The following is a 72,089-nucleotide window of genomic DNA, read 5'->3' as shown; positions in this document are numbered from 1 at the left end:
GCTTCAATGTCGTCCCGTCCTGTCTCGTTAATTTCGTCTCGTCCTGTTGGACAGTCATTGTCCATAGCTGCGTAACCACCCTCAAGCTCCTTCAACTGGATCTCATCATCTTCGGCTCTGGGAGTAGCTGGGTTGGCGAACATCTGTCACACCGCCTCAGCAGTGTCGGCAGCCAGGTCTGGCTCCTCAGACTCGCCAGCTAGTACCACTGGTGCTGATAGTGCTGCTGGTTCTACTGGTGCTATTGTATTTGTCTCCATCAGCATATCAAATGGAAGGTCTCCAACGGCTGCTATCTTGGTGACCTCTCTCCTCAATCTGTCTACTGATTTCTTGGATGACTAGGAATTCTTCATCTTATTTACCTGCTTCCCAAGCTCCTCAATTACTACTCTATGTGCCACTAAAGTGTTCATAATGGTCTCTTGGTTATCCAAAATCTTCTTCAATGTATCCTCCACTATCGAAGGAATCTAAGGTGCGGGGGTAGATATATGTGCTCCAACAGCACTAGATAAGTCAGACAGCTTTGCAGTAGCTGTCTGCATCCAATTGTTGAGGCTCGCCAGTGTCTGGGAGACTCGCAGCACAAATAGTGGATGAGCAGGAATCGACACCGGCCTCAAAGTTGAAGTGGAGGGAACTGATGTTGAAGGCCTGGAAGAAGGAGGTAGAGGCATGGCAGTTGCACTGGTGGAAGGCACTACTGAAGTGGAAGGCATGTGGGCTGACTTTGCAGCTACCACCGAAGGCTCATCAGACTGACCTACGGTAGTAGTCAGCTGACCCTTATTCTTCGGGTTCCTCGGGTCCTTCAGAGAATACCAAGTGAAGGGCTTCTTTGCTCGAACCTTTGTGTCAAAACTCTTCGACACCACCCCCTCATCCGTAAGGTACTCCGTAATAGTTTTGGGATATGGGTAGGAGTTGTCACCTTGCCTACTAACCAAAGACATGTTGGCCGAAATCACGGCACCCACATTAATTGGGTATCTGGCCATGATAGAAGTGACTAGCACTGCCTGCAGGATAGGGAGATTTGTTTCATTTTGGCATGGCTCTAGTCTGCTACACACAAATGTCTGCCATCCACTTGCCTCAAAATTGAGGGTGTTCCGTTGAATAGGAACCCCTACTGTGATCCATGGTGGTGGTGGTTTGGAGTTGTCAGAATCTCAGCTAGCCATGGGCGAGCTACATCACCCAGTGCGAACTTCTTCAGATATTGCAAAGGATCCACATCCCCAAACCCTAAATATGCGTTTAGGGTGCTCTGATCGAACCTCACTTTCGTCACTTTGGTCCCCTTCTTTATATGCGCCACATTGGCGTAAAATTCCTGGACCATGTGCTCTTTAGGATCCACCACACTTTGAGTGAACCATGTCAACCCCTTTTGCTCCCGGAATTGTCTAGACACCGTCGGGTTGTATTTATCAAGTTCTTTCAATAAGAATTGTCGCTCAAGAGTGAGCGATCTCGACGGACACCACTCTCGAAATCTATTGAATGCAGTTAGATTGACGAACCTATCCACAAAAATTTCTTTCTTCTTCGACCTTTCAAGGCTGATAACTCTGGTATCACCCCATCGGCCATCATTCGGGATATCATCCTCATCCACTGTAGTAGGTGGTGCATCAGGGGCATGTGCAGATGAGGGTCCTAAATCCTAACTATCACCTTCCGAACCCTCGGAAGTGCTCTATGAGGTGGAAGGTTCATCTCGGAGTGAAAATCTCCCCTGAAGTTGTTGTGGCTGTGATTGAACATCGGGCTGCTCTTGCATAGAGTCACCCAACGATGCTTTCCTAGATGGGACATATGAACTTGATTTAGCGGGCTCTACAGCTCTACCTCGCCCGGTAGTTGCCTTTTTGGATATGGCTCTTTGAAGGGAGAGTGGTAAGACATTCTTGCCCCGGACTCGGGAGGGTTCACCTCTCCCCTTTTATGTATCACCATGATCACGTGATCTAATAATTTTTTGCAATAAACAATAACAGGATTCAGTTCTAGTTCAAGTGTAGATAAGCAGATAGTTGCAAAACAAAACATTATGTAGGGCGGGGAAGTGCGGTCCACATAATTGCATGTGCGGCCGCAGGTGGGGTTGTGCGAACCGCACAATTTGACAGTGTGGCTGCAGTGATGATTCTGCAGTCCACACAATTTTGAGTTGGACCACACATCTGAAGTGCGGTCCGCACAATTTTAAGTGCAGCGGCATGGTGGGTACCTTAAAAATGGAAACTCTCTGAAGACAGAGAATGCCCTGATCTGTGGTCGTACACAATTTTCTGTGGCCGTGATTGAATTTATGTAGACCGCATAATTTTAAGTGTGTTCCGCACATTTTTGCCAAACCAACTGCCCTAACTTACACATTTGCAGACCGCACAATTCAAAATTTAATCGGGCAGAGTTCCTTGGGTTTCGATTTTACGCACAAATTGGACATGGTAGTAGCAATTAATCGTGATAAGAAAATACACATTCCCCCTAATAGCAACTAAGAGTTTACCCAACACAATCTACAGTCCACATGGATATGAATTTGACAATTGGTCTAAACGAACTAACAAATTATAAAATACTAAGAAAAATTGAAAAAATTCTAGAGATGATTTGAACATATCAGTGATGAAGTGGTGTTAAGGAATGATCAAAGATGCTAAATTAGTTGGCAGATCAGTGAATCAGTTATGTGCAAGATTTTTGCCTTTGTATTAATTTCTCAGAAATTGGAAAAGTTTCAACAGTAGAATAAGGTCTACTATTTATATTCAGCGGATTTGGCCAAGAGTTCAAGAGATGAGTGTGGCCGCAGAATTCCTGTTGTGGTCCGCACTCTGTTACTTGTTGTACAATTACTCTTTGTTGATCTGCGGTCTGTATAATTACGTGTGTGACCGCAGATTTTGGTGCGGACAGCATATTTCCTTGTGAGGTTGTACTTTGGCTATTTATCTAACAAGCAAACTTCAGAGAGTTTGCATTTTTCCATCTCAAGTTATGCGGTCCGCACAAGAATTGTGTGGCCACAGTTCCCTTCTTCTGTGGCGTCCAAAATTGTGCGGTCCGCACTTTTTCCATACTTGGCCAATTTTTCTGAGTACAGTTCCTGTAAAGCACACTCATTCTTGCAACACACTTCAAAATCAGTTAGCACAAAATAAGACTTATCTAAAGAAAAAGAAAAAGAAAAGGAAACATGGGTTGCCTCCCAAGAAGCGCCTGATTTAACATCGTGACACGATGCAAATTACCATCACTTGAAATGAATTACTGCCACGATGTGGCCATCACCAACTTTTCCCAAATAATGCTTCACCCGGTGACAATTGGCTCTAAACACCTCATCATTTCTATTCTTCAAGTCCAATGCATCAAAGGCTGTCACACCCACAACCTCAATACAACACAATATCACCTTCATTAAACTCTTTGTTCCGAATATACTAGTCATGGAGGTATTTTATCTTCTCTTTGTATAAGGACAAACTTGTGTATGCATGGTATTGGAATTCATCCAACTCATTCAATTGTGCCACTCTTAAGTTGGCGGCGACATCCCACTCAAGATTCAACTTTTTTAAAGCCCACATGACTTTGTGCTCAAGTCCCACCGGAAGATGACAAGCTTTTCCTAACACCAACTGGTATGGCGACATTATGATAGGCGTTTTGTAATCTATCCTATAAGCTGATAAAGAATCATCAAGTTTCTTGGATCAATCCGTCCAGTTAGCATTCACTACTTTGGACAAAATACTTTTTATCTCCCGGTTGGAGACTTCCACTTGACCGTTTTCTTGTGAATGATAGGGAGTCGTGACTTTATGAGTGACACCATACTTGATGAGTAAGGTGTCGAAAGTTTTGTTGCAAAAATGCGACCCCCCCCCCCATCACTTATGATAGCCGTTGGAGTGCCAAATCTTGTGAAAATATTCATCTTCAAAAATGCCACTGCACTTCTTGCTTCATTGTTGGGTAAAGCAACAGCCTCGACCCATTTGGATAGATAATAAACGGCGGCAAAGATGTAGGTGTTTCCACAAGAACTCACAAAAGGACCCATGAAGTCAATACCCCACACATCAAAAATATCAATCTCCAAAATGGTGGTGAGGGTCATTTCATTTTTATTTGAGATTCCACCGGCCCTTTAACATTCATCACAATGCTCGACGAGATCACTTGCATTCTTGTAAAGAGTGAGCCAATAGAAGCCGCAACATAGCACTTTGGCTGCCGTTCTTGATCCACCATGGTGACCACCATATGGCGAAGAATGACAAGCCCCAATAATTTCAACTTGTTCCTCTTCTGGTGCACATCTTCTAATCACTCCATCCGTACAAATTTGGAAAAGGTATGGTTCATCCCAATAATAGTTTTGACAATCCCATTTGAGCTTCTTCCTTTGGTTTGAAGAGAACTCATTTGATGATACCACTTACAAGAAAATTTGCTAGATTCGCGAACCATAGGACCCTCTTTCATTGAAATAGCCAAAAGTTGTTCATCGAGGAAGGATTCATTGATTTCAAGGCCATCATGCAGCCCTCCCTCCTCCTCCAAACGGGACAAGTGGTCCCCCACTTGGTTTTCACTTCCTTTTCGATCTTGGATGTCTATATCAAACTTTTGCAACAGAAGTACCCATCTCATTAATCGGGCTTTTGAATCTTTCTTGCTCATAAGTTGACGAAGTGCCTTATGATGAACAATTACTTTTGCACCCATCAAGTATGGGCGGAACTTCTCAATAGCAAACACAATAGCAAGGAGCTCTTTCTTTGTAACGGTGTAGTTGAATTGGGCCCGATTTATAGTCTTAATTGCATAATAGACCGGATGAAAAATCTTGTTAATGCATTGTCCCAAAATAGCCCCTACCGCTACATTACTTGTGTCGCACATGAGCTCAAAAGGAACACTCCAATTTGGAGCAGTAATGATTGGATTAGTAGTCAACTTGAGCTTTATCAATTCAAAGGCTCTCAAATGCTCTCTAGACGGGTTCACTTCCTCTTGGGCTTCCTCCACATTGTCATCAATATCAATATGCACTTCATCATTTGCTTGCACCATATTGTTCCGGGTTTCATATTCTTGTACCACTTGCTAATCATCCACAAGTTTCCTTTGACTTGAGGTGGGTGCATCCCCACCTTTTCCACTCCTTGTAGTAACGGCCATGGCATGTCCCGTGTTATTCCCACCCTTTGGGTTCACCACCATGTCACTTGGTAGTTCCCCCTTAGAACGACTGTTTGGAGCTTGAGAGATTCGCCCCAATTGAACTTCCAAGTTGCGAATTGATGTGTTGTGTGAGGCTAGTTGGGCATCGAAGTCGTCATTCTTCTCCATCATTTATTTGAACATATTCTCAATTCATCCAATCTTATTGTTGGAAGAACTTGGACCATTTGAAGGACAAAGAGGTGGGTTGCTCAGTTGTTGATACATCGGGGGCCTTTGAAAGCCCGACCACCGATTGCCTTGATTATTATTCCATCCCCCTTAGTTGTTGGCTCCTCAATATCCTTGGTTATTTCCACTCCAATTGCCTTGGTTATTTCCACCACTCAGATTTCCTTGATTGTTATTACTATTCCAATTCCCTTGATTGTTGCCACCATTCCAATTACCTTAGTTGTTATAATTCCAATTACCTTGATTACCTTGAGGTTGTCATTGTTGTTGATTCGGGCATTGAGAGTTGTTTCTTTGCCCTTGAAAGTTGTTCACGTATTGAATTTCTTCCTCTTGTTCATTGTAACATTCATTTTGATCAAACCCATTATCTTCTTGTACATAATTCTCCACACGATTTTGCACTTTTGGACCCTTTTGCCTTCTCTTTTTCGCCATCATACTAACTCCCTCCATGGCATTGACTTGCTTAGGATTTTGCACTTGTTGAAGTTGAGCTTTGGCTAATTGATTCATTGTGGTGGTCAACTCGGCAATGGCTTGCCCATGATCATGCAATTCTTTATGTAGGTGAATCACTTTCGGATTACCTTGAGGAACATTCTCTTCTTTGCCATGCCGATGAAGTATCCGCCACTCATGCTTAAAATAGAAGAAATAGAAGAAGAAATGATAATTAAACTCATATTGATAATAAAAATAATGAAATCTATGTTCACAAAGCTCAAAATGGCAAAAACTACTAAAGAGGGTAAAGAAAAATGTCCATTGTTGTTTTTGATATTCAAACTTGACCTAAAAAGGTGAAACTCTTCTGTTTGTACAAAGAAGGAATTTTGAACAAAAATGCCCTTTCGGAGGTTCTGCGGCCCCCCAATTCTGAACCGCGGCCGCATCTTTCTTTTTCTACGATCCACACATTTCTGAGTGTGGCCGCACATGGCTCTTCTGCGGACCGCACAAATGCAACTGCGGCCACGTAGCTGATCTTCTGCGGCCACACAATAATTGTGCGGACCGCACTTCCTTTGAACTTGATATGCAAACTCTCTGAACTTTTGATCTTGCTTAGCTTTTGCGGCTGCACATTTCATGTACGGACCGCACTTTTCACAGTCCTCTGGTAAGTTTGTCTTCACAATCTGCGGCCGCAGATGATAATCTGTCGTTCGCACTTTGAGCCTCTCTACCTGTTTTTGTACTTGAGTTCAGATCACTCATTCTTGAGTTGGATTTCATCTTAGTGGCTCATTTTTCAATACTCCTGTAATTAAGCATATTTTATCAGTTTTTGGGAACACAATTAACGCTTTTGGACTAAAACGAAAGCTAAAAAGTGCTAATAAGTAGTCAAAATCTCCATTTATCAACACTCCCTGATGTGATCATATAAGGAAGACCAAGAAACCATACAAGCTAGAACCCGGTTGGGCTCCGTGTCACGCCCCAACCTCGGGAGGCGCAACCGGCGCTCAATCGAGTGATCCCAACTGAGCAAGCCTTATCAAACACTGCTTACCCAACTCAATATAAACAAGGAAACCATGCTTCTGTTTATTTAAACAAGGGAAGATAGTACATCCCACGTTACTAGTTCATTTTAAATCACCACACTAAACTATAAATGAGTTCCGAGGTTCCATACATTTATACTTTAGAGAAACGGGAGTTAGAATTACAATATAGTTAGTACACCCATCCAACACCCGCACATGACCCACACATATGTCTACGGAGCCTCTAAGGATACAAAAAATAAGTATGACAATGCCGGCGACAAGGCCCCGGCTATACCTCAAAAGTGGAAGTGCACAACAATAAAAGATATATAATATAACCCCTTGAAGGAGAAGGGGATCACCAAGACTTTGAGAAGAAGGATGCTCTGCTACACCCGATCGGCACTATCCGCTATGGAGTCACCTACATTCATTTAAAAATGCAGCGCCCCCGGAAAAAGGGACGTTAGTACCATGGAATAGTACTAGTATGTATAACTAAACTCCATCTAGTTAGAAAGAACTGTACAAGAATAGGAATTCACAAGTACACAAATATAACTCAAACTTCGAACGATCACCACATTATCGATCAAGAATTGTACAACTTTCACATCGTTTTTCCATAGCTTTTAGTTTGGGGCATTCCATACTATTCATCATTTGTTTCTAATACCACCGCTATCTTGAGTGGAGTCCGATTTCGACCCGATCGGCTAGGTTGCCTCATTTGAGACATATGCTTCAATCACAATCTCATTTTCCTTCTTTTCCGGAAATCATTCACACTACCACTGCTACCTTGAGCGGAGTCCGATCTCGGCCCGATCGGCTAGGCCACCTTGCCAAGGCATTGTTCCCTTTTCATTAATCAATTCATTTCACATGTATCATTTCATAGGCACTTGGGGTCACAACTCATCACATCATTTTTGGTACTAGGCTGCCTTTTTACATTATCCCCCAATTCTAGTATTAGATTTGTCATTTAGGACAAAAGGTGCACACAAGAGTAACTTAAATTGCAAGCATGGATATGACTTCACATAGATAGCACAACATATTCAGTTGCAATCTCGATTTAGGGTCTAAACATTTCAATAGAGAATTCATACCTTTGCCCTTTTCAAGTTGTCAAGATAGTACGTTGATCATGTTGAGACACACTTTTCACACATAAGGTTACAACACCAATTCATGTAAAATAACAAGCAATGCAACAATTCAACTTTAATCTTACCATGTTCACACAATCACCGATGAAGCTCAATTTATAAAAGGCGAGGTTTTAGCCATACATACCTCAATATAGCTTTCCTTAATCCTCACAAAATTCCGGAACTCTTAGCACTTCGATCTATTGTGTAAAAAGTTACAAATTGAACCGGGAATTAGTGGCAAGATTGATATGCTAACTTGTTTAAGCATTTTATCAAACACTAAAGGTGCATTGTGATCTTAGGTCCTCTTTTGAGAGGAGTTTCTATCATTTTATACTCCTAATTGCCTTCCTTTTAGTTCACTACCTTCCAATACTCTACGGTTTGATATGCATGCAAGAAATTCATTCTTATACCCATGAACTACTTCACTGGTGATCTCTTATTGCTAAGCATAGGAATAAGAGCTGAGGTAATGAAATCTTACCTCTTGGGATGAAGATTTAGGTGCCCTCACGTGATTATATTCAAAGATTTGGTAAGGTTTCATGGAGTAATTTGATGGGAAGCACTTCCCTCTCTAAGGCCCTCTCTCTATCTCTCTCTCTAAAAGCATCAGAAAAATATGCTCAAAATGAGCTATAACACCGATTATATCGATAAGGGGTCGGGTTTAAAATTTAGAAAATTGGAGCCCCGAGTCAGGTCTGCGATCGCATTTGCGATCGCAAAGTGAAAATGCGGCCCGCATAATAGACCGCAAAAGTGCTCCCAAAATTTGAACATTTTGTCTGGGTATGCGGCAGAAATGCAGTCCGTATACCCGTTCTGTGGTCGCATAATGCACCGCAGAACTACTCCTTACAAAATCCCAAGGGAATTAAGCGACAACTATGTGGTCCGCATATCGGTTATGCAATCGCATAATGGACAGCATTTTTAACCTCGAATTTGCCCAACACACTGACTCGCTTTGCGGCGATTATGCGATCTGCATACCTGATATGCAACCGCATTCTCGAACGCAAAATCGCATTTTCTGGAAAACATTATTTCTTGACTTTTTATAGCATAGATCAATCCAAAAAGGTCCGAACCGTGGCGAGCTTAGAATTTTACGCATCTATAACACATGATCCGTATTGCCACTACGAGTTTTTGGGTTTAGGATGGAAATTTTCACGGGGCCTCACACTCTGAATCATCTAACCTCACGAAGTGGTTGGCCAAGGCATGAACATCAGCTTCAAGCGGTCTCTCACCAATAGGAAAAAATGCAAGGCTACCCATACTCATCGCCTACTCAAGGCATTGGCCACAACATTGGCCTTCCCGGGATGATATAGAATGGTTATATCATAGTCCTTTAGCAGCTCCACCCATCTCCGCTGTCTCAAATTTAGATCCTATTGTTTGAACAAGTGTTGGAGACTCCGAGGATCTGTAAATACCTCACAAGACACACCATAGAGATAATGCCTCCAAATCTTCAATGCATGAACGATGGCTGCCAACTCCAAATCATGGACATGTGTAGTTCTTCTCATGGGGCTTCAACTAACATGAAGCATAAGCAATCACTCTACCCCCTAAATCAACACATACCCAATACCGATCCGAGAAGCATCATAATACACTTTATAAGAGCCTGATGCTGAAGGCAAAACTAGAACTGGAGTTGTGGTCAAGGCAGTCTTGAGCTTCTGAAAGCTCTCCTCACACTCATCCAACCACCTGAATGGAGCACCCTTCTGGGTCAATTTGGTCAAAGGCATCGTAATAGACGAGAAACCTTCCACAAAGCGACGATAATAACCAGCCAAGCTGATAAAGCTCCAAATCTCAATAGCTGAAGACGGTCTGGGCCAACTCTAGACCGCCTCGATCTTCTTTGGATCCATCCTAATCCCCTCACTGGACACCATGTGCCCAAGAACACCACCGAACTAAGCTTAAACTCACACTTGGAGAACCTGGCATAAAGCTTCTTCTCCCTCAACCATTGTAGTACAATCCTCAAATGTTGAGCATGCTCGTCCTAGCTACTTGAGTACACCAAGATATCATCAATTAATACTATGACAAATAAATCAAGATATGGTTGAAATACATTATTCATCAGATGCATGAATGATGTTGGGGCATTGGTCAGCCCACAAGACATCACAAGGAACTCATAGTGACCATAGCGGGTCCCAATTCCGTCTTCAGAATATCTGAATCCCCAATCTTCAACTAGTGATACCCAGACCTCAAATTTATCTTAAATAAAACCCTCGATCCCTGAAGTTGGTCAAATAGATTATCAATACAGGGCAAAGGATACTTGTTCTTGATTGTAATTTTGTTCAACTGCCTATAGTCGATCTTTCTTCTTCACAAACAGAACCGGTGCACCCCAAGGTGACATACCAGGCCAAATAAACCCCTTTTCAAGAAGTTCCTGAAGTTGTTATTTCAATTCCTTCAACTCTGCTAGTGCCATACGATACGGAGGAATAGAAATGGGTTGAGTGCACGGCACTAAATCAATACCGAAATCAATATCCCAATCAGGTGGCATGCTCGAAAGGTCTGTAGGAAATACATCCGAAAAGTCTCGCACTACCGGAACAGAATCAATAGTAGGGGTATCACCACCAACATCCCTCACAAAGGCCAAACATGGCAGACACCCCTTCCTAACCATCTGTTGGGCCTTCAAATAAGAAATCACCCTGCTTGGAACATAATCTAGAGAACCTCTCCACTCGATCCTTGGCAACCCTGGCATCGTCAACATCATGACCTTAGCGTGACAAACCAGAATAGCATGACAAGGAGACAACTAGTCCATACCCAAAATCACGTCAAAGTCAACCATAATAAGCAATAAGAGATTAACTCTAGTCTCCAATCCTCTAATAGTCACAACACACGACCGATATACGTGGTCCACAACAATAGTATCGCCCACTGACGTAGATACATGAACAAGTGAAACTAAGGACTCACATGGCATATCTAAATAACGAGTAAAGTAGGATGACACATAGGAATAAGTAGAACCAGGGTCAAATAATGTGGAAGCATCACTGTGGCACACTGAGACAATACCTTTGATCACTACATCTAAAGCAACGACATCTAGCCTGGCAGGAATAGCATAGAATCGAGCCTGATCACCACTTGATCGGCCTCTCCCTCTAGGGTGACATCCAGCTGCCTAGGCCCCACCCCAAGCTAGTTGAGCAGGTGATATAACTACTAGTGGTGGTATCATCGGTTGAGAGCTCTACTCGTTTGGGTCATTTCCCTACTTGAGATGACTCAAGTCCCCGAACTCAAAACAACCGCTCCTCTGATGGAGTTGTTGCTCCTGATAACTTGAGGAACTGCCTGTAGATACCTGAGCAGACAAGGAATGGTAAGAACTCTACGCTGGTAATGCACTGAATAATGACTGACCTAAACGAGCACGGTAAGACCCGTGGCTAACTGATGTACCACGATGAGCTGGACGAGCCATCTGAGCTGACCTATAAGGATGACCCATGTTGTGGTGGGACTGACCCCCAAAAGAAACATAGCTGAAACCACCCGAACCATGAGGCCTCTTGGCCTCCCTCTCCTCACGTTCCTAACTACGAACAAACTCTAACCACCGAGCAATATCAACCACCTTGTCAAACCTAGAACCTAATACACTCTCCCGAGTCATAACAAAACACAACTGATAGGTGAGGCCATCAATGAACCTCCTAATCCTCTCTCTCTCTCTCAGCAAGAACCAAACAAATTATGTGACGATCCAACTCCTAAAACCTCATCTCATACTGCGTCACAGACATGCCCTCCTGACATAGATGCTCGAACTGCCTACGCAGCTCCTCCGTGCGGGTCTGTGGCACAAATTTCTTCAAGAAGAGAACAGAGAACTCATGCCATGAAAGTGGTGCTATACCGACTGTCCTACTCCTCTCATAGGTCTCCCACCATCTGAAGGTTGCCCCAATTAACTGAAAAGTAGTAAATGAGACCCCACTGGTCTCTAGAATACCCTCCATACAAAGAATCCACCGGCACCTATCCAAGAAGTCCATAGCATCCTCTGACTCAGCCCAATTGAATGATGGAGGCTGGAACCTTCCAAACCTCTCTAGTTTCTTCTGCTCCTCATCACTCATAACAGGACCCACCTAGGCTTGAGCAACTGCAACCGGTTGGGCTAGTAGTACCCCCGGTATCTGAAGTCTCTGCACCACCTGCTTTGGAGTGCCAGTGGGGAGTCTGAGTACCTCCCCCGGCCTGAGAAGTGGTTGTTGCTGCCGGAATTGAAACTGCCTGGGCAAGGCTAGTGCAAACAGTCAATATTTGGGCCAAAGCCTCCTGAAGGTCTGGATCACAATAGGCACAGCTGGTGCCTGAGCTGGTTCCACTAGGTCAACCATATTTGGAACCTGCTCCTGATCTGGAGCAAATGGTGGGTCTACAGTTGTTGTTCTAGCTGCCATACAAGCTAGACCTCGGCCTCTACCGCAGCCTCGGCCTTCGGGGCCCTAGCTGGTGGTACTGGTGGTTGTCAGCTCGATCCGGTAGCACATCTCCTCACCATATGTGAGAGAGTAGAATAACAGAGGTTTAGTTACCAAAATCAACAAATTCACACAACAAGAATACAAGAATGTGAAGTTTTCCTAAGGGTTCGCCGCCACTCGAAGATAAGTACAGACGTCTCCGTTCCCATTCGCAAGACTCTACTAAACCTTCTCATGACTCGTGAGACCTATTAACCTAGGCTCTTATACCAACTTTTCACGACCTAAAACTTCACCTGTCATGATGGCGCCTATCTTGATACTAGGTACGCCGACAACTCATACATACCAACACTTTTAACTTAAACATATACTAAAATCAGGTTTAAATAAGTGAAAATCTCATAAAACAGGATTGAAACGCCTCAACTTATACAAAAGTTTTTTCCAAATCCTGGGTGTTATTGAGTACATGAGCATCTATATAGTAACACAGTCAAAAACATTGTCTAAGAAAGTAGAACTGAATAATCAAAAAACTGAGAGATAGGGGAGGAGAGCCAAGGTCTGCGAACAACAAAACAGCTACCTCGATAATCTTTGAACATGTAAAACTCCACGATCATCAACCACCGTGCCCGAAAATGCCTGGATCTGCACACGAGGTGTAAGGTATAGTGTGAGTACAACCAACTTAATAAGTATCATAAAAAAACAAGGCAAGGTAAGAGAAGCTTAAATTATTGAGGATACTAGTTATTTCAGTGTAATTTTGCCTTTTTAGACCAGCATAACACAATATTTAAAACTAACTCATAAGGCTTCGTGAGAAGAATATTTGTGTGTGCATGTGCACTATTTCTCAAATACCCTGCTCAAACGTTATTATGGCATGTAAAGGAAGGAATCAAGTAAATCAAATAAATGATCAAGAAAATACAAGTTCCACACACTGCACTGACAACTCACGTGCTAACAATAGAGCCTGCAAGGACAACTCACATGCGACACGGACAACTCACGTGTCAATATTATCAATACACAGATCCGCAAGGACAACTCACGTGCTGCACGGATAACTCACGTGCCAATAGTATCAATACACAGATCCACACGGACAACTCACGTGTGTTGATACCCAATTTTAACCTCATATTTTTATAAATGTTATATATACTTTCAAAATATCATTTCTGCCTCATCACCAATTTACAAGTGTCATATTTCTGTAATTTTTCATAATCGTTTAAGGCTTTGAAATTGATTTTCTTACATTTAAATTGTTCAAATATTTATTAATTACATTTTCAAATTACTTTGTGATGACTTAATCATCCAAGTTTATTATTTACATCCACATGTTTATTATTTACATCCACATATATATTTTATAGTATTTTTAATTCGTTTCTTATAATTATATTTGCATTTTTGAGCTATTTATATAAATTTACAATAATAGCCTATATTCTACGCATAATTACATTTATTACATTATTCATGCTGAAATAGCATTTTTATGTTTTATAATGTCAAGCTATTATTTTCAATCATTTTATTGTATAAGTAATATTTTTATTATTTATTAATTATTTTTAATAAATTTTGTATATTTAATTTTATAGCGAAGGGCTAATTTTCGGACCAAACAGACCCAAATCACTGGCCCAAAGATCTCAAATCCTTACCCCAACCTCCTTTGGTCCAAACCAAATAACCCCTTTATTAAAACCTGGTCCGCGACCCATTATGCCCGACCCCAATACCCCTTAATTCCCAATCGTTGATCAACGGCTCATAATAACCTACCCATTACATATATAAGCCCCCCCACGAGCCGATTCCCTCAGAACCCTAACACTCTTCACCCGCTCACAGCCGCCCTCGAGCTCTCATTTCATCTCATACCAAACTCTAGCCAACCATGGAGACTCTCTCCTATTTTTTCCTTTTACGTGTTCATACGCGGGCTCACATACCTTATTAGTCCTCACCCGCTTAGTTATGATAACTTTCGTTGCCAATCTATCTGTGGCAAGAATGATTCTCTTGAGACGGGTTGATGTGAGTTCAACTTTATGAATCTCCACTCCTTGCATTAGGCTAAACATTGCCCTCACCATTGTATAAGGCTAAGCATTGCCTTTCCTTGCAGAATCTTAAGATGTTAATCTTGTACAACTTAGCTTTGTGTAGCTAATCTTAAGATGTTATTTGTTGTTTCAGTTTCATTATTATCATTTCTATACTGCCATACACTTGTACAAGTTTTTTTTATTTATTCCAGTAGGGCCTTGACCTGACCTCATCACTATTTTACCGAGGTTAGGCTTGGCACTTACTGGGCACTGCTATGGTGTATTCATGCTACGCTTCTACACATCTTTTTGTGCAGATCCAGGTATCTCCTACCAGCCCAAGCATTAGCGATAGTTTAGCTACAGAGACTTCAAGGTATATTTGCCGGTGTTCGCAAGCCTTGGAGTCCCCCTCTACCTTGGCTATTCTATTTTCCTTATCCTTTTACACATATTAATGCATAGGATTATGCAGTACTTCTATTTAGAGCTTGTGACTTGTATATGCCGGGTCTTGGGAGTTGTATATGCCAAGTTGCAGATTTCATATTATATAGTTGCTGAGTTTTGAGACTTTATTTATTATTTTAGTTAATTCTATAGGATGTTGTGCTATCACGACATCATATGGAGGAAAATTGGGGCCATGACAAGAAGACTGCCAAAAAAGCTTCTTTCTTCTAGCAACTGCGACTGTGAATGCAGCTGCACTCATATTCTGGTATTGCTCGACTGCTTCTTATATTTATACCAAAGACATATTAGTAGTCATCATCTTCAGAATAAGATCCATCGATGTATTGGTCATATATATGATATTCTCCAAGACTCTGATCATCTTTCGCTTTATCCACCCTCGTTGTACTGAATGGAAAATTACCAAATAGCTCTTGCAAGTAATCTCTAGAAACATTATCATGGTTTGTTTGTGGACCATCATGCAGATAGACATCCCCTTATTGGCCAACAAGGCCAAGAGATTCGTATGCATACATCGCATCTTCAACATCATCATCCTCAAACTCATCTTCTAAATCATCAGGTTCATCAATTTCATGGTTTTCTACTTGTTTATCGACTTTATATTTTCTGCTTCTTTATTGACTTTCTCTGTCTCTTCAGGTCTTGCAACTTTCACATAATTGCAAATCCTATTCGACTTTTCAAATGGGGTAGAGAAAGATTTTAGTAAAAAACCTGCATGGAGATGAGGGCATACCGATATAAATCTCACAGCAACGCACAAGCTCAAGCAATCAAGTATATGAGAGGAGAACCATCCTATTGTACTATCGCAAGTTTCTTGATTTGAGGGTCTCCTGATTTCTTGTTGAATTGTCACAACACCAAATACCGGTCATGATGGCGCCTATCACAATACTAGGCAAGTCGACAACCCATAATCACATCCCATTTACCAATAACATTAAGCCATTTTTATAACATAAGTTTTGAATGTGAAATCCATTAATAGTATTAAAATGATAGAAATATGCGGAAGATCAACATAGCCACTACTACACAGCCCAAGAAACCTGGTGTCACGAGTCTAGAGCCTCTAATACATAACTGAGCATCTAGTACATCATGTCTAGGAAATGCGAAAATAAACTGGATAGAGAGGAGAAAATAGGGTTGCGGACTCCATGCAGCTACCTCGTAATCTCAGGTGAATACTGACTCGGCAGAAAGTCCTCACTCTGCCCCTCAGGCACCTGGATCTGCACACAAGGTGCAGGGAGTAACGTGAGTACGCCAACTCAGTAAGTAACTAAAGTAAATAAAGACTGAAGATAGTGATGAGAAATTAAAACATATAACTGAGAATAACAACAGGATAATAGCTCAACTTAACAGTTTAAAACCAGTTTTGTCATAAAATCCACACTTTCAGTTTAAAACTAGAAATCATATACTTAACAGTATTTCCAACAGAGGCTTAGTTTAAAAAGGAAGAGTGAAGCAATGAAAACAGCATAACAAGGCCTCTCGGGCGAGGAACCACTCAGAATATGGCCCCTCGGGCAGCCTCTCAATCACTCGGGACTCAATTCTCGTTACTGAGTGCTCACTCTTAGCACTCGGCTCCTCATAATAATAGAAATCATAGTAACCGCTACGGCGTGCATCCCGATCCATATACCGCTGCGGCGTGCAGCCCGATCCTTATAGATTGTCGACTGCGCTCACTGGGGGTGTGCAGACTCTGGAGGGGCTCCTACAGCCCAAGCTCTATATTGCTGCGGCGTGCATCCCGATCCATATAAGTATTGTTGCGGCGTGTAGCCCGATCCATGACTCTCAATCTCTCTTAGTCATTAACATCACCGCCTCTTAGGCATAACAATATAACTTAGGGAACTCAGCCCACACAGCCCTCACAATAGGAGAAGAATGATAAAACCAGTTTTAAACATTTGACAGGTAAAAACATGACTGAGGCTATGCTTTAAACAAGTAAAGTGAGGAAAACAGTCAAAGTGCCCCTAAGGGTCTCTATATATCGGCACAAGGCCCCAAACATGGCATGCATCCCATAATACAGTATAAATGATTGAAGCATAGAATAATATTGATTTCCTAATCAATTACGCGGCTTAGTCGCTACGGGACGGACCAAGTCAAAATCCCTATCGGTGCGCGCCCACACGCTCGTCACCTAGCATATGCGTCACCGCTTTTATCAACTCAAGTCAAATACCGGGGTTTTGTGCCCTCAGTTCCAGATTTACTATGGTTACATACCTCGAACCGGTAAAAATACTACTCCGCGATGCCTTTACCCCTCAAATCGAACTCCGCTCGCGTCGAATCTATCCAAAATCAGAACGAATACATCAAAATATGCTAAGGGAATAAAGTCCAAGCGAAAACAATCGAAAAGTACCAAAAATTCCGAAATTAGCAAAACTCGAGCCCAAGCCCACTTCTCGAAACTTAGAAATTTTTACACCAATAGATTCCTCATCTCTCCACCAGCCAAGAATACAAAAATCGGAGTCAAAATGACCCCTCAAATCTCCATTTAAATCCCTCTTAAACTCAAGACCTCCATTTTTAGCCCTTTAATCCCATTAATTACAGCCTTAATTCATGAAATTCTACCATAGAAATGTGTTTTAGGTCCAAAATCTTTACCTCAACGAAGTCTCTTTGATTTCCCTCTTCAAAATCGCCCAAAGCTTCCAATTCCGAGTTCAAAAATGGTTAAACCCTTCAAAAATTGCGAAGGATGAAATATATACCTTCTGCCCAGGCTTTTCCGCATTTGCGACACTTTAACCGCATCTGCGGTACCGCATCTGCGGTCTACCTTCTGCTTCTGTGGAATTCACTTAAGGGACCACAACCGCATCTGTAGTGCACTCACCGCAGGTGCGGGCCCTCTACCGCATCTGCGGTCCCAGACTTTTATTCCAAAACAGCTTCTGTGGTTCTTCCCCCGCATATGTGACACCGCACCTGCGGTCCCCAAACCGCAGGTGCAAAAACATCAGAAGCAGCAACTTCAACAGCTGCAATTACACTTCAACTCTTTCGTTAACCATCCGAAATCACCCCGAGGCCCCCGGGACCTCAACCAAAAGCACCAGCATCACCCAATACCTTATTCAAACTTTTTCCAATCATCAAAACACCTCAAACAACATCAAATCTACCAAATCACATCGGATTCAAGCCTAAATTTCTAAAATCTTCCGAAATACGCTTTTGATCAAAAACCCAACCAAACCACGTCTGAATGACCTGAAATTTTGCGCACACATCCCAAATGACACAACGAAGCTACCGCAACTCACGGAATTCCATTCCGACCCTTATATCAAAATCTCACCTATCAACCGGAAATCGCTAAAATATCAACTTCGTCAATTCAAGCCTAGTTCTACTCCGGGCCTCCAAAACCCATTCCGATCACACTTCTAAGTCATAAATCACCTTCCGAAGCTAACTGAACCATCAGAACTCATATCCGAGTCCTCTAACACATAAGTCAACATTCGGTTGACTTTTCCAACTTAAACCTTCATAAAAGAGACTAAGTGTCTCAAACTTCACCAAACTCTTTCCGGACTCAATCCGACCAACCCAATACCATAAAACATAGATAACGAAGCATAAATAAGCAGAAATTGGGGAAACGGAGCGGTAACTCCTGAGACAACTGGCCGGGTCATCATATCCTCCCCAACTTAAACAAATGTTCGTCCTCGAACGAGTCAAGAAATGTACCTGTAGCCTCAAATAGGTGTGGATATCTGCTCCACATCTCCCGCTCGGTCTCCCAGGTAGCCTCCTCCATGGGCTGACCTCTCCACTACACTTTCACTGAAGCTATATACTTTGACATCAACTTCCGAACCTGATGACCCAAAATAGCTACTAGCTCCATATCAAAGGTCAAATCATCATCCAACTGAACTGTGCTGAAATCCAAAACATGAGACGGGTCCCCAATATACATCCAGAGCATATAAACGTGAAATACCGGATGCACACTAGACAAGCTGGGTGGCAAAGCAAGCTTATAAGCCACCTCCCCAATCCTCCAAATCACCTCAAAAGGCCCAATGAACCGAGGACTCAATTTCCCTTTCTTCCCAAATCTCATGACACCCTTCATGGGTGAAACCTTCAACATAACCTTCTCGCCAACCATGTAAGACTCATCTCGAACCTTACTATCGGCATAACATTTTTGCCTCGACTGCGCTGTACGAAGCCTCTCCTGAATCACCTTCACCTTCTCCAAAGCATCCTGTACCAAATCAGTCCCCAATAGCCTAGCCTCACCGGGCTCAAACCAACCAACTGGAGATCTACACCGCCTCCCATACAAAGCCTCATATGGAGCCATTTGAATACTCGACTGGTAGCTGTTGTTATAAGCAAACTCTGCCATTAGTAGAAACTCATCCTATGACCTTTTAAAATCAATGGCACATGCACGCAACATGTCCTCCAATATCTGAATAGCGCGCTCGGACTGTCCATCCATTTGAGGATGAAAAGTTGTGTTCAACTCCACCTGAGTAACCAACTCTCTCTGCACGGCTCTCCAAAACTGCGAAGTAAACTGAGTACCTCTATCTGAAATGATAGAAATTGGGACACCATGCAAATGAACAATCTCTCGGATATAGATCCCTACCAACTGCTCTGAAGAATAGGTGGTACACATAGGGATGAAGTGCGCGGACTTAGTCAGCCGATGCACAATCACCCAAATAGCATCGAACTTCTTCAAAGTCCGTAGAAGTCCACTCACAAAATCCATAGTGATCCTCTCCCACTTCCACTCAGGAATAACCATCTGCTGAAGCAAGCCACTCGGTCTCTGATGCTCATATTTCACCTGCTGACAATTGAGACACCGAGCCACAAATCTCACAATATCCTTCTTCATTCTTCTCTACCAATAGTGCTAACCGGGATGAATGGAATACCGCGAGCTATGGGTCTCCTCCATAATCAACTCCCGAAGCCCATCCACACTGGGCACACAAATCCAGCCCTGCATCCTCAACACCATATCATCACCGATGGTCACATCTCTAGCATCATCATACTGAACTCTATCTCTAAGGACAAGCAAATGCGGATCATCATACTGGCGCTCTTTGATGCGAACATATAAGGAAGACCGAGATACCACACAAGCCTACACCCAACTGGGCTCCGAAATATCTAATCTCACAAACCGATTGGCTAATGCCTGCACATCAACTGCAAGAGGTCTCTCCCCAATTGGGATATATGCCAAACTCCCCATACTTACTGCCTTTCGGCTCAAACCATTGGCCACCACATTGGTCTTTCCCAGATGGTACAATATAGTGATATCATAATCCTTAAGCAACTCCAACCATCTCCGCTACCTCAAATTAAGATCCTTTTGCTTGAACAAATGTTGAAGATTGCGATGATCAGTGAACACCTCACAAGATATGCCATACAAGTAATGCCTCCAAATCTTCAATGCGTGAACTTTGGCAGCCAATTCCAAATCATGAACGGGGTAGTTCTTCTCATGGGGCTTCAACTGACGAGAAGCATGAGCAATAACTGTACCCTCCTACATCAATACACAACCAATCCCAACTCTCGAAGCATCACAATACATAGTATAGGAACCTAAAGCTGATGGCAAAACTAACACTAGAGCGGTGGTCAAAGCTGTCTTGAGCTTCTGAAAGCTCTCCTCACACTCGTCCGACCATACAAATGGAGAGCCTTTCTGAGTCAACTTGGTCAAAGGTGATGCAATAGATGAGAATCCCTGAACAAACCAGTGATAATAGCCTACCAAACCAAGAAAGCTGCAAATCTCTATGGCTGAGGACGGTCTGGGCCAACTCTGAACCGCCTCTATCTTCTTCGGGTCAACCTAAATACCCTCGCTGGACACCACGTGTCCTAAGAAAGCCACCGAACTAAGCCAGAACTCATACTTGGAGAATTTTGCATAAAGCTTCTCCTCCCTCAATCTCTGCAATACAACTCTCAAATGCTCCGCGTGCTCTTCCTGACTACGCGAGTACACCAGAATATCATCAATGAATACTCTTACAAACGTATCGAGATAAGGCCGGAACACGTTGTTCATTAGATGTATGAACGTTGGTGGGGCATTGGTCAGACCGAAAGACATAACAAGGAACTCATAATGACCATATCTGGTCCTGAAAGCCATCTTAAGAATATCTAAATCCCTGATCTTCAACTTTGATAGCCCGAACGGAGATCAATCTTGGAGAACACTCTCGCCCCCTAAAGTTGGTCGAATAAATCATCAATGCGAGGTAAGGGATACTTGTTCTTAATTGTTACCTTGTTCAATTACCTATAATCAATGCACATTCTCATTGTGACATCCTTCTTCTTCACAAATAGAACCAGCGCACCCCCACGGTGACACACTAGGCCGAATGAACCCCTTATCTAGGAGTTCCTAAAGTTGCTCCTTCAATTCCTTCAACTCCGTTGGTGCCATACGATACGGCGGAATAGAAATAGGCTGAGTGTCCGGCACCAAATCAATATCCATGTCTGGTGGCATGCCTGGCAGGTCTACAAGAAACACATCGGAAAAATCCCTCACAACTGGGATGGAATCAATACTAGGAGTCTCAGCTCCGACATACCTCACAAATACTAGATATGAAAGACAACCCTTCCCAATCATATGCTGGGCCTTCAAGAAAGAGATCACTCTACTAGGAACATAATCAGTCACACCTCGCCACTCAATCTGTGGCGCACCCGGCATAGCCAAAGTGACTATCTTAGCATGATAGTCCAGAATAGCATGACACGGAGATAACTAATCCATGCCCAAAATGACATCAAAATCCACCATGCTCAATAATAATAGATCCACTCGGGTCTCCACCCCCAATAGTCATCACACACGATCGGTACATACGGTCTACAACAACGGTATCGCCCACGGGGGTAGATACATGAACAGGTTAGGCAAGAAACTCACGAGGTGTATCCAAATAACGAGCAAAATACGAGGACACATAAGAAAAGGTGGAACCTAGATCAAATAATACAGAGGCATCTCTGTGGCAGACTGAAACAATACCTGAAATCATGGCATCTGAAGCAACAACATCTGATCTATCCGGAAGGGCATAGAAATGAGCCTGACCACCACTTGATCAACCTCCTCCTCTAGAGCAGCCCCTAGCTGCCTGACCTCCACCCCTAGCTGGCTGGGCGGGTGGTGAAGTAATAAGAGGAGAAGTCGAGGGATGATCCCTCTGTTGAGGCTGACCATCACGAAGACGAGGACACTTCCTCCTCATATGCCCAAACTCTCCACACTCATAACAACTCCCGGTGCTGGAGATAGGGACTGAAGGGAACCCCTGGCACCGAAATGACCAGCAGAAAAGCCTAGCATGGAAGAACACTGGACTGATGGAGCACGAGACGAGCTCTAAGCTGGAAGGGCACTGAGTGATGACTGGCCCTGCTGAGATCCAGGATAACCATGACCCGAAGATGCTCCACGGTAACCTGGGCGGGCTGAATGTGCTTGCCTGAAAGAACGGCCTCTGCCTTGCTGGGACTAACCCCTCGAAGGAGCACTGCTAAAGCTACCAGATCCCCGAGGCCTCTTAGCCTCCCTCTCCTCTCGCTCCTGCTGGCGAACCGACTCAATCTCACGGGCGATGTCAACCACCTCCTCGAAGGTAGCACCCATCACCCTCTCTCTAGTCATGAGAATCTGAAGCTGATATGTGAGGCCATCAACAAACCTCCTGATCCTCTCTCGATCCGTAGGAACCATCCAAACTGCATGTTAGGCTAACTCAGAGAACCGCATCTCATACTGCATCACAGACATCTCCCCCTAACGCAGTTGCTCAAACTGTCTGCGCAACTCCTCCCAGCACGACTACGGTACATACTTCTCTAGAAAGAGAACAGAGAACTGCTACCAAGTAAGGGGCGCAGCACCAACAGGCCTACGCCTCTTATACACCTCCCACCAAGTGAAGGCAGCTCCAAAAAACTAAAAGGTGGTAAATGCCACATCACTAGTCTCAAGAATCCCTGATGTCCGAAGCATCCGCTGGCACTTATCTAGAAAACCCTGGGCATCCTCACCCTCTGCACCACTGAATGACGGAGGCTGGAGCCTACCAAACCTCTCAAGTCGACGCTGCTAATCATCAGGCATAACTGGTACTACAAACTCCTAAGCTGGTGCAACTGGCTGGGCTGGAGGTGCCCCCGGTATTTGTAATCCCTGCACAACCTGCTCAGGTGTGCGAGCAAGGGGAGTCTGGGTGCCTCCCCCAGCCTGGGAAGTAGCTGCGGCCGTAATAGCTGAAACCGCTGTGCCAAACCGGTACACACTGACAAGATCTGAGCTAAGGCCTCCTGAAGGCCTGGAATCATGATAGGCATAGCTGGTGCCTGCATTGGTGTTGTTACAGCGTCCGTAACTGGGACCTGATTGGGAACTGGGGCAGCTGGTAGGTCTACCAGTGCTGCTCTAGCTGCTTTGCCCCTGCACGGACTCGACCGCGACCTCGGCCTCTAGTGACCTCAGATGGTGGCGCTGGTGGTCGTCCACGCCATCCAGTAGCTCGTGTCCTCACCATCTGTGAGAGAATAGAATAACGGAAGTTTAGTACTCGGATCAACAAGTTCGCACGACAAGAATTTCAAGAATATGAAGTTTTTCCTAAAGGTTCTGCAACCTCTCAAGGATAAATACAGACGTCTCCGTACCGATCCACGAGACTCTACTAAATCGGCTCATGACTCGCGAAACCTATGTAACCTAGGCTCTGATACCAACTTGTCACGATCCCAAATACCGGTCGTGATGGCGCCTATCACAGTACTAGGCAAGCCGACAACCCATAATCACATCCTATTTAGCAATAACATTAAGCCATTTTTCTAACATAAGTTTTGAATGCAGAATCCATTAATAGTATTAAAATGAGAGAAATATGCGGAAAATCAACATAGCCACTACTATATAGCCCAACAAATCTGGTGTCACGAGTCTAGAGCCTCTAATATATAACTGAGCATCTAGTACATCATGTCTAGGAAATGCGAAAATAAACTGGATAGAGATGAGAAAACAGGGCTGCGGACGCCATGCAGCTACCTCATAATCTCCGGTGAATACTGACTCGGCAGAAAGTCCTCACTCTACCCCTCGGGCACCTGGATCTGCACACAAGGTGCAGGGAGTAATGTGAGTATGCCAACTCAGAAGTAACTAAAGTAAATAAAGATTGAAGATAGTGACGAGCAGTTAAAACATATAACTGAGAATAGCAACAGGATAATAACTCAACTTAACAGTTTAAAACCAGTTTCGTCATAAAATCCACACTTTCAGTTTAAAACTTGAAATCATATACTTAACAGTATTTCCAATAGAGGCTTAGTTTAAAAAGGAAGAGTGAAGCAATGAAAATAGCATAACAAGGCCTCTTGGGCAAGGAACCACTCAGAATATGGCCCCTCAGGCAGCCTCTCAGTCACTTGGGACTCAATTCTCGTCACTAAGTGCTCACTTTCATCACTCGGCTCCTCATAATAACAGAAATCATTGTAACTGCTGCGGCGTGCAGCCCGATCTATATATCGCTACAGCGTGCAGCCCAATCCATGTATATAGTCGACTGCGCTCACTAGGGGTGTGCAGACTCCGGAGGGGCTCCTACAGCCCAAGCGCTATATCGCTGCGGTATGCAGCCCGATCCATAACTCACACACATATAAAGGTCGCAATGACCAAAAGCGTAAGAGCCACCGCCACCAGCTTAAAATTTGAAAACTTGAGGATTAAAATGAGCTCGAGTCGTAACCCGATTCGGAGATCGGATCCAAAATAGTTAACTATACATGCCTAAGGGCATGGCGTAAGAGCCATCGTCGCCAGCTTCATGAGCCTCAGGGCCACATACCTAAAAGGTCGCTTCAACCCAAGGCGTAAGAGCCATTACTGTCAGCAGAAAAAAAACTTGAGGGTCAATTGAGCTCGAGTCACAACCCGACTCGGAGACTGAACCCAAGATAGTTAAAGTGCAAAATGCCCAAGGGCAAGGTGTAAGAGCCATTGTCACCCACCCATGCAGATACAAAAGCTTGAGGGTTGAGTAGGCTCGGGTCAAAACCTGACTCGGAGACTAAACCCAAAACAGTTGAGCAAAGCATAAGAGCTCTAACGCCAGTTTGCGATAAAGGCCGCATCAATCGAGCATGTAAGAGTCTCCGGGCCTGCCTTATGAGCCCCAGGGCCATATTACAAATCTAAGGATTCTCACCAACTCTGAAACCGGTCCGCCTGGTCAAGAGCAAAGCAGAAAGGGGTACAAAAGAAACAAAACCTCGAGTTCGTTGTTATTTACAAAATGTGAAAAGGTACATTCCCCATCTACAAACTAGAAGGTATCGCATGCAAAGTGGCAAAATCTACGCCCCACCCCTGAGGGCTATGACCTATCAGCCTCATCTTCACTCTCCTCAACATTAGGCAGAAGTGATCGAGCATCACGCTCGTCCGCCCTCGCTCGAGCCAGCTCTTCCGAGAGAACAAAACCCCTGGCGCCAATCTCTTCAAGTACCTTTTTTCGGGACCTGCAATGAACATATTCCTCAATCCTCTCTTCGCGATCAAGGGCCCTCTTCAACTCGGCTTGGGCATTAGTAGCGTCCTTCAAATGAATCGCCATCTCCTGATCAACCTTAGTCCGGCTCAATGCTGCTTCAGCCCGAGCATCAACGATCTCAGCCCTAACCTTCGAAAGTTCGGACTCAAGCTTCATGATCATATCCGCTTGAATTGAAGCATTGTCATGAGCCAAGTAGAGTTGGGCTTCGAAGGCAGGGACTTTAGCCAAGGCACCTATCTCCTCTGAAGCTTGAGCCTGCATCTGAGCTCTTAGCTCGCCACGGTCATTCCTAGCTCGGTCGACTTCACCCCTAAGGTGCTCTAGAGCCTCCGTTTTTTTCTACAACTGAGATAGGCAAAAAGTTAACCTAAAAGGTTAAAAGGCAAAACGCATACCACGAGAAGTTACCTGCTCCATCAAATAGCTCACGTAATTCAAGATCCGGTACACCTCAAACCGCCAGTGCATCAACTCAACTTCCTTCTCCTCGTAGAGGAGCCTAAGGGACTTACCCTCGTCCAGAGCTTTCCAAAGCGTAGCCCCATGACAGAGCAACTCAGACCTAAGCCTGTCAAAGGCCTGCAGAAGAAAAACTCGATAAGGAAGGGAAGACGCGAGATGTGGAAGACCTATGCCAAAACTCACCGCGAAGTGAAGCCGGCGGACTTCCTCGAAGGCCAAGCACACTTCTGTTGGTCCAGCCCCCTCGGTCCTTGAAGAACCAACCTCGGTCGAAGCATGATCATTCGGAGGAACCACCACTCCAGAACTGGAGACTTTAGGAAAAACAGGCTCGAGCGATGTTTTCTCCCCGAAGATGCGGACCCGTTCAGCCTCGCTAAAAGCTCCATCACACTGCGAGTGCATATCCCATTTATCACCATCATCCCTTGGCTCGGAAGCTGACAACTCCTCCCTTTCCGGAGGAGCACAACCTCACCCCTGGGGACCTTCTGATACCTACGACGGCAAGGTCAGTACATAAAAAGAGGAAAATGTCATCTCAAATATACGAAGGCCAAGGTAGAAGCAACGTACACACATACCTTGGTATTTCGCTTCCCATCTGCCCCAGGACATAGGTCACCACCTACGCTCGTCGCAAGTCGAATGGGTCGCCAACCTCCGGACCCAGTCGGGCATATCGGGAACTTCACCCGGCACCCATGAAGTTACTGCAGAAAAGGAGGAAACATAATTACTAAACTGGCCTTCGCCATGAGTGAATTTGAGAAAGCACGCAGCACTCCACTCACGCATATAATTCCATTCCTCGGGAATGGCATAAGTTCCATGGGGATAACGTCAGTCGTTCGGACCCGGACAAATCGACTGACCCACTCTCGATCCCCATCCTCTTCATCATCTACGACAAAGGGCGTGGACGAACAACACCGCAAGGTTAGCAGGCCTCGATGATGAAAGGGTCGGTATAACCTGACGAGGTGACTGAGCGTGAATTCAAGTCCAACCTTCTCCGCAAAGAATCTCATCATCAGTACTAATCACCAAAATAACAGATGTATCTGCGCCAAAGTAACCCGATACTTTAAGCAGAAATCAAGCACGACCCTATCAAGGGGGCCTAGTGCAAAAGGGTACAAGTATACATTTAGGAATCCATCAGCGGGGTCCGTAATACCCTCATCCGGGGAAAGCGCCTGCAACACTACCCCCTCGTCCCATCCGCAGTCTCTCCTCACTATCTCTAGATATTCCTCTCTTACTGAAGATGTAGTCTTCAGAGTAAACTCTCGTAGATCCTGAGCATTGGGAGTGGAACTCTCCCCCTGCCGGGCAGGCCATGAAGTAGCAATCATGGCTATGGTAGAACTAGCAAACTGAAGCGGGATCCTACACAAGCGCTTTTGCGCTTAAGGTAACGAAGGACTCGACGCCAGGGCAGAAGTATAACTACCTAAAATAATGGAATCTTCCAAGAAACGGGAGCCACCCCATATATATGTAGGGAACAACAACGATTTGCCTACCCAGGATAGGCCCGGGGTGTCCAACGGCTTCGGTATGGATCCCGAGGTGATGCTTGACCCCGAGGACCTTCGTTAGAAGAAAGTTAGGCCCCAAAAGATCAGCGACATCGTCTCTAGTCCCGAGAAGGTATCCGACCTTGAAGGTTTCCTCTCAAGGAGAAAAATAAGCACTTCGAGATCCGTCTATGAGGGCTCGACCTCAGGAAGTCGCCTAAGTATGAATAACCCCTCCTCAAAGACCCGCCTACAACACCTTAAAAAGTTATCTACATCAAGCTCAAAGTAAAAACTCCAAGTGCCCGAAGTTGGCTTTCGCTTCGGTGCTCTATCTCCACGAGGCTCGAGGGCCCCGATGATCCAAGTTTACTGGATTGCTTCAGGCTTGATCCTGGGAACAACGATGAGCTTGGAAAGGAGCCATTTCTATCGACCAAAGACCGAAAAGAATATCGACGATCTTCAATAGCGACATACATTCAAGATCCCCACAAATGCACAAGAATACACAAGAATATGGCTAATATCAAAAGCATAAGTAAAGAAGATGTCCTTTTATTTCATAAATATTGGCTTACAACGGCCCCCCGGGGGTCCTTATATATAATTACAAAAGCCCGCAATGGGTCCTTACACAGAAACAAAGAAACAAAGGGGTATACACCCATAGTGAAAACCTAAGAACCTAGTCCATCCTCAAAGGTTCATATCAGATATCAGCATCCCCGAGCGTCGCCTCCTCGAGCTCGCATCCTCGGAGGCAACTCCTTCGACCGTCATCTCCTCTAGGTTCCCAGCTCAATCCCGCAGAAAGTCCTCGCCGAGGGAGAAAATGAAGAAGAGGAAAAGGGGGGGATGCAGAAGAGGCAGAGAAAAAAGACATAGCCCACCGTAGCCAAAGGTTGAAGATTCGGCGGGCCCTAGCCTTAGCGACCGGTTGTGCCATTTTATCCCTCGGGAAAGAAAAAACCCAAGGGATGAAGTGCCACACCAGGCCAAGGTAGGAGAGTGAGCAGCGGTGCATAGTCCGGATAACTTTCTAAAAAAGGGGAGAGTCGATTCCCAGTCTGTCATCACCTCGAGCCAATAAGGACAACAATAACAATCGCAACAACAACGGCAGCGACGACAAAACGATATAATCTCGACCGACAAAGGGAAGCTCAGGCAAGGGGCCACAATACAGCCTATAGGAGCGCTGCCAAACGACCTTGAGCCCGTAAACTCCAAACATGGTGATCAACAATAGAGGTGGATGGTAAGGAGAAAGGGATGAATGAACAAATGAAGACACTTGGATAGAAAAATGACACCGGAACACCCCATTTATAGGAGATAATGACACGGTCGTCGAGGCCTTTGGAAGACTGCTCGGCGGACGCAATTACTGCATTCTTGAAAAACCGAATCGACAGCGGTACTTTCACATTGGAGAACGGGAATCGACAATGCATTGAATGATGTCGAAAAGGCAAGTCCAGGGGATATCCCAGTTATCGTAAAAACTCGCGCCATAGGTTGCGTCATCGGTATGATGTCGTCACAGGAAGCTCGAGGAGTCAGGTATTAGAATCGTTTTCCATCACTTCGTTCTGAGAAGCGCGGAGACTATCTGTATGCGGCGAAACTAGAAGGCCTAATTTCTTACTATCGAGTCACTTCAGAAGAACACCTCGAAACCCCGAGGACGCCAAGCTGTGACCGAGTTCCCTCCCTCGGAGCTCGTCAAGGTCCGACTTAAAGAAGATACAGATCGAGGCTAGAGTCAAATGGGGAACTCCCCAGGAACATGGCTAAATCTGATAAAAGTCGACCTACCCGGAACCTGTGCCAATGCGTCACGTCCAGCCGTCCCATCTCCCCGCCTTTACAATTAATGTATTTTGTACTATTACGGGATTCCCCTCCTATATAAAGGGGATCCTCATCACTTTGTAAGGGGCTACTGTTGCTCCAACTACTCCAATTATTCTACGCAAAGTCAATAACAACTCTCTCTCTCTCTTTTCTCTCTAACTTACTCGCTCGAGGCTACCTCTTCATCTATTGTCTTCATACTTGTTCTTCATTTATTGCTTCATATTGGCCATAAAGAGCCTCCTTCAATTATATTCTAACTATTATTCCCTTTCCGGTTACCCCCGATAGCTCGAACTCGAGCTCAAGCATTGGCCTCGAGGCCCCTCATCGGTCAGTCTAGGACCGGATAACAAGCCCCCAGTTTGATTACTACCTCATTTTAGTTCGTATTTCGTTGATTAAGCTTCACATACCTAACATCCACTGCTCTAACAACTAGCATAAAAATATATCACATTTTTTTAGAGTCCCATCAACAAATTTAATTGTTATTTTCATATTCATGGTAAACACCAATGTTATAAAAGTAGTGCAAAAATATCCTTTCTTAGTTTAATAAAGGGTATGCACTATTTTTATAACGTGGAGGGTAATGAACTAGTAAGGTATAAATGATTATTTTCTAAGAGGCGTAATTTTGACCCTTTACCGTAACTATTTTTGGTGTATTAGAATATTCAGGGGTTGAAATCGGGGAGTTGGAGTCTGACAAAGGTTTTTCTTTTCTTCATCCCCGCTCTCGTTCTTTCAGCCTATATATTTCACCGCACTGCTTATACGCTCTCCTATAAACCAAACTCCCTACGTCCCATATCCAGACAGCTTCTTTCTGGTCATCTCAACTTCCAACATAGCAGCAAAAGCCCGAGCTCAATCAGCAATCAACGCAATCTCTACTCCTTTGAGGTAAGATTTCCACAAATATTGTCTTGTATTTATCTAATTACAGCTTCCAATTTGTTTTACAACTTTAAAATTTCTCATACACCTTTTAATGAGAGAACTATACTAGACTTCATCATAATACGGCAAACCTAGTGTTTCTATCTCATATTTGACTCGCTACTCTAGGATCTTCCTGAGAACTGCGCTAAAGAAATTATCTTTGTACCTGGTCAACAAACATTTGCCTCGAAACACTGTCTAATAGATTCCTACATAATCCTATTGTCTTGGTACATGTTAGTTTGAGCTTGTTCAGTATGCACGTTGGGTGTTCGATGAAAATCCTTGTCACTTAAAGACACTATGGATTGGGCCAATTTGACGTGGCTTCACTTAGGTGTTTAGGCGGCGATTCCATATCTTCTCTATGCAAGACTTCCCCCATGTCTCTGCTGGACTGGCATGCAGTATTAACGATATAATCATGTATGACTGAAGTGAAGAATCCATTTTCTATGTTGTAAAGTAGGATTAATATTCTACGTTTAAGGGTTGGCGAGTAAGTGCACATTCCTTCATTACTGTAGTGTGGGGGAGAAGAGGAAGGATTTAAGGAAGCAAAGTACGGGACGATTGGAGAGTGTTTTCAATCTCTATAAATCTGGATCTGAATAGCAGACTTTCTTTTTTAGTTGCCATTAAGTCGCAAAAATAATATCAGGGGAGGAGGGATAATAATTTTCTATGGAACAAAATAATTGGCCCCAAATTGGCCCCTTCTCATTTTCTGCTCCTCCCTTGCATTCCCTTCTGTGAATCGAATATTTTGCAGGTTATTATTGTCCTTTGTGGATTGTGCATACTAGCTAATCATCTGATACAAATTAGTTTTTTTCTAAACTGCTTCTTAGCCATTTAAAGCTTCTACAATTTGGCATTTTAATTAATGCTGTAAATGAATGAATCTAGGATATGCTGAGTTGTCTTGCTAAGGAAGGGTGTTTTGGAAGATTTTGAGAAGTAGCATTGAAGAGGTAGAAATTTGAACTGACGAAAGAGGATGGAAGGCACATTTACCAATATTCCTCTTAGGATTTAGTGTCGGGCCTGCTTTCTGTGGCAATATTTTAAAGGTTTTGGACAAGTGTCTTAGCCATTCTAGAAGGCTATGCTAAGTGGCAAACTTGATCAGCCACTTTCTTGCCATGCACAACAAATTTACATACAATTACAATTATAAATAACCATCATTTGGCTGCACAATTCATCCACCATCAGAAGTGCTTTTCTACTTAGCCTTCTTCTCTTTCTTTCTTAACTTCTCTTATTTCCATTTTTTTGTCCTATTCTCTTTTCAATCTTGTTGGATTATTGTAATATAAATATTTTGCTGATTCCTGTAGCCTTTAAATAAAATAGAGGTAAGCTTGTTTAGTCCTGGAGAAACCTTTCACACTGCTGAAATAGTTTCTTTGGACGGTGCCCAGCACGACTCAAGCTAATTCGTGTATCTACTTACAACGAATATTGAAACAGTGTTATTGAAATTCTTGCTCTCAATTACTACACTTTCAACTCTAAGTGTGTCATCTTTTGAATGTAGCCCGAGTTCAAGATAGAGATACTTCCTTAGAATAGTCCATCTAGTTTGAAATTATCAGATTCAGTTCAAGACAACCAGAGTATTTGGCATGAAAGTTTTTCCAATTAAAAGGTAGACCACATGCATAATGACATATGCATTCAGAAAAGGACCACTTTCTGCAGAATTTTATCACCTTCCCAGCTGTTCCCTATTTTTTTTTTTTTTGATTTGCACCGGGTGTCCGAGTCTCTACGAGCCCCGACTAATCCCGGGGGTGCACAGGCCCTCGGCAAGGAGTTTCCCGCAAGTGCACCACGGTTAATTCAGGTTTTACCCAGTCCGATGGCCCTCAGAAATTATTTGCACCCAGTGGGTTTCGAACTTGAGACCTTGAAAGGGAGCAAAACCCAAGGCTCAAGTTAATTGCCACCAGGCCAACCCCTGAGGGTTAACTGTTCCATGTTGTTTCAGATCAAATCTTTTCTGCTGGTTGCATGAGTAGCTATTTAATAAATAGACCTTGGGTCTAACTCAACCCCAAAAGCTAGCTTCTAAGGTGAAGATTACCCAAGACCATATAATTTTAGATCCATTTGTTAACTCCCACCCGATGTGGGACTCAGCACCCCCTCGCACGCCTAGGACTGGACATTTTGAGCGTGGACAATATAATTGAGGGCCCAACATTGGGTAAAGTGGGATGAACCTGGCTCTGATATCATGTTAAAGAAAAGAAATGGACTTTGATCCTAACTCAACCCTAGAAGCTAGCTCATTAGGTGAAGATTTCCCAAGATCATATTTGTTAACTCCCACCCAATGTGGGACTCAACGGTAGCAATCATCTATTCTATTCTTGATTAATGATGCAGGTGCTTACTTGAGTTCGAATGGTAGATCAATGAGAGAAAAGTCATTGCATTTTGTTTGTTTCTTTAAGAGTTTTAGGATGAAACACCATGTCTTCTAGTGATCTATTAAATTGTGAACAGGTTTCTCAAATTTTCTCAACTTGGGGGAAGCTTCCCCGGAAAAAGAAAAATGGGTTGACAGAAAAGCATTTTGTGAGAACATTCTCCATTCTTCTTAAAAATGGAGTCCTGAATTGGATCAGTTCACCCAATGCTAAAGCCACACCTCAGTTTATCTATTTCTTCCTTTTTCTGCTTATTGAAGACATTGGTTATGACCTACTATGGATCCTTCTCTCACCAGTCAACTTGTGCAGCAATAATATGTGTCTATGGAACTCATCCTTCAAAGACTTCTGTATGCAGATGGACTGATTCTTGGCCAGCTTTGGTATCGTGTTAATATTTGACCCTTCAAAGTCTTGGAACTGGGAGACATTGGATATCTATGTTCGATATTTGAAGCTTATGGATGACCATACTGAACAGCCACTTCCACCTGGAGTTTCTATGTCAAAATCTTCACCGCTTGTGCCAACTTATAATCCTGCAGCCCATTTGACTCACTCCTTTCAGAAAACTGCTAATTCTCATTACAATGCTGGCAATGGCGATGGCACTCTTTTCCCTGTGGCCCCTTCTATACAACCTTGCTCTGAAGCTTTTCGTACCTCTGGACAAGAGTTTTCTGAGGCTGTACTCAATACGTTGCCGTCCAATTTGGAATCTGTTAACGGATTAAAGTTGCAGCCACAAAGTACTAATGATCTTGAGAGTGCTGCTCAGAATGCTGTTTTGCATGAACAGGTCTGTTGTACCCTATTGATAGGTGCTTTATTTCTTTCTTCTTTTTTATTGATCTATATTTGTTTGCCTGCACAGGAAATTGCAGCTCAGAAAGTAATACAAAGTCAAAGGTTTGTCTTAATTGGCTTCCATTTAAAATTTTATGAAGCTAAAACTATACTAAACAAATGGATGTTTTACGAAAATTTCACTTCTCAAATCCAGAGAAGCAAGGGCTGCAAGCGGACCTGAAGATAGTTCAGATATTTTCTCTGGTCGTCATGACCCAAATGCTTTAAAGGTGTTTTGAGTCTGTTTTGGACTCTTTGTTACCTTTGTTGTGATATCTCTCACGGTAGCACATTTTCTAGTTGCCCGTTCTAAATCTATCTGCTAACTGCAATTTATAGGAGCATTTACTCCAAATGACGGCAGAGCATCGAGTGCAAATGGCCTTAAAGCGTGGCAAGGCGACACAGCCCGAGGAAGGTTGGTATCTTGGTGCGATTTATGTGGAACAGTTGATATCCTTGTAATGATGTCATAATAAAAACATAGAATAAATTTATTACAAACCTTTTTTTTCCACTTTCAATATTTTCTCATGCCATGAAACAACTGAAATATACATTTTACCAATGGTTACTGCCAGAAACAATGTCCCTTTGAAATGTTTTGGCAGTGATTGGAAAAAAAAAACCTTTTCCCTCCCAAGTCCCAAATATAGATGTATGTCTATTTGCACCGTATGAAGGCACGGAAAGTCAACAAGATGAATTTTTAACACCTATTGGCTTTATCTGCATGATCCTCACTCTTTTACCTTTTGTTTTATGTGCTAATTTTGGCTGATTTTGTTGGGAACAACTCATCATGTTACCTTGGAGGAGGAGTTAATAGGTTTTTTATTTCTACATATGAAAAAAAGAGGTACTGTATTTTATTATTTGCCAGCAACAGTGAATGCTGGAAATAATTATGTCGAAAAGTATTGCAACATTAGAGATTGTGTAATCTGCCCAAAAGCCAATCATGAGTTCATCATATTTACTACAGCCGTGTTGCACCAAAAGATAATAGAAATGTGCATTTGTGCTTGACATTAATTACATATTCCTTTTCATTTTCAGAAAGTGTTGACTTTCTTTCTTCCACTTAGACCACCAAATCGCTGCTGAAATTTGAATTTCTTCTCTTATATTTCTCCCAAAACCTACAAACAAACATGCCATTTCTAGTTGGTGACTCCAGTGTGATAGCTCAGCGGGAAAAGGGAAATGAAACAAGCTATCAAAACTAGATAGAAATTCCTTATCAAAAAATAATTAGATCAAAACTTGATAGAAATTAGAAGATAGAGATAGAAATAGAGAAATAAAGGATAGAATCAAGCAATAGATGTAATTAGCCAAACACAGATATATTAAACTTGAGCCCTACTAACTAACAATCAATTACAAGATTATAACCCAATGGGAAAGAGAGTGTGAACTCATACATGGATTACCTACTTGAAGAATCCAAGGGAGATTCAATTTGAAGAGATAAAAGGTTTTCCCCTACAACTCACATAGAGTTTCAACATCAATAATCATCAAACACTAGCTAAGAAATGGAGACTTAAAACTATTTAATACATAAAATGGTGGCTTGTATTTGTAAATATTTTTGTTAGGTACATGAAATTTCTAATAGCTTGAACAGGCTGCTTCTTGGTCATGTAATGAAAGTTGGAGCCATTTATCTCAATGCTCAAAAACTCTTTTTTCCATTCAATTTTATTTTGCATGGGCCTCCGATCATCTAATGGTTGTGCATGCCAACTCCCCCAAAAAATTTCATTGGGAATTGGCATGGATTAGAATATCATTTAGTTACAGTTTAATATCATATGTTTTGTGTTGAAATTGTAATATCATTAAATTAAGGATGTTTATAAGGTTGAAATTTTTGATTGGACTGCTTTACCTTCTAATTTCGCCTCTTGTTTGCAAATTTACGTTTATTTCTAACAAAGACTTGTTTGACACTGTTCATGACACTAGTGAAAGCATTCATGGAAAATTAGCTTACAGTGAGCAAGCTAATGCAGACTATCAAATGAAATCTGGTTGTTATTTAGAGAAAATGTTATCCCACTACAGCTTAACTCATTGGTGAAGAGTTTTTCAAACTTTTTGTCCTAATGGCAATGATGTCTGTTGTCATGATCAGTTGATGTGCTTTCAGTTTACATTCAAAACTGAAAGTTGTAACTCCTAAGCTTTATCTAAGTTCTTTGCAACTCAGAGTTCAGGCTCTCTTTAGATTGTAATAATAGATTGATACTCTACTTATCTTATCTTATGAACAAAAGTAATAGATTGATTCTGTTAGCATAGTGATTACCAGATCTCGTATGAAACTGGATCTTGTTTCTTGTTTGGAAAAATTTGGGAGTTGAACCACTTTATAGTTGACCCTACTATGTTTATCTATGGTGATATTATACTGTTGTGGAATTTACTCTGAGAAATGGTAGGGTCAATGAGATTTAGATTTTGCTCACTCCATCTCTTCTCTATATTGAACAAATCCACAGCAGGCCTAAAATTGGAATAATCCAAGCAAATAAAGACTAGAGTATTCCGTGGTAAATAGCGTCACCAAAATAGACGGGGCTTTAGATTTGGCATGGCTTTGTAAAACAGTTATCTTTCATGGGTGCCCGTACATGATTAGTAGCACGAAATTCAAATCACTGTTTCTGCCCTTTATGAAGTTCTTAGTATGGACATTACTTTTATCAGAAAAGTGTTCTTATTTAGGCATTGACAAGAAAGAAAAGGAAAAAATTAATTATGGAAATTATGGCCAAACGTCACCTATTTTGAGGCAGAATTTCACATACTGGGGAGACAAGTACCTTCTTTCCTTTTCACAAATATTATGCTCTAGAACCGTATTATGAAACTTGGAAGTGTAACAAGAGGTGTTAAATAGTTCTAGATGGATAATCCTCTTCAGTTATCCTATGATGAGTTAGTTCGATTTGACTTCAAATTTTTGTGTTATTACAACAGGATGAGGAATGGTTAAATTTCTCCTTTGCCAGGTAATATGGAAATTGGAAATGGATATGGTGTGCCAGGTGGAGGTGCTTATTACAGTGCTTCAAATCCCGATGTCTCGATCTCCAGTAAGACTGGCTTCCTGTTTTGTGGCCAATGTATTTATCATCTTGTTCTAAATTCTATATTATATTCTCTTGTTTTATTTGTTTTTGCCTTTTCATATTCAGAGACAAATACAATCACTGGTCACAGAACAAATCAACATGGTACAGAGCCTACTGGGGGTCCTGGACATAATTCTGCTGGTAAAGAGTTGCCTGAATACCTCAAGCAGAAGTTGAGGGCTCGAGGTATTCTGAACGATGATTCAAAAATAGAGAACCTTGCCATATCAAGCAATGTAAGCTGATTATGATTTATGCATTACACACTGTCCTCCTAGTCCCTGTTTAAATTTGACATACTTCAAATGGTCCTGGGCGACTGGAATCCTGAATTAGACTTCTTTTTGTCTTCTAATTTTTGTGATAAACCAAGATTTCTTTTTTGGTTCTTATGAGATACTTGTTGTTAATGCCTAACAACCTCCGTTTTCTGAGAGCTCATTTTTCATTATCCAGTTATCCTCTTCATACTTTGTCTCCAAATGAAATTTTTCTAACAACTCTCTCTGAAATAATCTGCACATTTCAGAGCTCAATGGAACAATTATCAAAGACATCAGATACCAATTTGCCTGTGGGATGGGTGAGTTATGGCTTACTATACTTGCTTAAGCTTTCCCTTTGAAGTTCTTAATTTATTGCTTTTTTGTGTTAGACAGCTATACCTGAATATAATTACGGGGTATTGGCTTATGATTGTTAAAAGCTTCAATCTAATTTGATTTTTATTGATTGATATTTTGGGAATTAGAGCATTTGTACTCTCTGCTTAAAAGCCATATCTACGACTACAAGCCACTCATTGGAGAATCTCGGGCCAATAAGCTATGACTACGAAACGAATTGGATCAGGTTCAGAGCTTGAGCTATTAAAAAAAGAGCCAATTCAATGCTCAAGTCAAAGGGCAGAGTCCACTTATTCAATAGAAGAGAAGCCTGATCGCATATTAACTGGGCTAAAATAGCATCTTTTCTATCAATGCTAATAATAAGCTGGCATGCATCCTGTGCTGTGGAGTTGAATGTTTTCCTAGTACATATCTGGGTATGCCCTTGGGTGCTGAGTTAAAGAATGTTTAACATATGGCAGGGAGTGATAGAAAAATGTGAAAAAATTGGCCCCATGTAAGAAGCAGTAACTTTTTATAGGAAGGATGTCAAGACAAAAGGAGAATCCATTTGATTATGTGGGGTACAGTTGCTAAAGGCAAAAGACAAGAAATCTGGTGGCTAGGGAGTCAAATATTTGGGACTTCAGAAAAAACTTTGTTGTTGAAATGGCACTGGAGATTTAAAGATGGGAAAATGAGCTATGTTAAAATCTTTTTTTTTATGACCGAGAAATCCTTCTAGGATCAACCCGTAGGACCAATTGCAACCTTCGAAACTCGGGGATAATGGGCCTGCCCCTTTACCCGTCTCCACTTAAATACAAGGCTTAATTTGCATGGTGCAGGGCTCGAACCTGTGACCAAAATCGCAAGTCCCTCAACCCTTGTCACTTGAATACCCTGGGGTAAAATCATAGTACTGTTAAGTATGGAAAGACTGAAGGGTGGTGCACTAACCATGTAAGAGGAGTATATGGGATCTCTGTTTGGAAGCAAATAAAAAACCCTTGGGATTTTTTTTGGGACAATGTTAAGCTGAAAGTTTGAAGTGGAAAGAGAGTTTTAATGTGGGTTTACAGATGGCTAGAAAGAAATTTATGTTGTGTCTTTGCATTGAACAAAAAATTATAATGTTATTTTAACTTGATTTAAATGATATTTGCTTCATCTATTTCACTTAGTTGTAGTTTTTACAATTTCCTTCTGCATATAATGTTGTTTTAATATACCTACTCTTTCTGATACATATACAATACAGTATACATATATAATATGTGTGTGTTATTTATCGTCTTTCTTCATTTGTGCCTTTCTTCAGCAAAAGTGTGCTTTGCGGGTTAAGGTTCCATTCCACGATTTTTGCTAATAAATGAGTCAATGACACAAAATGAATAAAAAACCTAGTGGCAGTAGTGAACCAAGAAATATGTCCTTAAAGCAGTTCTTGTACTTGTCTTAGTAGCATCAATAAATGATACTATGTCTCTGTTGTATTTTTCAAATATAAATTGAACCCACATGTGATTTTTAGCAATTTAGAACTCTTTGGGGAAAGTCAACATGATGTTTAACATTGTTATTAAAAAGCCATCACTTAGCAATGCGAAACGAGGGGTTATCGCTTCATGAACGCTTTAGAGAAGTGTGCTCTTCAAACAATGAAGCCAAAATGATCCATACAAGAAACATTCGATTCTTTACATCTCAACTTTGAGGAATTTGATTAATGTCGTCATTATTGTATATAAAATGCTGAAGTAAGTTATTTTAACAGCAATTTGATTTTTGTAGTAATAAATTCATGTATTTGGTATGTTATAATTTTCCATGAACTGTGCGCTTCACTTCAAAGAAGCACACACTTTACTTGTCGATTTTCACTTTAATTACCATAGATCTTGTCACTTGCACTTTTCCCTTTTAAAAACACTTATGTTTATAGTGTTGATAATTTTCTGTAATTTGAGAATGCAGATTGAAGCAAGGGACCCTGCAAGTGGTGCTTTATATTTTTATAATGAAAGTACTATGAAAAGTCAGTGGGATAGACCTACTGAGGCTCCTGCACTAGTTTCCGGGGTGTGTTCGGTACTTCCTGAATATTGGCAGGAGGTTTTTGATGAATCAACTGGTATGCTATGTATCACAACTTTGCTAGTTGTTTACTTGCTACAAGTTATTTCATTATTTGTGGATGGAGAAAGATTAGATTAGAACACTCCTTATTTTTAAGCCAAAGTCGTAAGCGCCCCCTAAACTTGCTCGCATTTTTCACTTTGACACCTCAACGGACCCATTTTCCTATTAGACACTCCAACCTTAACAAATGTGTACCTATAAAACACAAAATGAAAACCAGTCAAAAAAATACGGCGCGTGTAACTCACACTCGAATATTGTGGCAAATGGATGATCAAGCGATGACATGTGGCATTTGTGCCAAAAGTAATTATTAGAAAAATGCATTTTGGGTTTTAAAAAGAGAAGCCTTTTGAACCTATTTAACTAATTAAAAAAAGCATTTAAAAAAGAAAAGGATGGAACACCACCGCCAACACAAATAACTCTCCTTTTTATTCTTCTTCCTCTTCGAAACCCCCCACCACCCGCTGCCGTTCCCCCACCCCACCAGCAATTATTCCCCCTTTCTTCCCTCTTTTAGGTTCAGTTAAAGAAAAGAGATAAAGGGAAACAAAAATGAAGAGAGTAGGGACGTCGCCGGAATGATTTTCTGATCAAAGCTCCGGTGACCAAACTTTTGCCTAGAATCTTTTCTGTTTCTAGTTCTTCTGTGTCAATTTGTCGATTAGCTAAAGATTCATGTTTTTTCCCACATGGTTCATGTTTTTGTTGGTTGTTTTGGTGAAATGAGAAGATGGGGTGGTGGGGGGACAGTGAGGTTTGTGAAGAGGGAGTCTTAACTTGTGAGAATAAAGTAAGGAAATTGAGGTGGTGAGGTGTATAACTGAATGAGTTTGTGTTTGTAATGGAAGAAGAGGTTATGGGGTGGAGTTCTTTGAGGTCCGAAGATGGTCAGTTAGGTTCTTCAATGGCTCTTTGGTGAAATTGAGTATTTTGTTGGCATGCTCTCAAAGTGCTGCCGGTGGTGGTTCTTGGTGGTTCCAGATCAGAAAAGGAAAGCGTGGATGGTGGTTGTGGTGGTAGTAGTGAGGGAGAGCGGCCGTGAAAATTTCCGATGAGGTGGTCGATGGGCGTCAAGCAAAAGCAGAGTAAAAGAGAAAGAGAAAGAGAAAGAGAAAGAGAAAGAGAAAGAGAAAGAGAAAGGAAAACATAAAAGCAATAGAAATGGATTAACCAACTTTGAGATGCTGGACGCGCTCAGAGAGAGTGAAACCTACACACTTCAACATGTCAGCAAAATGTGTCTAATAGGTACTCTTTTTGAGTTGTTATAGTGTTCAATAGGTACTAATGCTAATTCAAGTGTCAAAATGAAAAATGCGGACAACTTTAGGGGCCCGCTTATGACTTTGGCCTAATTTTTAACTCATTATAATAAATTGAATTAAAAAATATATTTATTATGGTGTTTATAGACCTAGAAAGGCATATGATAAAGCCTCGAGGGAGGTTTTGTGGAGATGTTTGGAGGTTAGCAGCGTTCCGGTAGCGTACACTAAGGTGATTAAGGACATGTATGATGGTGCTAAAACTCCGGTGAGGACTACGGGAGGTGACTCGGAACACTTTCCAGTTGTGATGGAGTTGCACCAGGGATTGACTCTTAGCCCGTTCTTATTTGCCCTGGCTATGGATGTGCTGACGCTGCACATTCAAGGGGAGGTGCCATGGTGCATGTTATTTATCGATGACATAGTGCTGATTGACGAGACGCGAGGCGGGGTTAATGCGAGGCTGGAGGTTTGAAGATAAACCTTAGAGTCTAAAGGTTTCAAGTTGAGCAAGACCAAAACGGGATGCTTGGAGTGCAAGTTCAGTGACAAGACTCATGAAGCAAATGTGGATATGAAGCTTGATACTCAAGTCATCCCGAGGAGGGATAGTTTGAAGTATTTTGGGTCTATAATCCAAGGTGACAGAGAGATTGACGATGAGGTCTCTTATCGTATTGGTGGGGGTGGACGAAATGGAGGCTCACATCTGGTGTTTTGTGTGATAAGAATGTGCCACATAGACTTAAGGGTAAGTTCTACAGAGTGGTGTTTAGACCTACTATGTTGTATGAGGCTGCATGTTGGCCAGTCAAGAACTCCCATATTCAGAAGATGAAAGTAGCAGAAATGAGGATGCTGGGATAGATGTGTGGGCATGGTATACCAGGAGAGATAAGATTAGGAATGAAGTTATTCGGGATGAAGTGAGAGTGGCCCCCGTGGAGGACAAGATGCGGGAGTTGAGGCTAAGATGGTTCGGGCACGTGAAGAGGAGTACTGATGCTCCTGTTAGGAGGTGTGAGATGATGGCTATGACGGGTCTGAGAAGAGGTAGAGGTAGACCAAAGAAGTATTGAGAAGAGGTGATTAGGCAGGACATGATGCTATTTCAGCTCACTGAGGACATGACCTAGGATAGAAGGGTGTGGAGGTTGAGAAATTAGGGTAGACGACTAGCAGGTAGTCGAGAATTCCCCGTTCTTTACTAGTAGTATTAGTAGCACTCTTGTATTTTTTGTATTCTTTGATCTCTAGTATTTACCTGTTGTTTCGTTCCATTCGTGTATCGTATTTCCCTTATTGTTACTATTTGATGCCACTTTTTCTTTTGCGGCTTCTCTTCTTCTCCCTTTTTTCCTTTCGTCTTTTGTCTCCCTCTTCTTTCTTCCTCATCCTTCTTTCTTTCTTCCTCCTTCTTCTTCCTCTTTTTTTTTTTTGATAAGGTACTCCCGTATACAAGAAGTACACCAAAAAGTAGAGAATTTACATCAGAACATGATTCTCTACAAAAGACGCCCAATCTTCCATACAAATAGGGGCTATATGAGTGCACCAAAAAGCGATCAAATACAAAAGACTATTCTTAAGATGTGAAAAAGGAGACTCAATCCCCTCAAAAGCTCTCCTATTTCTCTCCCCCCAAACTATCCACATGAGAGCTAACGGGGCAAACTTCCACGCCTTTTTCTTTCTTCTTCTACGGAAACCGGCCTAGCTATATAGCATTTCCTTTACAATGCTTGGCATCACCCATTGAACACCAAAAAAGTTCATGATCACCCTCCACAAAGCCGAGGACACAGGGCAATGCAACAAAAGATGATCAACTTCTTCCCCTGAGCTTTTACACATATAGCACCAACTAACAAGTGTAATTGCCCTCTTTCGCAGATTCTCAACAGTCAAAATCACTCCCTCGCCGCTAGCCATGCGAAAAGCACACCTTTGTAGGCGCCTTAGGAATCCAGATCGAGGAGTATGGAAAAGAGACCTCCTTTCTCACCAACATACTCTGGTAAAAGGACTTTACGGTGAACAGACCATCACCACGCAAACCTATCTCCAGGAATCACATGATGGCTGAGGCCTGTCTTGCCCATATAGTAGTGTCAATAAGTCTTGGAGCTCCGCAATCTCCCAATCTTGGAGATCCTTCTAAATGAGAGGTTCCATACTACCCCCCCTACATGCTCCTTACGAATCTGTTGGACCATCAATTCCTTCTGGTTTGAAACTCTGAAGACGTGGTTGAAAGAGACCCTCAGAGTATCCTCTCCACACCACCTATGATTCCAAAAGCTGATTCTCCTTCATCGCCCACCCTGTAAGAGATGTTGCCACTGAAGGATTCCCAATTCTTCATGCTCCTCCACATGCCACACCCGAAAGGTGTTGTGATTGCCTTGGTCCTCCAACCCCCTCCCGTGGAATCGTACTTTTCTACTATGGCCTCCCTCCACCCCGAATCTCCACAACCATTTCCCCAACAAAGCTCTGTTGAATACCTTAAGATCTTTTACTCCAAGTCCACCCCACTTCTTTGGGGAAGTGACTGTCTGCCAATTCAGTAGATGATACTTTCTAGTTCCATCCGCTGTATCCCAAAGAAAATTCCTTTGAAGCCGCTATAGTTTTTCTGTGATGCTGACAGGAGCTTGCAACAGGGACAAGTAATAGGTGGGCATACTCGATAAAGTGCTTTTAATGAGCACTTCCTTTCCGTCTTTTGACAAGTACCGTTTCTGCCAGCCTGCTAATCTTTTTTCAACCCTTTTGATTACTGGATTCCAAACCGTAGTATCCTTATATGAAGCGCCCAATGAGAGACCCAGGTAAGTAGTGGGAAGGGAGCCCACCTTACATCTGAGAACATAAGACAAAGCATCGATGTTAGCAACCTCACCCACCGGGAAAATCTCACACTTGCCGAGATTGATTTTGAGACCTGATACTATCTGAAACCACTGCAGGACCTGCTTCAGGTAGGTCAATTGATCCATATCGGCATCACAGAAAACCAGGGTGTCATTCGCAAAGAGCAAATGAGAGACTCTTCGGGCACTGGGCACCCCGATCGGAGCTGAGAATCCTCTCAGGAAGCCTCCGCCCGCCGCTCGATCCATCATTTTACTCAAAACATCCATCACTAGAATGAATAACATGGGGGATAGGGGGGTCTCCTTGCCTGAGACCCCTGGAGCTGCTAAAGAAACCACACGGGCTACCATTAACCAGGATAGAGAATCCGACTGAGGAAATGCAGAACTTGATCAATCCCCTCCATCTTGCTCCAAACCCCATCCGCATCATAATGAAATCCAGGAACTCCCAATTGACATGGTCAAAAGCCTTCTCAAGGTCCAACTTGCATAGTAAGCCGAAATCTCTATTTTTCCTTCTGGAGTCTACAAGTTCATTTGCCACCAAAGCGGCATCCAGGATCTGCCTACCTTCCACAAACGCATTATGGGAGGACGAAACAGACACGTCATGAACCTTCTTGAGTCTATTGGAAAGCACTTTAGAAATAATCTTGTAAATGCTCCCCACGAGACTAATAGGCCTGTAGTCACTGATAGATGATGCACCTTCTTTCTTAGGCACAATAGTAATAAAAGAAGCATTGATACTTCTCTCAAAAACACCATTCACATGGAAGTATTCAATGGCTTCCATCAACTCCCCCTTGATGGTGTCCCAACAGAGCTGGAAGAAGGCCATGGAGAAACCATCAGGGCCGAGGGCCTTATCACCAGCACAACTCGACACAGCCTCGTGCACCTCCTCCTCCTCGAAAGCCCTTTCTAGCCACTCACTCTCTCCCTCCCCTATATGGTTGAACTCTATTCCCCCCAAAGTCGGCCTCCAACTAACTTCCTCTTTGTATAAGTTCTCATAAAACCCCACTATCGCCCCTTTTACCTCCTCCTCTCCCTCAATCCTCACCCCATCCACAACTAAGGACTCTATGAAGTTTCTCCTTCGATTTGCAACCGCCACCCTGTGGAAAAATTTGGTATTCGAATCCCTTTCCTTTAACCACAGCGCCCTCGATTTTTGCCGCCAACTAGTCTCCTGAGCTATTGCTAACTCGACTATTTCCCTCTTAACCTCCCCCAATCTCTCTTTCTCAGATTCATCTAACTCCCTCGCCCCTTCCCCTCTCTCTAGATCCCCCAATTCATGCATAAGCTCCCTCATTTTAACCTCTACCCTCCCAAAAACCTCCTTATTCCACCTAATAATATCTTCCTTGAGCAATTTAAGTTTCTTCGAAAGACGAAATGAAGGTGTCCTTGATACCCCGTAGCTTGTCCACCATTCTTTCACCTTGTCACCAAATCCTGGCACCTTCAAAAACAACATCTCTACCTCTCCAGGTAGGGCTAAGGTCTATGTACACACTACCCTCCCCAGATCCCACTTGTGGGATTATACTGGTATGTTGTTGTTGTTGTTGTTGTTTTCTTTGTAGGCTGATCCTTTTTTTAATGTAATCTTGATACAATTGCTATTTCTCAAAAGATTTTGGCTTCCACCTTTTCTGGATGATTGCTCTAGCAGGAATCATTTCATTGTTTTGTTACATATGGAAATGCTCTTTTCAAGAAGATAATAAGTGAAAAAGTAGTGCTGTATTCTGGGCCGGGCCCGGGCCTTCGTGGGCCAAACGGGCCTGGGCTTCGTGGGCCTGGGCTCTGGCGGTCCCGGGCCTGGCGGTCCCGGGCTTCGTGGGCTCAACGGGTGGAACCGGCCCGTGACGGGCCTAAGCCCACATGGTCCTGCGCTTAACGGGCCGGGCTCGTGGGCTTCCCGGGCCTAGCGGTTTTTTTTTTTTTTTTAAGGCAATTTCTTGTAGTATCATGGGTATATTAAAAATATATATGTAGTATATATGTAGATCTAATTATTAAAGTGCTTGACGAAAAAGAAAAATAACAAAACAATAGTAAAACACTAAATTGTCATGCATAATATATTGTCTTGTAGTATATATATTGTATCTTATGTATATATATTATAACTTATTACTTATATATTTTCTTGTAGTATATATTGTATGTTATGTATATATATTCTCTTATATATTTTTTTGTAGTATATATTGTATCTTATGTATATATATTCTCTTATGTATATATATTCTCTTATATATTTTCTTGTAGTATATATATTGTATCTTATGTATATATATTCTCTTATATATTTTCTTGTAGTATATATTGTATGTTATGTATATATTGTAGCTTATAAATAATTCTAAGTAAAGACAAAGAAATATTGCGAAAATATATTCAAGGGTAGAAGCAATAAATTTTATTACCAAAAATGGCATATCTTTCTTAGTCATCCTTCCCCCAATGGAATGAGCACAACAAGTTTCTAATACCACCATTAGAAGGAAAAACAACTAAGGAAGATGTGCCAAAATATAAGTTACATATTAGTCTATGTATTATCTCTAACAAATCTCATAAATCCTTCAAGGTTCGGAGGAGGTTGCGTTGGTGGTGGTGGAAAAGAAGCTTGTTCATCACCACTTCCGGGCGAAGCCGAATCCTCCGCAAGTTCCGCTATCATTTCTTCATAAGCTTCATCTATCGCCGGTTGTGATTCTGCAATTCCAAAGTTTCTTCTTTCCGGGCGGATCCAATCTCTAAACAGTACTGATTTTTTCAAGCTATCCATCATAGACGCTCTATGATCACCTATTTGTAGTCTTGCTTGACTGAAAGCGCTCTCTGATGCAACAGTTGAAGCTTGAATTGATAAAATATCCCGAGCCATCCTTGCAAGAACCGGAAAATGTTTTTCCCTTGTCTTCCACCATTCCAAAAGATCAAAAGAGCCGTCTGGATTCTCCTTTAAGTCCCTGAGACAAATAAACTTGAAGCTCATTTAGATGTGAAGTTTCATCATAATTATCACCTTGAGAACCCCTGAACTCCGTCCAAGATTTAAGAGCTTTTAATCCCGCAGCTCTTTTAGACGATTGTGAGCTAGACGAAGTAGGGGTTGGAATAGTTGGCGTAGCATGCTCTAAGGCAAGTTGATAAGCATTATAAACTGTTTGAGCATTAATTTTAATTGAGGCTTTTGCATCTGCAAGTGTAGCAACTTCCTCATTTGAAAGATCTAAAGCCTTATAAATATTTGAATACCAAAAATGAGGACCTCCCAATTTCATTGTAGGATTTAACATTGCAGCAAGACCATAAATAGGAGGGATAAGAAAAAAATATTTTTTAAACTTTTGTTTCATTTCATTTATAGCAAGTTCATAAATGTCCCCACCCTCACCAAATTCAACAAACAAATCAGATAGTGCTGCAATATAAACTAAACAGTTTGAAATAGTCGGATAATATTGCCCAGAAAATGCATTTGTAGCAATTTGAAAATGTTCTAAAAAATCTAAAAGAATTTTAACATTCGTCCAATCTTGAGTAGTAAGCATTTCATCATCATCCTCACCACCTACCCGAGAATTAAACGTTGCATTAATTGAGTTTCTATATTCATATGCAACTACTAAACTTTCGTACATACAATTCCATCTAGTCGGGCAAGGTTTAGGAACCTTTCTTTCTCTAAGGCCATATTCATCACATTTTTTAAAATACTCTCTAAGTTTACTTCTACAGTTTGAATAAAAAAGCCAATTAAGAGCCATTCTAACCTTTTCAATTTCTATGTTTAACATTCGCATACCATCACCGACAATTAAATGATAAATATGACAAATACAACTAACATGGAAAATATTAGTAAATGCAGGATTTAGTGTTGTTGTAAGCATGCCTATAGCACTAGTGTTACTAGAAGCATTATCCATAGAAATTGCCATTATTTTATCGCTAAAGCAAAAATATCTACAAATATCTGCAACAGTGTTAGCTATAAACTTACCTGTGTGACGCGAATTAATTATTCTATATGCAATTATGCGTTTTTGCATTATCCATTCCTCATCTATCCAATGACTTGTAACAGTTAGATAATCACAATCATTACCACTTCTACCAATATCAGTAGTAATAGAAATCCGATTAGGTATATAAGTAAATAAATACCGCAAATATTGTTCATATTCATGTTTGAATTTATAAATATCACTCTTAACTGTTGCGCGAGGTCAACCTTTATAAGTAGGATTAAAAACTCTTCTAATATAATGAACCCAATTAGGATTAGAAGCAAAAGTATAAGGTAAGCACATAACAGTAATCATCTTTGCTAATTCTTCACGATCTCTATTTGGATCGTAATATAAAATACCTCCGGTGACTGTTAATTCCTGGTTGAACTAGATTTGAACCTGTACTAGGGTTAACCGCAGAATCTACACTTGTCCCCTCTAGCTGCGCTTTCATTTGAAAAAATCTAGCCTTATCTCTAGGGTGTGTTTTTATGTGCCTAGTCAAACTACCCGTGCCGCTATGGTCTCCAGTATATTTATGCGCCATTAATTTCCCACAAGTTTTACACTTAGCCTTATTTTGTTCTCTTACTTGAGTAAAAAAATTCCAAACTAATGATGTTTCTAGGCGTTTAGCAGGTTCTCTATTAAAAGTAGGAGTTTCTACAGGTGGGTCGACCGGTGCATCAGTTGGGTTATTAAGAGGACTAGTAGGTGTATCATCTAAATCCGGTGCTTGGGTTTCATCATCATCCTCATTTTCCTCATTATTTTCTAAGATAGTTTCATTAGGATAAAGAGCATTCATAATTTCATCATCTAATCTTTCACCTGGTGCAACATTATGGTAAAATTCACTATCGGTAAATTGAAAACAAGGGTGATCACTATCAAGAATTAAAGAAGGAGGAGGACGTCTAGGTTGGCGACTACTTTCAACTTGCTTATCTTTTCTAGGTCGGGGAGCCGGGGGAAGGGTAGTTGGTTGGCCACTACTTTCACTGGTTTTATCTTTTCCTTTACCAAACATTTTTTTCAAAGAAAATGCCATATTAATTATAATTATGCAATCTAAACCACACAAAAATATATTCTTAAAACGTAAGAGTTGAAACGAGTTTACCGGATTGCCGAACAACTTCTTGAAAATTGAAAATCGTTGAACACTTGAAAACTTCAATTCAACAACTTCACAACTTTTCACGAAATTTCAACAATAGATTAAGTAATTGTAGTAGAGAGATTGAGAGATATTGATGAATTGGTGAATAAAAATAAAAGAATGAGGGGGTATTTATAGTTGAGAAATGAGGAAAAGTGTAATTATATAAAGTTTGGGGGCCAAATGGCCATTTTCTAAACTACCAAACGGTCAAAAAAAGCCCCAAACGGCTACTTTTTAAATATGGCCGTTGGGCTGTTTTTAAAAAAAAAAATTGTTTTTTTTAAAATTATAGCCGTTAGGCCCGGACCAGGCCCGCCAGCCGGTCCCGGGCTAAACGGTCCCGGGCTCGTGGGCTTACCAAAGAAGACCAGCCCGCCTCGGGCTTTAAGAGACCACCAAGACCGGCCCACCAGGCCCGTGAGGCCCGTCAAGACCGCGGGCCCGGTCCGGTCCGGTTCGGGATCGGCCCACAGTGCAGCATTATGAAAAAGGGCTGCTATAGTAATTTATCTTCGTTGATAAATATAGGACCTTTCAAATGTAAAAAGATAAAACAAAGAAAGAAGCAAAGAAAGACAGGGTGATTCATACCAACAAATAAATGCTAGGGTCATATTCCTGAACTACCTTTACTTTTTACATTGGGAAAACCTTAAGTGCACAATGATTGTGTAAAAGTTGATAATTTCAAAGGATCTGAAGAAAGAGAAATGATCATCTCTAATGCTACCAAAAAGCGAGGCACTGATTGCTGGCAAGTCCGGCAACTCAAGTGAAGAACTATACAAGAATAGTTCTAGGCTCAAGCCAGGGGCAACTATCATTAACTTTTCCTGACCTACCAGATCCAAGCCAAGATCCAAGTGGTCATTTATTTGTAGGTTACAGCATATGAAACTATTGTTCCTCACAAAAGTGTCATATTTATTGGTACGATGAATTATGGACAACTTCCTATTTGTAAGTCTGAAGCTCATTGACCGTTTGACGTTAATGGAAGGACTTGGGGATATAGCGGACTGATTTCAGACCAAATCACAACCCTTTTATATACTTTCTGATGCTTTACAACTTCAGCTTAAATGATCCTTATTTATCTACTCGTGCTACAAGAGATCATTAAGAGTAAAATGATTAGATTTCATTTGTACTGCTTGTAGGTGTTTTGAAGGGTAAGCGATCTCTGTACAGCTGCTAAAGTACAGAGATGTAACAATCAAGATGTAAATGATGATGATAGCATGTTAGATTTCATCAACTCACTACAGGAATAGGGTTATGTACAGATGGGAGCCCTTCTTTTTTGCTTTTGTATAGGGGGTTCCTAGACTTTGTAATGTCAAGCACCATCTCGCGCTTGCCTTTTAAAATACTTTACCTGTTAAAAAGAAAAAGCAAACTATTAGTACTTGTGTTTTCTGTAGCAATGCAAAATAGTTCCCTTTAAAAGCAATCTACTCTCGTAAGTCAAAAGAAGCTGAAGTGCTTCAACTTGTAAATCTAGGGACTAAAGTTGTGATGAACCGTAAACACTGGGATGTGAAGTACAATTTGGCAAGTTGCTCAGTGTACACAATCTACTCTCAATGCTAGAACAGAAATTCCTTTAAGTTGGAGACAGATACAACTTTTACATCTGTATATATCTCATAAATAATCTCGATATGGTATGTTTTGCGAGGCTTAGTCTTCTTTTTCCTTTTTCTTTGTTTCATAAGTAAAAACCAAAAGAAGCTGAAGTGCTTCAACTTGTAAATCTAGCAACTAAAGTTGTGATGAACCTTAAACACTGGGATGTGAAGTACAATTTGGCAAGTTGCTCAGTGTACAGAACACATATATGAAAACTGCAATTTGATAAGTCGGTCTCTGTCTCTCGGCCTTTGGTGACATACTGTCGATCATCTTGATATTCTTCCTTTTTTCTTGTTTAATTTTTTCTCATTTGCATTTTGCTGTAAGTATATCCTGATACATTATGTTAAAAAGCTATGTTTTAGAATAATAGACGAAGGTGCAGTAACACTTAGGATGAATGTGCTGATTTTCCAATCCCCTAAATCCAGAGGTCCGGTTACATTTCTCCTTTATCATAATGAGACATCTCTATTGTGTCATTGCCCAACTATGCATGAATTTTCGACCATGGGGTCCCTGTGCATCATAGGTTTAACAAGCGTTTTTTCTTTCTCTTTATGAACTGGTGAGAGGTGTAACTATCAGTAATTTTGAGTCCCTTTACTGCTAGACAAATAAAAAAAAGAATCTTATTTAAAGTATCAGACTTCTAGTCACGATTTTGATTATTATTACTATCTAATCATCAAAGTACTCCAAGTGCAGACTTTGTTGAATGAGATCCTGACATTTTCATATCATATTGAACCTGTGTTTTCTATTTTACAAACTGTGTTTGCAGGTCAAAAGTACTACTATAATTCAAAGACGAATGTATCACAATGGGTGCATCCTTCTAAACCACAGCAGGTTGCCACGCAGCACCATGATACAGCAGTTTCCAGCAATGCAACTATTGTAACTTGGGGTAACCAAGCTTCCACTTTCCAGAGATGCATTGAATGTGGTGGATGGGGTGTGGGCCTTGTACAGTCCTGGGGTTATTGCAAACACTGCACTCGGTATGCTGTCAATGTATATATTTTTCTCTTTTGACATTTTTATGTTTATTTGTCTTTGTTCTCGTATAATTCTACCACGTACAAGTACTTCTCGAGCATGATTCTGATGGAACTTGCACTTTTGTCACAGCTGTTAGGACTTTCTTGTTTTTGCACTCCTATTTGCTTGTTGTTTATGTACTGCACCGCCTATATCCAGTATCTACTTCAGGCAATTGAATTAGAAGGGTTCTTTGAGTTTACTGTTTTCGGCTTTGTGAAGTAATTTGAGTATCCAGTCAAAAACCTCAAGGGAATAGTGGGGTGGCCCAAGACATTGTAAACCTCTTTAGAAACCCTTGCACAACCAATGAGGGACAAGTGTATTTTTTAGCACTCTCGCGTACACTTCATTTCTAGAGTTGTCACGTGGATTGAAGACTTTTCTGTGTCATTTTTTTAGAAGACTTAAGAGTGGACCTGATGTAAAGAGAGATCAAACTCATTAGGATACAGAGTGGGATTCTAGTTGTGAGAGCACTTAACATGCTAAGACGACCGGAACAAAGTTAGTGGCTCAATCAGCTGAGTTGCAAGAAAAGCCTAGAATAACAAAGTAGGTAGAGAGACGACGTTTTGTGCAAATGGGCTTACCAAAATTCAACTCTGATAGCATGTCAAATACATTTTTGTGAAAAGAGAGTGCTTCGGCACTTAAGCTATGAAGCGAAGCTCATGTACATTGCTTCCTGTGGGTGAGGCGAGGCGACATTAAAGACGCGGGCGCTTCAATCTGTGAAGCAATCACTTCTTTTTATAGAAAAAGCGCAAATTTGAAGACGCATTCTTCTCAAGAATCTCAACAAAGGAGAAATGTTTTTCTTCTTCTTCTTCCTCTCTTCTTCTCCGTCGAATTTCAATGGATTGGGTTGGGAAACTGATTATTTTTCTTCTCTGAAAAAGTAAGAATTTTTATGGGGAAGAAGCTGCCCTTTTTTTTTTCTTCCTCTCTTCTACCTTCGAATTTCACTGGTGGGAAAGAAGCTGATTTCTTTTTTCTTCTCTGAATCTGTCAACTGAAGAGGAAGGTGGATGCTTTATATTTTCTCCTTTTCAATTTATATAATTTATTACTATGTCTTTCTTTGTCTTTTTTTTTTTTGTTATTTAAAATTGTATTAAATAGTTATAAATTCAGTTTGTATAATTGATTAGTTTGTATAATTTCTTTCAGCATTTTAGATAGTGTTAAAGATAACTTTTCAGCTATTTCACTTTGTATAATTGATTATTTTAATTGAATTAAAAATTAAGCTTTCACTTCAATGAAGAGAGCGCTTTGCTTCTCACAATGTGGGCCCTTTTTGCTTTCTAAAATACTGGTGAAATAGTTCCAGCATTTTTCCCAAGACATTAAGGCAGTGGGTGGAGTGCCTCAAGACGTCATAAATCCCTTTGGAAACCCTTACAGAACAATCAAGGGACAAGTGTATTTTCTTCCTCACTGTATTATGTTTGAGGAGAAAAAGAGCAAGTTTGAGACTCTACTTTATAAAGTTAAAGAAATTCTAGTGCCTCTGCTTGTTTAGATTTCAAGTTCCTCTTTTGTCTTGTTTAAGCTATACAAAGAACTCTGAATCAAAAAGCTAATCCATAGCAAATAACTATGTTGTGTTGTAACTCCCTTGTTAGTAGTGGTACTTTAGATTTTAAAACAGCCAGTAAAACCCTTGGAACATGGTATCCGTGAACATGGTTATAGTCCACTCAATTAAACCATTAAGTTTGCATCATTTGAAACTTCATCGTTGTCATTGACCTTGAACAAATAAATATAAGTATTGACCGGAGTCCATCGACAAATTTGGGAGAAAAATTGAGATTTTGATTTCTCAAAATCAAAAATAAAACAGATTTAGGACAATGAAAGAATCATGTAAGTTTTTCACAGAATATCTCTCAAAATTTATAATATTTTTATAGCTCTATTTTTTATTAGTCGAATCCCCGCACCCGTATCCATATCCGGATCCGCACTCCCGAATCTTAAAATTTAGATTTTACCGAATCCGATACTCGGATCCGTCCCCGTATCGGATACCCACACCCGAGTCCGAGCAACTTAGACTGTCACCACCACCACCACCAACAACAACAAAAAACCGAGTGTAATACCACAAGTGAGGTCTGAGGGGAATAGTGTGTACGCAATCTTACCCCTACCTTGTGTAGGTAGAGAGGCTGTTTGAGTTTTACCGTCTCCCAGAAACAAAAATATCTCCACAATCTTGGCTTGAGAAATAGAATTAAGACACATTTGAGGGGGCATTTTGTAGACTTAAATAAATAAATAAATAAAAGTATTCCCTGGCTAATAGCTAAGCATTTAAAGGAGTGGTTTTCTCAAATTCAGCGATCATACTTATCTAGGATGCATCATTCTTCTGAATGTTGATACTATTTTGGATGCAGAGTTCTCAAGCTTCCTCAAAGCCACTATCTGTCAGCAAATGTGGAGAGACAACAGCAAACACTTGGCAATGCAGGTGCCACAGAAGACACTGACAAAAAGTTTGAGGGACAGAGGTATGCTGCGTGTTCACTGTTCAAGTCTATAATATTTTAAACAACTTTACCGGTACGCTTTGCTGGTGTTTAAAGAAAACCCTTGGGCTTCTCTGGTGCTGATTACTGTTATTAAGCCTCTCCTTTATCCCTTTTTTCTTTCCCAACATCCCCAAGGGAAGGGCTCGTTGGTGGTATTAAGGGAGGTGTGTACCTGAAGATAATTTTATTGAAGGGGAAAGAAAAGAGCCTGTTACCTTTTCTGGAAATTGAAGTGGAGGAATATTAAGTCTGATATGGATTCAGAAAGTATAGTTTCTTGTCCTCAATTAAGGTCACAGAACTCAAATTTCTCTCGTATTTTTCTTCTTTTTGTATACTTTTTTCTTCTTCTGGATCTTTAAGAGAAAATGAGAGGAACTAAGCATGCGTGAATATTAAAGTTGAGCGTCAGATCCTGATTCTTCACAGTTGGGGTCTTTCTTGTTTCTGACGGTAGGTAATCTTCCTGATATGTATACAATTAGGAAATTTAGGTCTTTGATGTAGCATTAGTCCTTTTTGTCTACGATAATGATGCTTAAGTTTTTTCATATGGAAGCCTTGCATGTTTGTTTTGCACTTAAGAGTGGTGCATCTTCATGCTAGTTGGTGAATGAACTAATTGCTTTATCCCTTTAAACATTAAATTAATAAATGTTTTTATCTCTGCATTTTTCCTTATTACTATTTTGGAACTTATATTGGTGAAATACAGTAGATATCTATGACAATGGAAGTAATTTTTCTTGAAAAAGTTTCTGCAAACTAGCTCTGTATCTTGTTTGTCATGAGCAATTCTCATACTTGTTTTATTTCCACTTGAGCTAAATAGTTTGCTAGGCAAATGATGATGATACAGATGATGACAGAACAAAATGTCAGAAAAATTGCATCATGTTGCGTGTAGTAATAAGTAACTGCCCGTCTGGACTAGCTCAAGCGGAAACTTTTCTCTGCAATACCTGAAACTAATTGAGAATTCTGTTTAACCAAGTTCATGCATATAGATCGAGGAGAATCTTTTTAATTTTCTAAGAAGATTATCTGATCATTTGGACTGCAGGTCCAGTTTCAAACCACCAATGGGTAAAAGTAACAAAAAAGACAAACGGAAACGCACACATGATGAAGATGACGAATTGGATCCTATGGATCCAAGCTCTTATTCCGATGCTCCTAGGGGCGGTTGGTACGTCTTCTGGGGCAGTGTGCTACTTGCCGTGTACTGCTTGTTTTTCCGATACGTAGTTTCCCATTTCACAGATCTTAGAAGTTCTGAAGTCATTAACTGATGATTTCTTTTATTTCTGTACCACTCTGTAGGGTTGTAGGTCTCAAAGGAGTGCAACCACGGGCAGCAGATACCACTGCAACGGTATGTTGACTGCCTTTCAAGTTAATGAATAAGGTCTTAACTCTCTGTGTGTGTGTGTGTGTCTGTCTATATATATATATATAAGGTCTTTTTTTTTTTTGTTAAGGTAATGTAAATATCATGATAATGTACCAAGAAGGTGCTGAAAGCATACAAAAACTGCACAGCTGAAACTGTTACAATCTCAAAACTTCTGTAGAATCCATGTGCTGTTCTGTCTTCTGCCAAACTTCTCCTACACCAAAAGTATTAAGTTATGAAGACAACTATTTTTAACACTAGCTAAATGGTTCTTCTTATTTTCAAAACATATATTATTTCTTTCCAACCAAATGGTCCAAAAGATGCAAAGACGTATGATCTTCCAGATTTGCTACAGCTTTTTCTGACTTTCTGATTCTGCCAACAAACCAGTAGATCTTTCACATTCTTTGGCATCATCCATTGCACACCACTCAGAGCCAGGAACAGATCCCATATCTTTTTTGTATAACTGCAATGCAAAAAGAGACGTTCTGCAGATTCCTGGGAATTTTCACAGAAAAAGCATCTACTGCACAAAGGAGTTCCTCTTCTCTGCAACATATCTTGAGTTAAACATGCATATCTAGCTGCAGTCGAGCCAAAACAAGCTACTGAGGTGCTTGTGATTTCCATAACATCTTCCATGGCTTAGTCAAATCCCAGTGGCCTATTTGTTTTTGCAAAAGACTATAGCACTGCTGTTTACTGAAAATTTGCATCATTCCTGGGAATTTTCACAGAAAAAGCATCTACTGCACAAAGGAGTTCCTCTTCTCTGCAACATATCTTGAGTTAAACATGCATATCTAGCTGCAGTCGAGCCAAAACAAGCTACTGAGGTGCTTGTGATTTCCATAACATCTTCCATGGCTTAGTCAAATCCTAGCGGCCTATTTGTTTTTGCAAAAGACTATAGCACAGCTGTTTACTGAAAATTTGCATCATTCCCAGCTGCCCAAATCTGAGTGTCCAACCTACTAGCATCAAGGGTCAAAGGTTCCCAACCAATGTAAAAGTTGACCAATTTCATCAACTTCCCAATCATTAAAGTCTCTCCTGAAATTGATTCTCCATTCTTCCCCTGTATGACACTCTGCTACTGTACACTGTTTATTCCTGGTTAAACTATAGAATGTAGGAAATTTGTTCATCAATTTATCATCACTTTGCCAGACATCTGTTCAGAACCTGATTCTGCTTCCATTTCCAACTTTTAATGAAATGAATTTCTGAAATTCAGGCCATAATCTACTTATTTGCTTCCATACTCCAGTTTTTGAAGGCATGGTGATACACCCTTTATGTGAAATATCGAAACCTGTAGATGCTTCCAAAAAGAATGTACTCCTGACTTCCACAGAGAAAGTAAAAGGGAAAAAGGACCTGCAAACAGAAGAATCCCATTACTACATCATAGGTACTGGAATTCTTTTTTTTTCTTTGATAAGGTAAATTGTATTAATCAAAAGGGATAGAACTCCCGCGTACAAGAAGTATATAAAAAAGTAGAGAATTTACAACAGAACATGATTCTCTACAAAAGAAGCCCAATCTTCCATACACGTAGGTGCTATATGGGTGCACCAGAATGCGATTAAAGATAAAAGACTATTCCTAAGGTGAGAAAAACTAGACTCAATCCCCTCAAAAGCTCTCCCGTTTCTCTCCCCCCAAATTATCTACATGAGAGCTAAGGGGGCGAACTTCCACGCCTTTTGCTTTCTTCTTCGACGGGAACCGGCCCAGCTGTATAGCATTTCCTTAACAGTGCTAGGCATGACCCATTGAACTCCAAAGAAGCACAAGGTTTCTCTCCACAGGCCCGCTGCAACAGGGCAATGCAGTAACAGGTGATCAACTTCTTTCCCCTGAAATTTTACACATGTAGCACCAACTAACAACTGTAATTCCTCTCTTCCGCAAATTTTCAGCAGTCAAGATCACTCCTCTCGCTGCTAGCCATGCAAAGAAACACACCTTTATGGGCATTTTTGGAATCCAGATTGATGAGCATGGAAAATTGGCCTCATCTCTCACCAGCATGCTCTGGTAATAAGACTTGACGGTGAACAGACCATCTCCACGCAGCCCCCATCTCCTAAGAGTCGCTAGAAGTGTGTGTCCTATGTTGGCCATATAGCAGTGCCAACAAATCTTGGAGTTCTGCAATCTCCCAATCTTGCATGTTCCTTCTAAATGAGAGGTCCCATACTATGCCCCCTTCATGCTCCTTGCGAATCTGTTGGACCAACAATTCCTTCTGGTTCGAAACTCTGTAGACGTTGGGGAAAGAGACCTTCAGAGTATCCTCTCCACACCACCTATGATTCCAAAAGCTGATTCTCCCTCCATCTCCCACCCTATAAGTGATGTTTTCATTAAAGTCTTCCCAATTCTTCATGATGCTTCGCCACATGCCACACCCAAAAGGTGATGTGATTGCCTTAGTCCTCCAACCCCCTCTCGTGGAATCGTGCTTTTCTACTATGACCTCCCTCCATAAAGCATGATCTTCTATCCTGAATCTCCACAGCCACTTCCCTAACAAAGCTGTATTGAATACCCTAAGATCTTTTACTCCTAGACCTCCCCACTTCTTTGGGGAAGTGACGGTCTGCCAATTCACCAGATGAAATTTTCTAGTTCCATCTGCCACATCCCAAAGAAAATTCCTTTGAAGTCGCTCCAGTTTTTCTACGACGCTCACAGGAGCTTGCAGCAGGGACAAGTAATACGTGGGCATGGACGATAAGGTGCTTTTAATAAGCACTTCCTTACCGCCTTTTGATAAGTAGCGTTTCTGCCATCCTGCTAATTTTTTTTCCACCCTTTCGATTACCGGGTTCCAAACCGAAGTATCCTTGTGCAAAGCTCCCAAAGGGAGGCCCAAATAATTAGTGGGGAGAGAGCCCACCTTACATTTGAGAACGAGAGACAAAGCATTAATGTTAGCAACGTCACCCACTGGAAAAATCTCACACTTGCCAAGGTTGATCTTTAGGCCTGATACTATCTGGAACCACTGCAGTACATGTTTCAGGTAGGTCAATTGCTCTATATCTGCGTCACAGAAAATCAGTGTGTCATCCGCAAAAAGCAAATGAGAGACTCTTTGTGCACTGGGCACCCCGATCGGAGCTGAGAATCCTTACAAGAAACCTCCGCCTGCCGCGCGAGCCATCATTTTACTCAGAGCATCCATCACTAAAATGAATAGCATAGGTGATAGTGGGTCACCTTGCCTGAGACCCCTGGAGCTACCAAAGAAACCATACGGGCTACCATTAACCATAACAGAAAATCTGACTGAGGAAATGCAGTACTTGATCCATCCCCTCCATCTAGCCCCAAATCCCATTTGCATCATGATGAAGTCCAGGAAATTCCAATTTACATGGTCGAAAGCCTTCTCAAGGTCCAACTTGCATAGTAATCCGGGTTCTCTATTTTTCCTTCTGGAGTCTACCAATTCATTTGCCACCAAAGCTGAGTCCAGGATCTTCCTTCCTTCCACAAATGCATTCTGGGAGGACGACACTGTCACGTCAAGAACCCTCTTGAGCCTATTGGATAGCACTTTAGAAATAATCTTGTAAATGCTCCCCACTAGGCTAATAGGCCTGTAGTCTGTGATAGAAGTTGCACCCTCTTTCTTAGGCACAGTGGTAATAAAAGAAGCATTGATGCTTCTCTCGAAAACACCATTCAAGTGGACGTATTCAATGACTTCCATTAATTCCCCCTTAATGGTGTCCCAAAAACCTGGAAAAAGGCAAAGGAAAAACCATCAGGACCAAGGGCCTTATCACCAGCACAACTTGACACAGCTTCGTGCACCTGCTCCTCCTCGAAAGCCCTCTCTAGCCATTCACTGTCTCCCTCCCCTATATGGTTGAATTCTATTCCCCCTAAAGTAGGCCTCCGGCTAGCTTTCTCCTTGTACAGTTTTTCATAAAACCCCACTATCGCCCCTTTGACCTCTTCCTCTCCCTCCATTCTCACCCCATCCACCACTACAGATTGTATGAAATTCCTCCTTCGATTTGCAACCGCAACCCTGTGGAAAAACTTGGTGTTTAAATCTCCCTCCTTTAACCACAGCGCCCGTGATTTTTGTCTCCAACTAGTCTCCTGAGCTACTGCTAACTCAGCTATTTCCCTTTTAATCTCCCCCAATCTTTGTTTCTCGGATTCATCTAACTCTCTCACCCCTTCCCCTCTCTCTAACTCCCTCTGTTCATGCATAAGCTCCCTCATTTTAACCTCTACCCTCCCAAAAACCTCCTTATTCCATCTAATAATATCTCCCTTGAGCAATTTGAGTTTCTTTGAAAGGCGGAATGAAGGTGTCCCTGACACCTCGTAGCTTGTCCACCATTCTTTCACTTTATCTCCAAAACCTGACACTGTCAACCACATGTTCTCAAATCGAAAAGGAGCGTGTGCCCCTCTTCCTCTGCACCCATCTAGCAAAATAGGCATATGATCTGAAATCAGCCTAGGTAAAGGAATCTGCAGCACATTTGGCACTAGCTCGTCCCATGAGGGCGATATCAGGAATCTATCAAGTCTCACCTTGAGTTGGAATCCTCCGCCCTGGCCCAAGTGAACCTTTCCCCTGACAGAGGAAGGTCAATAAGAAGATGATCATTGATGAAGTCAGAAAACTCCTCCATGGCCCTCGAAATCAAATTGCAGCCTATTCTCTCCTCCGGAAATCTAATAGTGTTAAAATCTCCCCCTAGAACCCATGGAATGTCCCACTTCCCCATAACATTTGCTAGTTCCTCCCAAAAAAGTACCTTGGACCCTTCTCCTACCGGTCCGTACACTCCCCCAAATCCCCACTCCACCCCAGTCACCCTATCTTTTACAAGAGCCGCTAAGGAAAAGCCTCCCTTCTTGACCTCCTTTACCTCCAAACTTCTATCATCCCACATAAGAAGAATACCCCCTGCACTTCCCGCTGATGGGACCCAGTCATATTTTACCCAACTACCTCCCCAAACACTCCTAACAATTGCGTCCGACACGACTTCCATTTTGGTTTCCTGAAGACAAACTAGATTGACACCCTACTCTCTAACTCCCACCTTGATGATGACCCTTTTGTTTGGGTCATTCATCCCCCTCACATTCCATGAAAGGATCTTAACTTCCATAAGAAACAATATCCCCTGTCTCCACACCTCCCCTTGCCGAGCTCCCTTCCTCCATGTCGGACACCCGACCCCTTCTCTGGTACACCACTACACCCCCATTGCTATTTAGCTTATCACCCTGACCCAACTCCCTCCTTACGCCCTCATTAAGAGACTGCTGCTCGATCTCCCTTAACAATTCTAACACCCTATCTTCCTTCCCTTCAAAAGAAACACCTAAAAACTTCCCAAAGTTTAACAGCTTATCCTCCATCCAGAAAGACATGCCTCCACCTCCCATCTATGATGAAATTGGACATGCGTCTTCTATTAATGCCCTTTCTTTACCCCTATCTGGGGAATACAGGACCATGGCATTGCTAGCACTAGCAACCTTATGTGCCAGAGGGATCTCACCCTTTTGTTGGGACGCACCAGCCTCTGGAGATTTCACCTTGTTGCTATTAGGATGACCGTGAGGGCCAGCATTGTATTTGGTACACTGAGCCATGTGTGTCACATTATCTGGAGATAATGGCCCGGCACTAGCCGCAGCTGGGGTCAACGCAACAATCTCCACAGAGGGCGGAGAATCATGAGGAGAATCCTCGGCACGTCTAATCACCGGATGAGATAAGGGGGCGTTGTAGCTTGGTCCCTCAGAGGCTTTGGGCTGTTGGACAACACCGCCAGCTTTGGCCGGTGCTGCCTCTGGATCAGATGGATGCAAGTCACTGGAGCTCGGTGAGGAAATGCCACTATTCGAAGCACCGTTTCCAGTAGTAGAAAAAAGCTGTTGTTCCCGTATGCTTAGGAGCCTTAAAGGATGCATGTTGAAATGAACTCGGCTTTTTGGGGTCAATTCTAATGGAGTTGGGAAAAGTTGTCGGTCCCGTGTGTTGGCCCTGGCCTATGCTTGCTTGGAACTTTTTCGGCCCTATGATAATTAGAAGAGGACCGACCCATTCTGCCTTTCCAGCCCACGTTACTAACCCGGGGTATTCGCGTCTTACCCTTCTGTTGGAATTTTGCCTAGTTCTATATTCTGCTTCTGGGCTAGCCCACTGATTTCTCTCCCCTCCATACATAGACTGATTACCTCTCCCCTCCCTTCTGTTTGACCTTCCCTTTTCTTCCGCCAGTATTACTGGCATAAATATCGGGCGAAATTCAGGGCTCAACCAAACCCTGTAACTCAAGTAGCCATCTTCCACCACGGTGGAGACAGGAATTCTGCCCCCTTTCCTCACCACAATCCTCACTCGCGATAGATCATGTAGGCTGCAAATGACATCAATAAAACCTCCACAGATTTCCCCATCTTCTTGAATAGGTCAAGACACCAAAGATGCACCGGGAGACCGACCATATTGACCAATAGAGTTTTACCAGCAAAACGGGGGTCAAGGCACCCATCGTGCTCCACCCATCTGTCTAGCTTTAAGAAGTTCCCATCAAACCATCTGTTTCCTCTGACGAGAATTTCTGAAGCTTGATACTCGTCAATAAATCGAAAGAGATATTGTGTATCCCCTAATTGTGATATCTTTAGCCCGTCCTTGACGTTCCATGCCTCTAGTGCCTAGTTCCTAACAGCCTCTGGAGAACCAACCCATTTGGAAAAAGACCCAATTAGACAAGACTTCAGGAAACCCTTACGCCTGAGAGTATGGTCCTCAGACAGTGAGAAATGCGGCTCCTGCCCTGCATCGAGCTTTCGATTACATCTGCCCCCAAGTTCTAGTGTTGGCCAAGAGACAACTTTGATAAAAGACATATTTTCTAGCTTTCTTGATTCTAAAGAGAAGTATGAACTTCCCTCTGTAGAGTCCTTCATTCGTAGCCTATCAGAGGGGATGATTGAAGTAAGAGAAATTGGTTTCTGCCGGAAAAAGAAGCCCCAGTCGCCGGAAAATAGTGAAAGTCGTCGGAATTCAGAGAAAAATAGAGGGGTAGGCTCGGAATGGTACGACGAGTAGGCTGTCTGAAGACGGCCTGGTCAGATCTGGTCGGGAAAGTGCTCACGCGCCGGCGCGTGGCCGGGAAGTCGCCGGAAAGGGACCGCGCGTGTGGGCGCGTGGGGGACTGTTTGCCGGAAAGTTTTTTTGGGTTGGGGTCGCAGCGGTGTTGGCTCTCAGATGGTGGTGATAGAATGTTAGAAATCATGATACGTAGATGGTGGTGATAGAATGTTTCGAGTTTGACAGTGAAGGCATGGTGCTAGAATCCCGAGCACTGCCTTTTTTCTTTAATCCCGAGCAATTCTCCCTCTTGGTGATTTATTTGGGAAGTTTTCACAAACTAAGCAGTTCTTATCTAAAATTGGTAAGAACTCGATCTCATATAAGTAGGACCTTCATGTACTCTGTACAGGAAACTTGATACTGGAATTCTTTTATCACAACTAATTCTATCATCATTGATCCAAGAGTCGTGTGCCCAAGTTTCCTTTCACCATGGAAAGCGATATGACTTGTCACATTGTGAGGAGAAAAGCATAAAGAAGGCTATGTTAGTTCTTTAAGCGCAAATCCAATTGAAGTGCAGACTCTAGTAAAGAAGGGTGCAAATCAAGAATAATTTAAAATATATAAGTATTGGGTGGTTAAAATGGGTCAAGTGTTTTGGTGATAGAAGTAGATACTTTACTAAATCCATTCTACTGTCTGCTCTTTAAATAATAGGCCGGTTCGTCTCGTTCCATGTTTAGTCTGAATTGCTGTATTTCTTGTTACATTAGCTGGGTCAGGAGCTTCTCTGAAGCATCCATGTGCTGGCTGTATAACAATTCTGGACACACAGTTAACGTATCTTTAGTATTCTTTAAGCATTTAGGCTGCTTGACATGCACGAGCATGTTTGTCCAATTTTATACACTTAATGGGCCAGACAGTTATAATATCTAATTAAGACTTCAAAACTTTTGATGGGGCATCGTAGTTGCTTTGTAGAGTTATCCAGGTGTTTTGTCAGCACTTATCAAACAAAGAAAAAGGAATGCAGAAAAGGATAATAGAATTTCTCGCTGGTTTGTGTGTTCTATTTGTAATTTATTAAGAACGTCCTTCATGGGCGTCCATAAGAGGTGTTGGATAAGGAGACATCTCTGATGTGTGGGGGAACCTGCTAGCAGTTGTTAATTAATGACATTTCATTCTTGAAGTATTAATATCTTTGAGTGCCACTGGCTAAAGTCGAGATCAGTTGAAAATTCTGTTCAAAAGTAAAATTGACCCCTTGAGACTGCAATTTGCACTAATCTTGATTTGGTTTTATCTTTATTATCATTGTATTCGGCGCGACAACCATTTGGCTGCAGTTATAAGGTTTCATCTTCCATTACAGACATTAGTGGCTTCCTCATATCACTGAGCTCCCAATTTCCTGCTTTATATATATATATATGCTTTTATTCCTTTTATACCTTTAACAATGATCTTAACGGTTCTTCAAATTTCAGGGTCCTCTCTTTCAGCAGCGCCCATACCCATCTCCTGGAGCAGTCTTGCGTAGAAATGCTGAAATTGCTTCTCAAAAGAAAAATCCTAAATCGCATCTTACCCCTATATCTAAGAGAGGTGATGGTAAGGATGGACTAGGTGACGCTGATTGAAGAATTTAAGCCTTTGTGTCATATTATTTGCTGGAAGTGAGTATTCCTATGCGAAATTCTTGTCATTGTCAGTTTGAACTCGATTTCTGCATATTTTAACTGTCAAATCATTTTTTCTGTTTCAAGTAGGATTCTCAGAGAAGGAGTTTTTCCAATTGAAGTTGCTAGACAAGAAGGCGCTAAACATTATTACATACATTATATCGTAGAGAGGCATGGATGAAATTTTTTCTTGAGGTTCCTAACATATGGATTTAGTAGGTTTTTTAACTGCGGAGTGTCATAAAAACTGCAAATAGACGTGTAGAACAAAAAAGTTGCAGCTGAAACGCTAGTGTATTCTTTTTATTTTTTAATTTTTTACAAGAGACTTTCAAAACTTTAGAAACTGGGATTGTCTTAGGAGCATAGACCAGCCAATGTGTAGAAGCTGTTAATTGTAACCCTATATGTGTTTGGCATACAGTTTTTGTAACGAGAGAATGAGTAGTAGAGAAAGACATGTCATGAAAAGGAGCCAACTTGAATTCTCTACTAAAGTCTGCACACTGCTGCAATCAGAAAGTTAAACACTTTGATCCTACTGAGTTTTTACTTGTTATCTTATTCGTGTCGCTACATTCTTCTAAAAAGTGAAGCTTTCATTTAACATTTGATTTATACATCTGGGGAAACCACTTTCTTTTGGCATTTTTGGACAACCAAAAAGTAGTTTGCAAGCGTCACGTAGTCCTTTATTTGACATTCTGTATGTTTTAATGGATTGGCTTACGAGAATGAGTATTACTGTAAGAGTTGAAAACGTTTAACACATGAGAATATCAGGGAAGGAAAATGAACTTTCTAGCTTTTTTTTTTTTTTGGTAACTAATTTACTTGTATTAATCACCAATGTAAAGTATTTACAAAGCCATAGCTAAGCCAACAAAGCTAGCTATCTAAAACTGAGACAAAAGAACTATTCTTCACAATATATTATCTACTCAGCTACAAAGAAGTTTCAAAACAGACAAATCCTAAGTTTATGGACAATCCCAGAAGAGGCTCGTGCACAGCATACAGAGGCTATCTCTTTGGCAATGTCCTCCTAACTCTTGCTTTTGTGTTCAAATATCCTAATATTCCTCTCAATCCATATATGATAACTTGTATCTGTATACGCCAATTTAAAGATTTGAGCTTGTTGAGATTTTCCTTTCGCGCATTTGATGATCCATCGGCTGAAGTCATCCCAGTTCATGCTGTTTTCTTCCTGTAACCCTATCCATTGCCACAATTTATGCCAGATTCTCCTTGTATGTTCACATTTCACGAGCAAGTGGTCTCGTGTCTCCTCTTGTACCTGGCACAATATACATTGTGTGTTGACATTCATCCCCCATTTATTCGGTCTATCAGCAGTTAAAACTCTATCATGTCACCTTTCCACAACTACTAGCCTACACTAAATTAGTTAAATTTACAAGATTCTACAACATACATGGTATAAGATAGATGGTGTAGGAACATGTTTTGCATCAAAGCCAAACTTCCTAGCATGTAAAAGCATCCCTACACACCCCACCCTTGTCCCAAATTCGTACACAAGTATACCCACTAAAATTACCAAGATTGTTATTAAGTCAAGCCACAATCAAGTTCAAGAATGTGATTATACTAAACTATAATTCATATTTATAACTAAATTATCAAGCAGTAAAATGATTGTTATGTATTCAATAGAGACAAATATTCCAGGGTTGTGATCGATTCACCAATCCTAGTGTGTTCTAGTTAACTCTCCCTCTCATACAATTCTCTCATGGTTGCCAATTAATCGATAAATGCTCTCATAGCCTTCTCCCGAAGTACTACTCGCCTATTCAAAATAAATTAACGCCTATATTCCTGTGAAATCAATCTATTAAGAACGCATTAAGACTACGATATTTAATTAAGCACGGTGATTAGGTATATTCCTATTGTTAGCGAAAACGTAAAAGAAAGAACACAAGATTTAACGTGATTCGGATCAAAATAATCCTACGTCCACCAGAGAACAGTTGCCTTTTTAATATTAACAAAGGAAGGGGAGAGTTCCCAATTACACTTGTAAGCACGTGATTTTTGCCCTATATGAGAATTACTCCCAAAAAATTCAAAAAATAAAGTAATTTTTCTTGGTGTGCAATTTTGTGATGTTTTGTGATATTTTGAATAATTATTTGTATTTATCTGTGCATGTTTATTTGCTAAATTAATAAAACATACAAAAATATGTCGCATTTTGCATATAGGATTTAATTCTACAATTGTTAGTAATTAAATTTGTTTTACAAAAATTAAAAATTACAAAAATAGGCATCGTTTGTATTTTTAGCATTTTATGTCCAAATATACAATTTTATGCTTAATTATTATTTAATTGTGCATTAATTGTTATTGGGAGTTAATTTGCGCTTTTATAACTTAATTTAAGTCTTAATAATAGTTTAAGTATTTTTATAATTTAGTTTTAGAAAAATAAAAGAAGAAAAGAGAGCGAAAATATAAAGAAAGTCGGAATTAGGCCTCTTCTTCAATTTCAAGCCATAGGCCCAAAAAATGGCCCAATCTTCCCTACGACCCAGTCCATTTCGAACTGGGTCGACCCAGTCCATAACCCAACTCCCCCTCTTCATTTTCATTTTTTCATTTTTTACAAAACAAAAACAAAACAAAACAAAAGAAAAAACCAAAAAACCTAAGAAACACATCCGCCCCCCCTCCCTTTGCTTCATCTTCTCCAACCTCCAACCCCCAACCTCAAGCAGCCATGGCTGTTCCTCCCCCCCCCCACACAGCCGGCCAAGCTTCCAAGTAAACCCCACTCCACGTTCGTCACCTCCGAACAACCCCTCACCGCCGGACATAACCCCAAACGACCACAATCCTTTAACACCAAAGCTCAACCACGATTTGTAACGTCGTCCGCTGCTTCACCTTCTTCAGTCGCTGCCCAGCAGCTTTGCTACATCCAAACAGACCCCATGGCTACTGTCTCGTCTTCTCCGGCGTCGAGTTGCTGCCTTAGCTTCGACCTCCATCGCACATGGCTGCCTAGTCATGGTAGTTTGTTTCCGTCCCCTCCATCATGCTGCTGCTGCTCGTAACCATGGCTGTCTGGTCGTGGTAGTTGTTTCCGTCCCCTCCATCGTGCTGCTGCTACCGTTGCTAGTTCGCCGGAGCTGGGTCGTCGTTGCTGCTGCCGGCGCTGCTGCTTCACGTTCCATGCTTCGGCTCTTGCTTCGTCTTCTTCGTTATGTCAAAGTTTCGTTGGTTTCATTTAGAGTTCGTTCGATGTTCGTCGTTGGTCATTTACGGTTAGTTGTTCTAAGTTTTATTTTTGTCCATATTTTTGTTTGATATTTTCCGAATCCAAACTCGTTAAATGATTCAATTCTTGTCTTGTTCGTTGTTCATCGTTGAAATAATTTTCTAGTGTGTTCATGTGTTTGATTGAATTAATTTTCAGATTTCAAATGATAAATTAATTAAGTGGTTTTTCATGTTTATTTCATGTTTGTTTTATTGTTTAGGTAAGAATTTGTTAGTTTGATGTTTGTTAGATTCAAATTGAAATTTAATTAACTATTTCTTCAATTTGTTTCATGTGTTTATGTATTGTTAGAAATTGTTAATATTGTTAAGTTCAAGTTTAAGTTCATAATTGTTTCTTCGTCGATCTTGTTATTTGTTTAAAGAATTTAGTTGTGTTAGAGAAATATGTTGGTTTAATCGTTTAAATCCATCATGCTTGTGTTAAAATAGATTCATTCATGTTCATACTTTGTTTGGATGATCTTGAATCCGAATTTTGTATAGTTTGATTTCTTGTTTACCATTTATGATTATTGTTTGAATTGTTCTCATAATCTTGTTTAAAGTTTAATATAAGAATTGTTTGTTGTAATGTTGTTAGAGTTGATGTTAAGTTCAATATGATTGAATTTAGAAATCTTCATACTTTGTTTGTTGTTGTTGTTGAATCCGAAAATAGGATTGTTTGTTGCTAAAATATTGTTCAATCAAATTTTAGTTGTTCTTTGTTGTTCAATTTGTGTTCATGTGATTTGTTGTTGAAATGTTGTTAAAATCGTGTTCATGTGATATTGTTGTTATGATGTTCATCCATGTTCATATTGTTGTTTGAACATTGTTAGAAATTGATCATATTGTCTATATTTTGGTTAAGTTTGATTAATTGATGTGTTATAGCTGATGGGTAGTTTGGTAAATTTGTAATACGTTCAGGGGTAGTTTGGTAATTTCAGTAAGGTCGGAAGGGGTAGTTTAGGAATTGTACATTTTGAAATTGTTTATTTGAAGCATGGGGGACAAAATGAAATGGGGTGGGTTGTGATATGATTATTTAATATAAAGGGGGACAAGATTTAAATTAAAGGGGAATCTTGCATTATTTTAAATAAAGCATGGGGGACAAAATATAATGGGGTGGTGTGATATGTTTATTTAATGTAATGGGGATGCGTGAAAAGATAATGGGTTGGGTAGAGAAAAAGTATTGATTTAATTGATTAAAAGATTTATGGGATGAGATTATATATATGTGAAGTCTTGAACACAAGACACAACAGAAATACAGAGAGAGAAATAGGGAGAGAGATACGAAAAATAATACACACACAGATAGAGAGAAAAATTCCGAAAAATATTTAAGCTTTCAAAATAAAAATAAAACTAAAAAAATTTACTGCTTTCTTTCTTTGTTTGAAATTAGTATTAATGGTTGTTGTTTCATTTAAAGCTTAAAGCTTTTGTTTTTGGGATTACTACTCCACCGGTCTGTTACTGGGTTGTTACTGTTGCTGGGCAGTTGTTGCTATTGTACTGTTATTATTGCTGCTGATTCTCATCATCATTTTCTTTTGCTTCCAATATCAGGTACATATCTGAAAATTCATGTCATGAAAAGCTTCAACATGGCAAGTAAATGAAGTTTGATTATAAGGATGTTTTCTACTCATTTAAATTTTATTAGTTTAAGTTTCAGTTTTGTTTTAGTTGGTTAATATAATATTAAATCAATTGGTAGATTAGTTCTCTTTCTTAATAACAAATGACTTAGTTATTTTAGGAACGCGATCAACTCATTTCTTTTAATATATGAAATAATGTCAATGATTTTTTTACAAAATATAGAGTTAGTGTTTGCAAATATTCGCATAGGCAGAATATAAGAATTGGTTTATTTATCTCAAACCCAATCTTCGTAAGCAAAATTAACCAAACAATTATAACCTCGGACTAAAAACAAGTGGTGTAAAAGAAGGATGAGATTTATAGATTGTAACTTTTTAAGTCAAAAAATGTGTAAATAGCGTTTGCTCCAAATATAACAATGAAAATTCTTCAAAAAATATTACTTCATTTATTAAATCAATTGTTTTCCTAAGTTTTATACGCAATTCGCTTTTTGGGTAGATAAATATTGTATTTACCATAAAAATGGTAGTATTAATCACACGTTGTTTATTTTTATTTTATTTTTATTTTACTCTTTAAACTCATGGTTTTTGAGGAATATAATTCACACGTAAAAAATATAATTTGCGGTCAACACTTAATGAATTGTGAATTCTTTTCAAGGAATTTAGAGGCATCTCAAATAGTGATTTCTCATGACTCTTACATTTAAAATAGATGGATGCAATAAACATTTGTAGAGAATTTATATTACTGTCAAGAATATTTGCATAATTAAGGATGCGTTCGCGTGACTTGATTATACTTCTAAAGGCGATTCGGATTATGCGTTCGCGCAACTTCGAGCAAATTTTTAATAAAAAGGGGTTCTTCGGAGATCATCAATATTAATTTCATATAACCCGAGATGTGCAGTTCACTATTTAATCATACAAGAGCGACAGACGTTCTTAATTTTATTTAAGCACAATTTCGAACTTAAGTCTATTTTTATAATAATAAAAAAAATTCGAAAATAATAATAATTATATTATCAATATCATTGTGTACACGTGCGCGTGACACAACTCCGCATGTTTTAAAAAATATAATTTATAACACGAATATACGTACGCGTGATTCGATTCAAAGAAGGGTCTTTAAATCTAAATAGAAGCGGTAACAATAAAATCATGCAATAAAAATGTATTTAACAAATCAAAATAATCAAGCCGAATATAACAGTTGAGCGACCGTGCTAGAACCACGGAACTCGGGAATGCCTAACACCTTCTCCCGGGTTAACAGAATTCCTTATCCGGATTTCTGGTGCACAGACTGTTAAATAGACAGAGTCATATTCTTTTCCTCGATTCGGGATTAAAATAGGTGACTTGGGACACCCTAAATCTCCCAAGTGGCGACTCTGAAATAAAGAAATAAATCCCGTTTCGACTGTCCTTTAATTGGAAAAAACTCCCTTGCACCCTCGTGGGGGCGGTGAAAAGGAGGTGTGACAGCTCTGGCGACTCTGCTGGGGATGAAACCCAGAACCACTGGTTCAGGGTTAGAAATTCGAGCTTAAAATAACTGTTATAGTTGGCTTTATTTATTATCTGATTTTTACATGTTTATGCTTAATATGCTAAATGATGCTTTTACCGCTTTAATATTATCTGAATTGTGTATAAAACTGCTACGAAACCCTTCTTCTTTCTGAGTCTTCTAAATTTATGGTGTACACGTGCGCGTGACCCACCTTTCTGTTAGAAGTCATACCAAATAAGACGAAGTTGAGACAAGTAACTAGGCCGGGCAGACTTTCGTGCTCCCGGTACGTTGCCCCCATTTCGGCTCAAGCTGTCCACTTGGGTAAGCCAGGGCTAGAACAATATGCTTCAGGTTTTTTTTCACTTAGAATAACTCAGCTTCATGTCGGATCCCTAGTAGGAACGTTTGTTTGCATCACGTGCATTTGACTTTGGAGGCTCAACACAGGGGTTGGGTCTGTCTAGGACAGGTGTACCAAAAAATGAAAATGACCATCCTGATGCATCTTACTTGCTGCTATTTGCGCATTTATTTGATTCGGAATTTTGTGTTGACTGACTTTTGAATATCAGGAATAATATTTTGAAATTGAAAAAATAGCGGTTAGGGAATTGATTGTTTATTTTTGGAAAAAAAAAACCAATGCCCAAATAACTGTCAAAACTCTGCCGAAATTTTGAGAAAATGAAAAAAAAATGTTTTATTAGTTTGTTTTATTAAAAGCAAAGGAAAAATAGAAAGAAAAAAAAGAGTCGTTGTTCTGTCTTGTTTTTAAAAAAACAAATTAGAAAAAAAAAATAGTTTGTCTTGCCATAAAAAAAAATGAAAATGAAAAAGAGTCTTGTTTTAAAATGAGTTTTTATTTATTTATTTGTTTAGATACCAAAATAAAAATAACTAATAAAATAAAAAGAGTCGCGTCGAAAGTGGTTTTATTATTTGTTGCAAATATGTATATATATATAAAAATCCAAAAAGTTTTTCTTTATTTCCAAAAAATGTATATATATCTTTA

At 41.0% G+C, this 72,089-nt stretch overlaps 1 protein-coding gene across 3 annotated transcripts; it reads left to right on the top strand.

The window, feature by feature from the left end:
* The first annotated feature begins 30,293 nt into the window (after nt 1-30,293).
* Nucleotides 30,294-65,160, top strand: LOC107760870 (uncharacterized). Of its 3 annotated transcripts, XM_075232938.1 has the most exons (16): nt 30,475-30,612; nt 31,561-31,625; nt 33,454-33,894; nt 33,970-34,004; nt 34,099-34,174; nt 34,284-34,362; nt 36,968-37,051; nt 37,154-37,326; nt 37,620-37,673; nt 39,676-39,832; nt 51,621-51,840; nt 54,292-54,405; nt 55,490-55,615; nt 55,750-55,801; nt 64,427-64,615; nt 64,709-65,160. In XM_075232938.1, exons 3-15 carry the CDS (start codon nt 33,556-33,558, stop codon nt 64,577-64,579), a joined length of 1,662 nt encoding a protein of 553 aa, XP_075089039.1. In that variant the 5' UTR covers nt 30,475-30,612; nt 31,561-31,625; nt 33,454-33,555; the 3' UTR covers nt 64,580-64,615; nt 64,709-65,160. The 3 variants fall into 3 exon arrangements, with proteins under 3 accessions (XP_016434465.2, XP_075089038.1, XP_075089039.1); XM_016578979.2 differs by lacking the exon at nt 31,561-31,625 and having other exon boundaries at nt 30,294-30,612; XM_075232937.1 differs by lacking the exon at nt 31,561-31,625 and having other exon boundaries at nt 30,393-30,612; nt 33,169-33,894.
* Nucleotides 65,161-72,089: the final 6,929 nt, after the last annotated feature.

This window comes from Nicotiana tabacum, chromosome 16, assembly GCF_000715075.1.
Source record: "Nicotiana tabacum cultivar K326 chromosome 16, ASM71507v2, whole genome shotgun sequence".
NCBI lineage: Eukaryota > Viridiplantae > Streptophyta > Magnoliopsida > Solanales > Solanaceae > Nicotiana > Nicotiana tabacum.
The sequence above is the reverse complement of the archived record's forward strand: the minus strand, read 5'-3'. Positions and strand labels throughout refer to the sequence as shown.

Excerpts from the sequence above, each read along its gene's own strand:
- LOC107760870 (XM_016578979.2), top strand. The coding sequence starts at position 33,556 with ATGGATGACCATACTGAACAGCCACTTCCACCTGGAGTTTCTATGTCA. Across the intron at positions 34,005-34,098 it reads AAAGTAATACAAAGTCAAAG|AGAAGCAAGGGCTGCAAGCG; the intron begins GTTTGTCTTAAT and ends TCTCAAATCCAG. Across the intron at positions 54,406-55,489 it reads AAAAAGTTTGAGGGACAGAG|GTCCAGTTTCAAACCACCAA; the intron begins GTATGCTGCGTG and ends TTTGGACTGCAG.